The 72,089-nt window shown below is 42.4% G+C and overlaps 1 long non-coding RNA gene and 1 pseudogene across 4 annotated transcripts; one reads left to right on the top strand and one right to left on the bottom strand.

Annotated features, from left to right (window-relative positions):
* The first annotated feature begins 16,446 nt into the window (after positions 1 to 16,446).
* LOC140194640 (uncharacterized) lies at positions 16,447 to 49,704 on the top strand. 4 transcript variants are annotated; one of them, XR_011885255.1, is made up of 4 exons: positions 16,447 to 16,624; positions 18,267 to 18,333; positions 43,395 to 43,457; positions 49,229 to 49,704. It is a non-coding gene; the product is annotated as an uncharacterized lncRNA (long non-coding RNA). The 4 variants fall into 4 exon arrangements; XR_011885253.1 differs by having other exon boundaries at positions 49,226 to 49,704; XR_011885256.1 differs by lacking the exon at positions 18,267 to 18,333 and having other exon boundaries at positions 43,400 to 43,457; positions 49,226 to 49,704.
* Positions 49,705 to 51,220: 1,516 nt separating this feature from the next.
* LOC140195682 (craniofacial development protein 2-like) lies at positions 51,221 to 53,089 on the bottom strand (annotated as a pseudogene).
* Between the last annotated feature and the right edge of the window lie 19,000 nt (positions 53,090 to 72,089).

The following is a 72,089-nucleotide window of genomic DNA, read 5'->3' as shown; positions in this document are numbered from 1 at the left end:
GGACGAGAGAGTGAGGCTGACGACCTGCACAACTCTCCCTCACTTTAATCCAAGTCAAGCACAAGTCATGACTTCAAACCCAACGCGCAGCCTGAAGTCCTGTGGCGATGGGGGAGTGGCGGAGCAGCAGGTACGGATACACTGGAAGCTGTAGTCACAAACCTGCACACAGGCGGCCCAGGGCATAGGGTCGCTCTCTACTGGACCGAAGCAGCAGTTGAGTTCGGCAGCCCCCTGGGTGTCTGAGCAGCCCTCTTTAGGATCGCTCTGCTCACCTCCATGGAGGAAGGGGCACGAAAAGGTGCTTCAAACATAGTCTGCTTCACTTCACCCTGGCCAGCTTACCGTGGCTGGTGGGGATCCCTCATAGCGGTTGACCTACAACAGTGAAGAAGAAAGTGATGGTGCTCAACCTTGGCACATGGAACGTGAGAACTCTGCTAGATAACATCAAGGCAGACAGACCAGAGAGAAGAACTGAACTGGTTGCAAAAGAGCTAGCTCGCTACAACGTGGACATAGCAGCTCTCAGCGAAACGTGCCTAGCAGACAAGGGCCCGCTGACAGAACGTAGTGGTGGATACACATTCTTCTGGAGCAGTCGCAGCAGCGCTGAACGACCAGAAGCAGGCATGGGATTTGCCATCAATTCTAACCTCGCCCGTAAATTCACCAAGCACCCAGAGAGCATCAACGGCCGCCTGATGACACTTCAGCTCCCACTTGCAAACAAGAAGAGTGCTACGCTGATTAGTGCCTACGCTCCCACCATGACCAACCCAGATGACATTAAAGACAAGTTCTATGAAGAACTCGACACCCTCCTCTCAGCAATCCCACAGTCAGAGAAGCTCATCGCTCTCGGGGACTTCAATGCCAGAGTAGGGACAGACTACCAAACCTGGGAAGGGATCATTGGAAGACACGGCACTGGCAAGTGTAACAGCAACGGCCTTCTGCTCCTCAAGACGTGTGCCACACAGGACCTTGTCATCACCAACACCCTGTTCCGCCTACCCACCGTAAGAAGACGTCATGGATGCACCCACGCTCGAAGCACTGGCATCTGATTGACTACATCATCACCAGGAAGAGGGACAGGATGGATGTCAGAGTGACGAGAGCCACGTGTGGTGCCGACTGCTGAACCGATCACCGCCTCATTGTGTCCAAGTTCAGGCTTCGCATTCTGCCCATGAGAAGACCCCAAGGGCAGAAGACTGCAAAGAGCTTGAATGTCTCCAAGCTGAAAAGCAGCAGGGTTGCAGAAGAACTCGTCGATGACCTTGAAGGCAGACTGCCAGACACACCACAGGAAGACGGGACCAGCATTGAGGAACAGTGGACGGCCTTCAGAGACGCTGTCTACACTACCGCCCTCAAACATCTCGGACCAGCAACCCGAAGAAACCAAGACTGGTTCGATGAGAATGATGAAGAAATACAGGCACTACTAACGGAGAAACCTCAACATTACAGAGCGCTTCAGAACGACCCCACGTCGCTAGCCAAGAAAGATGCCTTTACCAACGCAAGAAGAAAGGTGCAGAAAAAACTTTGCGAGATGCAGGACAGCTGGTTCAGCAAGAAGGCCGATGAAATCCAGGGCTATGCAGACAGCCACGACATAAAGCGCTTCTACGATGTGCTTAAGGCTGTATACGGACCCCAGTCCTCCGGCTCCTCACCTCTCCTCAACGCAGATGAGACACAGCTGCTGACAGAGAAAAAGCAGATTCTGGATCGGTGGGCTGAGCACTTTAACAACGTCCTTAACCGCCCTGCCGACATCAACGACGAGGCCATTGCCCGCCTGCCCCAGGTAGAGATCAACAAGAACCTCGACACCCTCCCCACAGTAGATGAAGTCAGGAAGGCAGTGAAGCAACTCTCCTGTGGCAAAGCACCAGGACCCGATGCAATCCCTGCTGAGGTATACAAAGCAAGAGGCCCTGTCATGATCCAAAAGCTGATTGTACTCTTCCAGTCCATATGGAAAAAGGGATAGGTCCTGCAACAGCTGAAAGATGCCAGCATAGTCCACATCTACAAGAGGAAAGGCAACCGCCAGTCTTGCGACAACCACCGAGGCATCTCCCTCTTGTCCATTGCGGGGAAGATTCTGGCCCGCGTCCTGCTCAACCGCCTTCTCCAACATCTTGAGCAAGGTCTGCTCCCAGAAAGCCAGTGCGGCTTCCGTGCTGAACGTGGGATCGCGGACATGACTTTTGCTGCGCGCCAACTCCAGGAAAAATGTCAGGAGCAACACAGCGACCTCTTCGTGACCTTTGTCGATCTAACCAAGGCTTTTGATACGGTCAGCAGAGAAAGCTTGTGGAAGATCATGGAGAAGTCTGGCTGCCCCAGCAAGTTCATCACAATCGTCTGGCAGTTCCATGACGGTATGATGGTGAACGTTCTGGATGACAGCGACGAGTCGGAGGCCTTCCCAGTGACAAATGACGTCAAACAAGGCTGCGTTCTTGCCCTGACTCTGTTCAGTATGGTATTCTCTGCCATGCTGACAGATGCCTTCCGTAACTACGAAGAAGGAATCCACGTCAGGTACAGGACTGATGGCAGGTTGTTCAACCTTAGGCGCCTGCAGGCAGTTACAAAGATGCGAGAGACTGTCATCAGAGACTTCTTGTTTGCTGATGACTGTGCACTCAACGTCAGCACAGAGCAGGAGATGCAGCGTGAAATGGACTGCTTCTCACGAGCCTGCAACGACTTCGGTCTCACTATCAGCACCAAAAAGACCAAAGTTATGTACCAGCCTGCCCCAGGAAAGCCATACCAGGAGCCGCGCATCATGGTGAAGGGCCAGAACCTCCAGGCAGTCGACAACTTCACCTACCTGGGCAGCATACTCTCTCGCGCAGTGAATATAGACGCTGAAGTCAACAACAGGATTGCCAAAGCCAGCGCCGCCTTTGGGAGACTCCGTGAGAATGTCTGGGAGTGGAGAGGACTCAGTCTTACCACCAAGCTGAAGGTCTACTGTGCAGTGGTCCTTACCACCCTCCTTTACGCCAGCGAGACCTGGACTGTCTACAGCAGACACGCCAAACAGCTCAACCACTTTCACCTGAGCTGTCTCCGCAGAAATTCCTCCACATCAGGTGGCAGGACAAAGTCCCCGACACGGAAATCCTGGAACCAGCTGGGCTCTGCAGCGTCTACACCCTCCTGCTGAAAGCCCAAGCCAGGTGGGCTGGACATGTGGTCAGAATGCCAGACAGCCGATTGCCTAAGCAGCTGCCGTATGGAGAACTGTGTCAGGGCAAGCGCTCAGTCGAGGGACAGAAGAAACATTACAAAGACTGCCTCAAAGCGTCCCTCAAAGGCCTGGGTGTTGACATCAACACGTGGGAGACGATTGCCCTCAACCATCCAGCTTGGGGCAGCAAGATCACCACAGGAGCCCGTGCAGCTGAAGTCAGACGCAACGAAAGAGTGCCGTGCACAAGGCCCGAGCAGCATCCACTGCTGCGACAGCACCCACCCACTTGTGTCCCACATGTGGGCGAGCTTTCAGGGCCCGGATTGGTCTCATCAGTCACCTCCGGACCCACAGCCACCAATCTCCCATTTGACTTTGAAGCCATGGTCATCTTCGACTACGAAGGACGAACAACAACAACTTACAATAGGGGATACAGTAACATCAATGTTCTTAGACACCAAGTGATGATTAGATACTGCCTTCCTGGAGATGGCCTTTGATTGGCAGTTGTTTAGTGATGATAACTTGCTTGTTTCTTATAATTATGCAATTAGATTGTGCTGCATGATGCCATTTGCTGAAGAATTGTAAATAGAATTTGACATGGTATATTTATCATTGCACACCACTGCTTGAGAAAAGTTAGAAGGAAAAGTATTTATGAAGAAAGTGAGTGATCACATTGCAAAGCATGCCCTTCTTGGGACTTGTTTTGTCCATGATGCTGCCAAACTACTCAGAGAAAACAAGATACTCTTGGTGACAGGTGATATTTCAACATCCAGAAGATCTCCTACATATTGTCTACAACTGTGGCAAAATAATGTCAATGTTATGACAGTCATGGGGGATTTCAATATGCAGGTCAATTGGGAAAATCTGGATCCCGAGACAGGGAATTTTTGTAAAGCCTACAAGATGACTTTTTAGAGTAGCTTGTGATAGAACCCACTAGGGCAAATGCAATTCTGGACTGGGTGTTGTGTAATGAGACAGATTTGAATAGGGAGCTTAAAGTAAAGGAACCCTTAGCAGGCAGTGATCATAATATGATAGAATTTATTCTGCAGTTTGAGAGGGAAAAGCTTTGAGAGTCTGGTCATGACTGGACTGAACTCCTGCCTCAGCAAGTACCTGGATGCACTACAATTTGCCTATCCCCACAATAGGTCAAATGCAATCTCACTGGCTCTTCACACACGGCCTTAGACCACCTGGACGATGCAAACAACTATGTCAGAATGCGTTCATCGACTATCACTCAGCATTTAACTCTATCACTCCCACAGTCCTGATTGAGAAGTTACTGCACTTGGGCCTCTGTACCTCCCTCTGCAACCGGATCATTGACTTCCTAACTGGAAGACCACAATCTGTGCGGATTGGTAATAATATCTCCTCCTCGCTGACGATCAACAACGGTGCACCTCACGGGTGTGTGCTTAGCCCACTGCTCTACTCTCTCTATACTCATGATTGTGTGGCTAGGCACAGCTCAAACACCATCTATAAATGTGCTGACGATACAACCATTGTTGATAGATTCTCAGATGGAGATGAGAGGATGTACAGGAGCGAGATATATCAACTAGTGGAGTGATGTCGCAGCAACAAACTTGCATTCAACATTAGTCAAATGAAAGAGCTGATTGTGGACTTCAGGAAGGGTAAGACAAAGGAACACATACCAATCCTCATAGAGGGATCAGAAGTGGAGAGAGTGAGCAGCTTCAAGTTCCTGAGTGTCAAGTTCTCTGAGGACCTAACCTGGTCCCAACATATTGATGCAGTTATAAAGAAGGCAAGACAGCATCTATATTTCATTAGGAGTTTGAAAGGATTTGGTATGACAACAAATACACTCAAAAACTTCTATAGATGTACCGTGGAGAGCATTCTGACAGGCTGTGTTACTGTCTGGTATGGGGGACTACTGCACAGAACTGAAAGAAGCTGCAGAAGGTTGTAAATTTAGTTTGCTCCATCTTGGGCACTAGTCTACAAAGTACCCAGGAGATCTTCAAGGAGCGGTGTCTCAGACAGGCAGCGTCATGACTAAGGACCCCTTGCACCCAGGGCATGCCCTTTTCTCATTGTTACCATCAGGTAGGATGTACAAAAGCCTGAAGACACACACTCAGCGATTCATTCAGGAACCTCTGCTATCCAATCCCTAAGTGGACATTGAACCTGTGAACACTACCTCACTTTTTAAATATATATTATTTCTGCTTTTTGCATGATTTTTAGTCTGTTCAATATATGTTTACTGAAATTGATTTATTTATTTTTTATTATTATTATTTTTCTTCATCTTCTAGATTATGTATTGCATTGAACTGCTGTTGCTAAGCTAACAAATTTCACAACACATGCCAATGATAATAAACCTGATTCTGATTCTGAAAATCACATGTATAAATATTACAGTGGAGTAAAAGGAATTCCAGAGGCATGAGAGAGAAGCTGGCCAAATTGATTGAAAAGGAACATTAGCAGGGATGATATCAGAACAGCAATGGCTGGAGTTCATGGAAGTAATTTGGAAGGCACTGGATAGATAAATTCCAAAAAAGAAGTACTCTAAAAGGAGGATGAGGCGATCATGGCTGACAAGGGAGGTCAAAGACGGCATAAAAGTAGAAGAGAGGGCCTTTATTATGCCAAAAATTTGAAGGAAGTTAGAGATTGGGAAGCTTTTAAAAAAGCAACAGAAGGCAGCTACAAAAGCAACAGGGAGAGAAAAAGATTAAATATGAAGTTAAGCTAGCCAATAGCATAAACAAAGATACCAAATGTTTTTCAGATATATAAAAAGAGAGATGAAAGTAGATATCGCACTGCTGGAAGATTCCGCTCTAGAGGTAATAATGGGGGACCAAGAGATGACGGACAAGGTTAATAAGCATTTTGTGTCAGTCTTCATTGTGGAAGACACCAGCAGTATGCCAGAAATTCAAAAGTGTCAGGGGCAGAAGGGAATGCAGTTACTGTTACTAAGGAGAAGGTGCTTGGGAAGCTGAAAGGCCAGAAGGTAAATGTCACGTGGACCACATGGACTGCACTCCAGTATTCTGAAAGAAGTAGCTGAAGAGATTGTGGAGGCATTCATCGTGATCCTTCAAAAATTACTAGATTTGGGAATGGTTTTGGAGGACTCGGAACGTCACCCAACTCTTTAAGAAGGATGGAGACAAAAGAAAGGAAATTATAGGCCAGTTAGCCTGACTAATGAAAGATGTTAGAGTCCATTATTAAGGATGAGGTTTCGGGATACTTGGAGGTATATGATAAAATAGGTCAACATCAGCATGGTTTTCTTAAGGGGAAATCTTGATTGATAAATCTTATGGAATTCTTTGAGGAAGTAACAGGCAGGTTAGACAAAGAAGAGTCTTGTTTACTTGGATTTTCAGAGGGCCTTTGACAAATTGCTGCACATGAGGATGGTAAACAAGATAAGAATCCATGGTTGAGCAGGAAGCTACTACCATGGATGGAAGATTGGCTTACTGGCAGCAGGCAAAGAGTGGGAATGCAGAGGGATTTTTCTGGCTGGCTGCCGATGATTAGTGATGTTTGACAGGGGTTGGTATTGAGACCGATTCTTTTCGCGTTATAGGTTAATGACTTCAGTAACAGAATTGAATTGAATTGACTTTATTACTTACATCCTTCATATACATAAGGAGTAAAAATCTTTATGTTACATCATCTAAATGTGCAATGTGCAATTTATAGTAATTTATAATAAATAGTATGCACAACAGGATAGTCAGTATAACATAAAAATACAATTGAGTCAGCATGAGTTACAGTCTGATGGCCTGGTGGAAGAAGGTGTCCCAGAGCCTGTTGGTCCTGGTTTTTATGCTGTGGTACCGTTTCCCATATGGTAGCAGGTGGAACAGTTTGTAGTTAGGGTGACTCGGGTCCCCAGTGATTCTCCTGTCCCTTTTTACATACCTGTCTTTGTAAATGTTCAGAATAGTAAGAAGTTCACATCTACAGATGCGCTGAGCTGTCCACAGCACTCTGTGCAGAGTCCTGCGATTGAGGGAAGTACAGTTCCCTCAGTCCCTCAGATCCCTCAGAATTGATGGCTATGTTATGTTTTGTAACTCCGAAGCATAAAAATTATTTGAAGGAAAAGGCAAGAGCCCAAGAGATGTGAGTCTTCAGTGTGCTCTTCACTTTAAGTAAGGCATACATGTATCACGTGATAATGTCATGACGTATGCAATTTACTTATTTTTATATATGACCTGTAATGCATTATATAAACAAACAAGAATGCTTAATCAAATGATATATTTACAGCATTACTCAAACACTATTGTAATATTAAATATACAACATTCCTCCTTGCTTAGCTATAAACTCCAACTCTATAGAGAATACAAATCAACTATATGCATAGTATACTGCATAGTACAACTACTATACAAGCAACCACAGCACAGAAAATTTAAATTGTCCCATTCAGATCTAAAGATTTAATCATTGTGGAGGTTTCCTTTCTCTTGTGGGATAATCTTTCCTGACAAGGGGATCACTCTACTTGCCAGGTAGACTTGTGGTTGTGAAACAGTCTTAGGTTCTGGGCCCTCCTCTGTGGTGGTTGTAGGCGTTGACTCTAAGGTCGTGGGAAGTGGTCCTGACCACTCTGGATACTTTTCTTTTCTTGGCTTTTCACTCTGGATCTACTTTGATCTTTTTCAACTTCCTACCTTTCTTTTTCTCACCATTTTTTTCCTATAATTTCTTGCGAATACTTCTGCATTTGCTAATTTCTCGAGAAATTAGATCTGATTTATACTCTTCAGTTTCCAAAGCACTTATGTCATCTCCTCTTTCTTTTCCTTTCTCTTGATCTTCAGAAGGTGCACTTAATTCACTGGAGTATTCTCTTATTAATCCTTCTTTTGCTCCCTTACAATCTGATCTCTCCTCTTGGTTTCCTCATCCACAACATCATCTGATGAATCCTCTATTTTTGTATCTCCATTGACTCCTTTCTTTTTGATTTTCCGTTCATCCAGCTGAGCTTTGGTCTTTGCATCTACTTTTACAAGTAGCTTTTTGACCCCCACTTGAAGTTCATGCAATAATCTTAATGCACGCAGAGTAAATTCTGTTTCTTTATACTCATGGAAGTCAAATGCTTGCAACTTCCCTGAAGCTCCTGGAAGTCCCTTCCAGCTTAAAATCAAGCCACATTTTGCAAGTAATTGCCTGACTAACATATCAGAAGCTTTCTGCAAATTGTGCTGTAGTCGGACCACTGGTTTCGTCACTTCCATGATTCCTCCGAGCAGCATGGTCTTTCCTTGGTCCAATATGCTTTCCAAGCGGAGGCACCAAGGTTGCACTAACACCCGTTTGCCACCTATTGTGGAATGGTTCATGGTGCACAGCATGGAGACAGTTGTGGCATCATCGGGTACCTTTCTTAATTTACTTTCAGTTGACTGTACCACAGGGGATGTGCCATGCATGTGGTGGATAGATCTTCTACCAGGTTGTAGTTGTCTCAGTCACACATGTTCCCATAATGCTGGCCCTCCTGTTTTTACCACATGAAACCTAATATGGCTTTCTAGTTGTATTTCACTGAAATGAATGTCATTCCCACAGGAGTTATCTTTTCTCCAGTATACTGTAAGTTCTTAGCTGGATACCTGGAGGCTTCAGTTTAGTATCTGTGAAATGATTTTCAAACTCATTTTGTAGAACAGCCAAGCCAGTGTTCAATTCCATTGAAAAGCTCAAGGCTAGCCAGTCCTGTGTCACACTCATCATCAGATTTTTCATCAACAACATACAGATGAGTGCTCTTTTTGAAACTGCAACTTGACTTTTTAAAAATCTTTTTCTCTTCCCTGTGCAGTCCATTTATTTTTGTATGCCCAACATGCTCTTCTTACGCATTCTCTGCAAGTTTCACCTTTAAACCTATGTTGATAGCTGTCCCTGCCACAACAGTAACACAGTTTGTTCAGACATTTACAGAAGCAGGTTTCTGCTTAGACTTTGTAATTTTGTTCACTGTCACTTTCATTCTTGACTGCAACTCAATTGAGTCTCGGTCTGCGGTGTTGAATGAAACAATGATTTCAACTGCTCTTTAAAATGTAAGCTGTGCTTCAGTCAGGATCCATTTTTGAAAGCTTTCCTTTAAGATTCCACAAAGTAAATGATCTCTGAGTGCATCACTAAGCCCATTACTGAATTAACAATGCACAGACAGTCTCTTCAATTCAGCCACATACTGCTCAAAATATAGTTAACTGTTGTGTAATCAAAAGCGTCAATCTTTCCAGCATAGGTAGCTATTTCTGCTTTTTTTATGCTTATTATCACCCAGTACTCACTGGTTGTGAACCAATGAATTCTTCTGTCTTTTGCCCCTTTTTTAAACTCGACTGTGCTGTTTTGTTAACTTGACTATTTCTCGCTGGGCTTTTTAAAAACTCAAATGTCTTGCTGTGCTCCAACAGGTGGCATGGTAGCGTAGCGGCTAGCAAATTTCTTTAGAGTACCAGTGACCTGTGTTCAATTCCTGCCACTCTATATAAGGAGTTTGTACGTCCTCCGTGTGGGTTTCCTCCGGGAGCTCCGGTTTACTCCCACAGTCCAAAGGAGTACCGTTTGGTAGGTAAAATGGTCATTGCAAATTGTCCTGCGATTAAGCTCAGATTAAACTGGAGGATTGCTAGGCAGTGCAGCTTGAGGGGCCGGGATGTCCTCTTCTGCGCTGTCATCATCATCAGGTGCCATGCCCAGTTTAAGCTTTGAGTGCCATGGCCCACACACTCCTGTTTCGGTTCAAGTGGATCAATTCATTGGTATTCATTTCCAGTTCTCTGGCTGCTGTCTCTATCATCATTTGTCTTTGCCTTCCTTTTGCTTTCTTCCCTTCAATCTTTCCCATACTTACTGTGCATTCCAACTAATCTTTCCTAATGACATGTCCAATGAAGTTATGTTGCCTTTTCATGATCTCATACATTACTTCTCTTTTTGTGCTTGCTCTGTTCATGACATCCTCGTTAGATATTCGTTTCATCCATGATATTCTTTGCATCCTCCTCAAAAATCACATCTCTGCTGCTTCAATTCGTTTCCTCATGTTACTAGATATTGTCCAACATTCTGAGCCATATAACATAACTGGATAAACATAACATTTCAGTACTCTGAGACGGGTTGTCATGCCTAGTTTAGTGTTGGTCAGTATACCCTTCATTCTTGAAAAGGTGTCTTATGTCATCCCTATTCTTCTTTTGATGTCCAAGTCACACCTGCCATCTGATGTCACCCAGCTTCCTAAGTAGCAAAAGTTCTGTACTTGTTTTATGTCTTCCCCGTTTATTCTCAGCCTGCAGATAGGACTCTCCTTCTTTTTGGATATCACCATATATTCTGTCTTTTTGCAATTGATAGATAGACCCATTTTTGCACTTTCTTCTATGTCAATTAAATTTTGTAGTTCTTCCTCTGTACTTGCAATTAACACAGTGTCATCCGCATATCTGAAATTATTGATGTTTTCACTGCCAACTTTGATTCCCAAGATGTCTCTTATTTTTTGTAATATTGTTTCACTCTACACATTAAACAAATCAGGGGAAAAAACACACCCTCGTCTAACGCCACTCTTGATTTTCGTAAACTGACACACTTCTCCATCTATTCTTACAGTGGCAGTTTGTTCCCAGTACAGATTTCTGATTAGGCGGAGATCTTTCGAATCTAGATCTAGAGTTTCCTGTAATATTTCAAATAGCTTAATTCTGCGCTGTATCTCAATAAAATAAAATAAAAAAATAAGTTCACTAGCCATCTCGGATTCATTTTAAAAATATCTTGTCACCACTGTTATGTTTATAACTCCAGGAAAAAAAATAATTTTAAGAAAAAGACAGGAGTCCAGATATGCAAGTCTTAATTTTATTCTTTACTTTAAGAGAGGCACATACTTGTCACATGGTAGCATCATGAATATGCAATTCACCTATTTTTACATATAATGAAATATATAAACAGAGAAGAATGTTTTATCAAACAATATATTTACTATCTTACTCAAATATGACTGAAATATTAAATACACAATAGCTTTGTGGCCATGTTTACGGATGATATGAAGATAGGTGGAGGCGCAGCTGGTATTGAGGTAGCACTAGTCTGCAAAATTACTTAGACAGATTAGGAGACTGGGCACAGAAGTGGCAGATGGAATATAATGTAAGGAAGGATATAGTCATGCACTTTGCTACAAAGAATAAAGGCAAAGATTATTTTCTAAATGGTGAGAAAATTCAGACATCCAAAGGTTTCACTTGAAAGTTGAGTCAATGTAAGAAAGGCAAAGTATTCATTTCAAGAGAACTAGAATATGAAGGTAAGGATGTAATACTGAGGCTTTATAAGATATTGGTAAGATCACATTTGGATTATTGTGAACTATTTTGGCCCCTTATCTAAGAAAATATGTGCAGTCATAGGAGAGGGACCAAAGGAAATACACAAAAATGATTGTGCAAATGAAAGGGTTAAGGTATGAGGATCATCTGTTGGATCTGGGCCTGTACTCACTAGAGTTTAGATGAATGATAAAGGATCTCATTGAAACCTATTGACTTTTGAAAGGCCTCAATAGAGTGGATGTGGTGAGGATGTTTCTGATAGTGGGGAGTTTAGTATCAGAAGGAATAACCTCAGAATAGAGGGAGGTCCCTTTAGTGCAAAGGTAAGGTGGAATTTCTTTAGCCAGAGGCTGGTGCGTCTATGGAAATCATTGCCATTGATAGCTGGAGAGGCCAAGTTACAGTTGAAGTGAGAAGTTTACATACACCTTAGCCAAATACATCTAAACTCAGTTTTTCACAATTCCTGACATTTAATCCTAGAAAACATTCCCTGTCTTAGGTCAGTTAGCATCACTACTTTATTTTAAGAACGTGAAGTGTCAGAATAATAGCAGAGAGAATGATTTATTTCAGATCTTGTTTCTTTCATCACTTTCCCAGTGGGTCAGGAATTTACATACACTTTGTTAGTATTTGGTAGCATTGCCTCTAAATTGTTTAATTTGGGTCAAATGTTTTGGGTAGCCTTCCACAAGCTTCTCAGAGTAAGTTGCTGGAATTTTGTTCCATTCTTCCAGACAGAACTGGTGTAACTGAGTCAGGTTCGTAGGCCTCCTTGCTCACACACACTTTTTCAGTTCTGCCCACAAATTTTCTATCGGATTGAGGTCAGGGCTTTGTGATTGCCACTTCAATACCTGGACTTTGTTGTCCTTAAGCAATTTTGCCATAACTTTGGAGGTATGCTTGAGGTCATTGTCCATTTGGAAGACCCATTTGCGACCGAGCTTTAACTTCCTGGCTGATGTCTTGAGATGTTGCTTCAATATATCCACATAATTTTCCTTCCTCATGATGCCATCCATTTTGTGAAGTGCACCAGTCCCTCCTGCAGCAAAGCACCCCCACAACATGATGCTGCCACCCCCATGCTTCACGGTTGGGATGGTGTTCTTTGGCTTGCAAGCCTCACCCTTTTTCCTCCAAACATAATAATGGTCATTGTGGCCAGACAGTTCCATTTTTGTTTCATCAGACCAGAGGATATTTCCCCAAAAATTAAGATCTTTTGTCCCCATGTGCACTTGCAAACTGTAATCTGGCCTTTTTATGGCGGTTTTGGAGCAGTGGCTTCTTCCTTGCTGAGCAGCCTTTCAGGTTATGTTGATGTAGGACGCGTTTTACTGTGGATATAGATACTGGCCTGCCTGTTTCCTCCAGCATCTTCACAAGGTCCTTTGCTGTTGCTCTGGGATTGATTTGCACTTTTCGCACCACAGTACGTTAATCTCTAGGAGACAGAATACGTCTCCTTCCTGAATGGTATGACAGTTGCGTGGTCCCATGGCATTTATACTTGCATACTATTGTTTGTACAGATGAACGTGGTACCTTCAGGCATTTGGAAATTGCTCCCAAGGATGAACCAGACTTGATATCATTTTCTGACATCAATCCGATAGAAAATTTATGGGCAGGACTGAAAAAAGTGTTTGCGAGCAAGGAAGCCTACAAACCTGACTCAGTTACACCAGTTCTGTCTGGAGGAATGGAACAAAATTCCAGCAACTTACTTGTGGAAAGCTACCCAAAATGTTTGACCCAAGTTAAACAATTTAGAGGCAATGCTACCAAATACTAACAAGGCGTATGTAAACTTCTGACCCACTGGGAAAATGATGAAAGGAATAAAAGCTGAAATAAATCATTCTCTCTACTATTATTCTTGATATTTCACATTCTTAAAATAAAGTAGTGATCCTAACTGACCTAAGACAGGGAATGTTTTCTAGGATTAAATGTCAAGAATTGTGAAAAACTGAGCTTAAATGTATTTGGCTAAGGTGTATGTAAACTTCTGACTTCAACTGTATAAGGTATATTTAAAGTGATGTTGGATTAGCAAGAGCATCAAAGGTTATGAAGAATAGGGTTGAGAAGAATAATAAATCAGACATAATGGAATGGTGAAGCAGACTAGATAGGCAGAATGGCCTAATTCTGCTCCTATATTTATGGTCTAATTGTACCTTAAAGGCCAGTTAGTAAACCTCTATTACCTGTAACAGTCAAATGATTCAGATCTCTACCGAAGGCTCCTGAGATTCCCATTTGTGTCCGGCCAGAATTCTGCTGCTGTCACCCACCAATTGTTTTGCTGATTTGTGAGCCTAAGTTAGCAGATGAATCCTCCTTGCTAGACCAAATGAAATATGAATATCTGAATACAACCAACGTTGTTGTCCATTTCATTTTCAATATAGAATGTGGTCTTGGAGGCAGCGTAAAATGAGGGTGACAGTAGCTTGATTAGCAGCGATAATCTTCATGACTGCAATAGGAAGAAAGAGAAGATGAATGCTTGGCTGGAGATTGGAATAAGACAAAGGAACTTCAGATTCCTGAAGAATTTGGAGTGACAGAGGTAGAAGGTCTTTGTGAATGTGTTAAACCTCGACTGAACTTGAGCCAGAGGGAAAGAAGCTGTTCCTGAATCGTTGAGTGTGTGCCTTCAGGCTCCTGGTAGCAATGAGAAGAAGGCATGTCCTGGGACATGGGGGTCTTTAATGATGAATGCTTTTTTTGAGGCATTACTCCTTGAAGATATCCTGGATGCTGGGGAGGCTATTGCCCATGATTGAGCTGACTGAGCTTGCAACGTTCTGCGGGTTATTTTGATCCTGTGCAGTGGCCCCTCCCCTACCATACCAGACAGCGATGCAGTCAGTTAGACAGAGAATAAGGAAAAGGAAATATGCATAAGCATGCACTAGCAATGGAGTCAGACTAAGAAAAAAATTGGTAGGATAAGATTCATGTCTCTTTCTCAGAATGACAACGCACTGATAATGAGATCTGTACGTTGATGGCAAAAATAGAAATAATTGTATATGATCTGACAATCATTATAGGCATGTGGTTGCTGGGTGAGGAATGAGTATTCAAGAGCATGTGATATATTGGAAGGTTAAGAGGAAAGGAAAGGGAGACAGGTGAGCTCTATTAATGAAGTATATGATCACTGTAGTGGTGATGAATGATACCAGTTCAAAAGCTCAAGATGCAAAATAAGTTCATGTGGAGATTAAAAGTAGTAAAAGGAAGAAGTCATTGGTCTGAGAGGCTCTAAAGATTCCAAACTGTAAGACAGTACATACATCAAGAAAACTGGGGACTTGTAAGAACGATATTGTAATATTCATGGGTGATTTCAATTAACATATAGCTTTGAGGATGAATTTTCAAAGTGCATTTAGAATGGATTCTTTAAAAAGATATTATGGTACCAAACAGGGAACCGGTCTGGTGTTGTGCAATTAAACAGGATAAATGATCTTATTGTAAAAGATCTCCAAGGAAAAAAATTAATTTTAGCTTTACCAAACTTGAAATTAAGACTGAGGATGAGAAACTTGGGTCCAAAGTTAATTTTATCATTTTCAATAACTGAAATAAGGACAGAGTTTCTGGGAACCACCCACCTCCCCTCAAGTCTTCACTAATCTCCGGCATTGCTTCTGCCATGAAAATCCAGAAACTCCTGTGTTTTTCACGTTCCCAGGGTTGTAAATGTGAGGAATGATGCTCTAGCATAGCCCTGGAAACAGGAAATCAGGTGTATGATTTTTTTCACTTTGGAATATGCTCATTCCTAGACCTATTTGGGATAGCAAAACATGTTATGACTTGAAACTAGAAAAAAAAATGCAACAAACCTGCTCCTAAGATTTGTCATGACTTCCAAGCATCTCATCTCTGCTCTTGACTTCTTTCCTTTAATTCACAAGAACCGGCTTCTCTCTTTTCATTTGCACAGCACTAGAATCATGCCTGGGACAACCCATGCCTGTCTGGACTGCTTTCTGGAAATCTTTTCCACTTACTGTTCAACTTCAAAATCTTGCAAAGTCAATGCTTGGAGTGTCCCTTTGATTATTGGGGCTGCATTTGAATCATATGTGTCTCCTATCCTACCCATTGAGATTGAATGGATGAGAAATGCAGTGTAGTAATATTTCTGACTTAATAAACGTCTGCTTAGTTTATGTAATTTCAAAATTCTAAGAATGTAACAACTGAAGTCCTGTTTTGGCTGTCAAAACCTGGCAAATAAATATGAGTATATAGAGTTTTGGCACTGAATTAATTAATGTAATTAATGCACGGTGGCAACAGATCTTTTTTCTTGATTGGGTGCTTGAATTTTGGTTCTTCAGAAATACTTTCAAAATTAATGAGACAAAAAAATAATGTTTCTATCGTTATTTTCAAACTTCCGTTTTGAATATAGTGTGCAAGACACTTTGGTTCAAAGATCCTGCAATGCACATGAACCTCCTGCAATCATGGTAATGAAGGGTGTTACTTAATACACTCATGTGTCCTTGAGAATGTCAGTCTAAATTTTTATTAATGCCCCTCTCTGATATACATTAAGGATTAAACTAAACAGGTAAAATAATAAAGCTACAGTGAAAACCTTTTGGCTTTCCATTACTGAAGCAAAGGAATATTTCTAAAAATAAAAGAATTGCTGCTGATGCAACATTCTGAGTTTGTTGCGCATTGAAACAAATGTACCCTTTCAACAGAATAGCTCCTTAAGATTGCAGCAACTGCTTCTATTGGAAATGGTGCTTCACTGCTAAGCTCTTTATTTTGACACTGCAGGGAAAAGAAGAAAACAAAACACTTGACGATGGACATCATGTCCAGGATAAATTTACCTGCATCCTGTTTGTGCTTTGTTGCTCACCAACGTCTCTCCAAAAATATATCTTTGATCAGACCTCGTCACAAGGTACGTCACATTTATTCCAAATTGCTTGGCATGTTTTGTTCAGTGATGTTCATTTTAAAGGTACCCTCTTCACAAGTAAGTGCAAATCTGCTGGGCTTTTATCTGCATACAAATAATTAGAATTGGTAAATTTCTTTGTTATTATTGCACGTACCAAACTGCAAGGTAGATTGTGAGCTTAGGAGTCCACCTTATCGTACTAGGAAACTTTTTAATGGTCGGACAACAGTGGGATAGAAGCTGCCCTTGAGCTTGATGGTATGTGCTTTCTGCTTTTGCATCTCCTGCCCAATGGAGGAGGGGAGAAGAGAGAATGGTTGGGGTGGGTGGGGTCTTTGATCATGTTGACTACTTTACTGAGGCAGCGATAATAGACAGAGTCCATAGAGGGGAGAATAGTTTCCATGATATGTTGAGCAGTGTCTACAACTCCCCCATTTTCTTGCAGTTACCTGCAGAGTATGTGGTGCCACGATGCATCGACTTAGGATATTTCTATAGTGCACCAATAAAAATTGGCAAGGGCCGATTGGGGCATGCAAGATTTCTTTAATCTCTGAAGGATGTCGAGGTGTTAGCGTATGGTGTGCATGACATAAGCCTTATTTATCCATTTGATCCCTCTGCAAAGAATGATAAAAGAAATATCAGGCTTGTCCCCACAAACAGAAAACAAAGACTTAAATCACATTTTCATTAAAATAAAGCTCTCTTAATGAAATCCAGACCACCAAGCCAACATCTTTTATTTCTGTGGGATTTTATCCCTGGTTCAGAGATGACAGTTTTTAGTTTCTACAGTTGTATTGTGTCTGGATTCATTTTGCTTTGGCTTAAAATAAACACTCTGGTTGGGTAAATCCAAAACAAACGATGAATAGCACAGCTTCTTACCATCCATATCCTGGAAGGGATTAGGCAACACTTGTATTGTGCTTTGCGGCCAACTCAGGATAGAGCAAAATACCTGATGTGGAGAGGTGATGAGGAAAACCTATGTCAAACTCATATTGTGCTTTACAATTTTTAGGGTAAGGCCATGATATTTCATTCTCTGAATGCAATCATAAACAAGGCAGTGCACTGATGAAATGCTAGTCTTCTTTGGATTTAGGGATCTTTGGTGAAATTACGTTGTCTGGTCCCAATCTGTCTCCTGATGAGTTAACAACTGGAACAAAACCCTCATAAGCACAGAAGTCACAGCAAGGCTGCTGCTGAAAATGGAAAGTGATACAGAAGGTGACTCTCTACTCACGTACATCATTGCACCAAATCAGAGGAAAAAGCTGCTTTGCTGAAGTTTAGATTATTATAAGCTGTGTTCAACACTGTTTGGCTCTTATGAGGGATAAGCCAATGCCTCACTCTATTACCATATAGGACAGAGCATCACACATACAGTAGCACAATGTTACAGAACACTTTTATACAAAAGTTGTAAGTTATTATAAATCTCAAAAAAATCTTACCACAGTGACTAATTTCTAGCTGATGTGTCACCCTAACTTTTTACTTTTGAGTGGTATTCCATCAGTGACAAAAGAAACAGAAAATGATAATTTGTGAGGCCATTTGCAGAATGAGATGTCACTTGAAGTGGGAAATGTTGTTTCTAATCACACCTTTCTCCCACTTGCAGGAATTGTCAGGCACAAGCATAAAGCAGATGTGTTCACAGCATTTGGAGCTAACAGCAACACATAGAGGTGAATTTCCCTGTGGTTTTTAACATAACATTAGCAGTACAATCAAGTTACTGAAATCACCTGGGAATCGCAATGAGATTTCCAAAGATATTTGTTTACTGGCATATTTGTCTCTAATATGCTATGAACTCTGATGACCTTACTGACTCCTGTACAGTCTATCCTGGTTCGTTGTTCAGTCTCCAGTCATACATTCCAACAGCAGAGAAAGCAGAAAGCTAGTTGCATCTACTGGTGGACTTGTGCAGGGGTTTCCTCTACAGCACTTACTGTAATGTTGGTTTTAAGACCATAAGACCATAAGACATAGGAGCAGAGTTAGGCCATTCAGCCCATCGAGTCTGCTTTGCCATTCCATCATGGCTGATCCCAGATCCCACTCAATTCCATACACCTGCCTTCTCAAAATCAGAATCAGAATCAGGTTTATTATCACCGGCATGTGTTGTGAAATTTGTTAACTTAGCAGCAGCAGTTCAATGCAATACATAATATAGTTGAAGAAGAAAAAAGTGAAATAATAGTAACAACAAATAAATAATCAATTACAGTGTACGAATACTGAATAGATTAAAAATTGTTCAAAAATCAGAAATGATATAAATTAAAAAGTGAGGTGGTGTTCAAGGGTTCAATGTCCATTAGGAATCGATGGCAAAGGAGAAGAAGCTGTTCCTGAATCACTGAGTGTGTGCCTTCAGGCTTCTGTTCCTCCTACCTGATGGTAACAATGAGAGAAGGGCATGCCCTGTGTGCTGGAGGTCCTTAATAATGGACGCTGCCTTTCTGGGACACCGCTCCTTGAAGATGCCCTGGGTACTTTGCAGGCTAGAACCCAAGATGGAGCCAACTAAATTTACAACCCTCTGCAGCATCTTTCAGTCCCATGCAGTAGACCCCCTGCCCATACCAGAGAGTGATGCAGCCTGTCAGAATGCTCTCCATGGTACATCTATAGAAGTTTTTGAGTGCATTTGTTGACATACCAAATCTCTTCAAACTCCTAATGAAGTATAGTCACTGTCTTGCCTTCTTTATGACTGCATCGATATGTTGGGACCAGGTTAAGTCCTCAGAGATCTTGACACCCAGGAACTTGAAGCTGCTCACTCTCTCCACTTCTGATCACTTTATGAGGATTGGTATGTGCTCCTTCATCTTACCCTTCCTGAAGTCCACAATCAGCTCTTTCGTCTTACTGACATTGAGTGCCAGGTTGTTGCTCCGACACCACTCCACTAGTTGGCCTACTCACTCCTGTACGCCCTCTTGTCACCATCTGAGATTCTACCAACAATGGTCACCATATCCTTTGATGCCCTGACCGATAAGGAAACTATCAGCTTCTGCCTTAAATATACCCACGTACTAGGTTTCTACCACAGTCTACGGCACAGCATTCCACAGATGCACCACTCTCTGGCTAAAATAAATTCCTCTTTACCTCTGTTCTAAAAGGGTTGCCTCTCAGTTTTGAGGCTGTTTGCTCTAGCTCTGGATACACCCAACAGAAGAAATATCCTCTCCGCATCCACCCTATCTAGTCCTTTCAAAATTCAGTAGGTTTCAATGAGATCTCTTCCCATTCTTCTAAATTCCAATGAGTGCAGGCCCAAAGCTGCCAAATGCTCTTCATATGTTAACTCTTTCATTCCTGGAATCATCCTTGTGAACCGTCTCTGGACTCTCTCCAATGACAACGCATCCTTTTTGAGATCTGGGCACAAAATTGTTGTCAATACTCCAAGTGCAGCCTGGCTAATCTTATAAAGCCTCAGCATTATCTCCTTGCTTTTATATTCTATTCCCCTTGAAATAAGTGCCAACATTGTGTTTTCTTTCTTTACCACAGATTCAACCTGTAAATTAACCTTCTGGGAGTCTTGCATGAGGACTCCTAAGTCCTTTTTCATCTCTGATGTTTGAACCTTCTGCCCATTTAGGTAATAGTCCACATTATTGTGCCTTTTACCAAGTGCATTACCATAGATTTCCTAACACTGTACTCAATCTGCCACATTTTTGCCTGTTCTTCCAATTTATCTAAGTCCCGCTGCAATCACATTGCTTCTTCAGCACTACCTACCCCTCAACTTATCTTCATTTTATCCACAAACTTTGCCACAAAGCCATCAATTCCATTATCCAAATCATTGACAAACAATATGAAAAGTAGTGTTCCCAATACTGACCTCTGAGGAACACCACTAGTCATTGGCAGCCAACGACAAAAAGCCCCTTTTATTCCCACATGCTGCCTCCTGCCTGTCAGCAATTCCTCTATCCATGCCAGTATCTTTCCTGTAATGACAGATCCACCTTTCTTTTGTGCACACTAACAGGGCTATTGAACTGAATGCCAACTGTACTCCTTTGTAGGTGTTTATTTAGGACAGAAATTTTGCCAGTGAAGCTGTCATGTGTTCTGAAATCTCTATTGAATCGGATAAAAGTAGAAGTCCAGGTTCTTGCTTTATAAGTTCAATGGACAGCATATTTAGAATCAGAATCAGGTTTAACATCGCGTCGTGAAATTTGTCTTTGCGGCAGCACTACAATGCAATACATAATAATAAAAATAATGTGATTTAAAGTAAGTATACATATATTAAATAATTAAATTAAGTAAGTAGTGCAAAAATAAAAAAATTAAAAAGTAGTGCGGTAGTGCTCATGGGTTCTATGTCCATTCAGAAATCAGATAGCAAAGGGGAAGAAGCTGCACCTGAATTACTGGGTTTGGTCTTCAGGCTCCTGCACCTCCTTCCTCATGGTAGCAATGAGAACAGGGCACGCCTTGGGTGATGGAGCTCCTTAATTATGGACGCACATTTTTTGAGGCATCGCTCCTTGAAGATGTCCTGGATATGATGGAGACTAGTACCCATGATGGAGCTGACTAAGTTTACAACTCTCTACAGCTTACTTCCTGTGCAGTAGCCCCACCCCCCCAAACCAAACGGTGATGCAGCCATTCAGAATGCTCTCCATGGCATATCTGTAGAAACTTGCAAGTGTCTTTGGTGACAAACCAAATCTCCTCAAACTCCTAGTAAAATATCACCACTGCCGTGCCTTCTTTGTTGCTGCATTGGTATGTTGGGACCAGGTTAGATCCTCAGAGACATTGACAACCAGCAACTTGAAACTGCTCACTCTCTCCACTTCTGATCCCTCTAGGAGTACTGGTGTGTGTTCCTTCCTCTTACACTTTCCGAAGTCCACAATAAGTTCTTTGGTCTTACGAAGTACAAAGTTCAAAGTAATATTTATTACCAGAGTACGTACATGTCATCACATACAACCCCAAGATTCTTTTAACTGCAGGCTTACTTGGCAAATCTATGGAACAGTAACTGTAAACAGCATCAATGAACAACAAACTTTCCAAATGTAGGTATAAATAAATAGCAATAAATAGCAAGATAAAAGAGCCCTTAAATGAGTATAGTTATCCCCTTTTGTTCACTAGCTTGAGGTTAAGGGGTATTAACTGTTCCTGAAACTGGTGTTGTGAGTCCTGAGGCTGTTGTTCCTTCTACCTGATGGCAGCAGTGAGATAAGGACATGGCCTGGGTGGTGAGGATCTGTGATGGTGGATGCAACTTTTTTACGGAAACGTTTCATGCAGATGTGCTTAATGGTTGGGAAGTTTTTAACCTGTGATGTATTAGGCCAAATCCACTATACTTTGTAGGATTTTCCACTCAAGGGCATTGGTGTTACCAGGCCGTAATGCAGCCAGTCAATACACCTTCCATCGCACATCTATAAAAGTCTGCCAGGGGTTTTGGTGACATGCTGAATCTCAGCAGACTCCTGAGGAAGTAGAGGCACTGTCATGCTCAACTAACATTGAGTGCAAGGTTGTGGCTGCGACATCACTCAACTAGCTGATATATCTTGCTTCAGTACACCCACTCGTCACCATCTGAAATTCTGTCAACAATAGTTGTGTTGTCAGAAAATTTCAAGAACCTTCCCTCCATTCATGTGAGCTGGATTATGAGCTGAACTCACAGCCTTCCAGTCCAGCAGTGGGGTTGACAGCAACTGTTTTGTTATCAATATAAGGGCTGAGAAATTACCTTACTGCATTAAAATAGTGTTGTTTATCACCCCAAAGCTCAGTGAAAATCACATGACAATTAGAATCTTCAGCTGGCAGGCTCAGAGAATGACATCATTAGATTTCCCTCTGTAGCTCACAGCACCGGGGACTTAGGCTCAACGTGACCTCTGGTAATGTCTGTGTGGTGTTTGCACCTTGTCCTTATGTTGGCACAGGTTTTGCTCCAATTTGCTGTTTCCTCTCACTTTTCTTGTAAATTAATTGTTGACTGTACTGTAAATGACCTCTCATGTAGGTAAGTGGCATGTGAGAGAGAATAAATTAGGGGCAAGTAGGAAGGGGAATGGGCCTGGAGGGATTGCTGTGCTGGGAGCTGCCATGGATCCAATAGCCTGAATAGCCTCCTGCTGTTTTACAATAAGTTACAAGCAAAGTGTCATTTTTAATGAGGCATATTCAGTTACATGTTCATGCAATTGTAAGTATTTAGCCCAGCAGATGCAATATCTAAAGTTAGCAATGTTGCACATGACAACACTGGAAAAATAAATAATTTATTTAGGTTACAGCATGGAGTAGGCACTGCCGGCATTCGAGCCACGTTGCCTCGGCAACCCCAAAACCCCAACTAACCATAACCTAATCATGAGACAACTTATAATGATCAATTAACCTTCCTGGTGTGTCTTTCAACTGAGGGAGGAAACCACAGAACCTGGGACAAACCCATGCATACCAGGGCAAGGACGTAGAGACCCCTTTACCGAGCCCCGAGCTCTGTTAGCATTGCACTAGCTGTTACTGCTGATAATTAATGCACAAATGTTGCACTACAGGTTGTCGGGGTGGGGGGGGGGGTGGGAGAAGAGGTGGAGCCAGTGAAAAAGTGTTCTTAGTGAATCAAAAGGAAATGGGCAGAATATAATCAAGGTTGAGACAGACATGTCTTTGTTCTCCAGAAGGATCACGACTGTGTTGAACAATCAGGAAAATGGATAGAAACTCAGGTCAAATCAGTTACAATCTCACTGAATGATGAGGCTGGACCAAGTGTTCTGCTCCTTTATTTCTTTATTCCTTTATTTTTTGTGTGTACGTGTCATAACGGCAAATTCCGCCATGGAGTCTGGGCACACTTGCAGGTGGGCAGTTGAAAGAATACAGCAATTAAGCACGTGAGAATGCACACATTCCTGACACTTAGGGTCTCTCAGTGATTGGATAAAGCTCCCCTCCTTTTGTTTCAGTCTTGTTTGAAGCACAGTGACGACAATGCTCCTCAGGGCTGGCACTTTTCCCTCCCTCATCCTGAAGAGGTTGGCCATGGAATAATGTATCATGAAGGCATTGGCCTTAGAATTTGTCTGTTCTTCTACTGCAGTGGCAGAGGTGGGCTTCTTTTTTGTGAGCAAGAAGGATTGCAAGTTCCATCTTTGCATTGATTATTGGCCCCTCAGCAACGTCACGGCAAAGAACTGCTACTCTCAACCCTGCTGGCCTCTGCATTTGAACATCATTAGGGGCACCCATACTCTTGAAGGTAGATCTGCACAACGTTTACAAGCTGGCTTTCATCAAAGAAAGGAAACAACATTCAACACCTGCACAGGCCACTAAGAGTACCTCATGAAGCCATTTGATTTGGCCAACACCGCTGTCTCAGACCTTGATCAACAATGTGCTCCAGGATATATTGAATCAGTTTTGTTTTGTATTTGGGTGACTTTCTTACCTGTACACCAGGAACACGTCCAGCATGTCTGAAAGGTTCTAAGATGAACATTTATGCCAAGCCAGAGAAGTGTGAGTTCCACAAAAAGCAGGGGTTCTTCCTGGGCTACATTCTCAACCCTTGTAGTTTTCAAATGGCCCCATGTAAAGTTTAGGCAGTCACAGAGCAGCCCATGTCATCTAAAGTTGAACAGGTGAAGTGCTTCATGTGCTTTGCAAACTTTTATTGCTTCTTGATCGGAAAATTCAATTCGATCATAGCACCCATAAATACACTCATCAAGGAGACCTCTGCAGGATTCTAATGCACAAGTGAAGCAGACCAGGCATTCTCAGAACTGTGCTGCAACTTTCAGACCTGTCCTGTCCATTCATTGTTGAGGCTGATGTATCTGAGTTTGGCATTGGAGCTGCACTCTTCCAGAGCTCTTCAGTAGATAATCAGCTGTGTCCCTGTGCTTTTTGTTCTAGTTGTCGGACTCCAGCAGTGTTTAACTATGATGCCAGGAACTGAGAACTTCTGGCTGTCAAAGAGGCCCTGGAGGCATGGCAGCACTGACTGGAAGGGGCCGAGCACTCCTTTCTGGCATGGAATGATCCCTGAAACCTCTCCTACATTTCTGACGCCCAGAAAATCAACTCCATCAATCCCATTGGGCTCTCTTCATCACCTGTTTTAATTTCACCTTCATCTACTATCCTGGCAGCAAGGATACCAAGGCTGATGTTCTCTCCCACCAGTTTGACATCTCTGAGGACAACACCAATGCAGAGCCCATCCTTTCTCGCTCATGCAGAGCTACTCTAGTAATCTGGGGAATGGAAACAGAGGTGACGGCTGCCAAATAGGCAGATCCAGGACCAGATGGGTGAATCTCCAAACCGGCTGTTTGTCCCTGCCGCTGTGCATAGCAGAGAGTTGGAGTGTTGTCACTCTTCCCTTCTGGTTGGCCACTCGGGAATTCAAGGGACCCTGGAATTTATAAAGTGACAATTTTGGTGGCCGTCTCTGCCTCAATATGTCCACGACTTTGTCTTGTTTGTCCCACTTGTGCCAAGAACAAGACATCACATCTGTATCTGCCTGGTCTGCTCAACTTCCTACCTGTTACTCACTGCCCCTGGTCCCATCTCTCAGCAGATTTCATCACTGGTCTTCTTCCATCAGATGGGAACACCACCAATATGATAGTTATAGACCGGTTCCTAAAGCAGCATGCTCATTCCTCTCCCCACTCTCCCATCAGCTCCTGATACTGCCATCCCCATGGTTCAGCACATGTTCAGGCTACAAGGCTTCCCTCAGGACATTGTGTCCAGTTGAGGACCACAGTTCACGTCCCATTTTTGGAAGGCTTTCTGTCTTCTTGTGGGAGCCACAGCCAACCTCTCATCTGGTCTCCACCTCCAATTTACCAGCCAGACTGAGAGAGTGAATCAGGAGCTGGAGACATCCTGCACTGCCTTGTCTCTACCATCCCCACAACCTGGAGCTCTTAACTGGTTTGAGCAGAGGTAATCCATGATAACTTCGAGTTGTCCGCCACTGGCATTTCCCCTTTGAATGACAAAAAGGGTTCCAGCCTCCACTTTTCTCTGACCAAGAGTTTTACGTGGGAGTCCCTGCTACTAAACAGTTGGTCCAACGTTACTGTACATGTGCACACGGAGATGGGCCAGTGATCTCTGTTGCACAGAGGCATCATACCCGTCGGGCTGATTGGCTCCACTGACATGTGAGGCCTCTCAAGGAAAAAGTTTGGCTGGCGTCCAGAGCTCTTCCATTGAGAGCAGAGAGCTGCAAATTGGCCTTACACTATGGGGGACCACTCACGGTGGTGAAGGCCACCAACCGAACCTCCTGTTGGCTGCGCCTACCATTATCCATGAAGGTTCACTCGATGTTCCATATTTCCCAGCTCAAGCTGGTGACTTCCTCCCCCCTTGTTCCTGTCACCCGCCCCATACTCCCCACAACTTGGTTGAAGGGTACTTGATCCATTCTGTGTGATGCATCCTGGCAAATCACTGGGTGTGGGACAGTGCCCGATACCTTGTTGTCTGGAAGAGGTATGGCCCAGAGGAATGCTGTTGGGTTCTGGCTTAACACATTGCAGAGAAATCTCTCTCTCATCCAGGACTTCCAACAGGCATGGGCCTCTGGTGCCTCTGGATCTACACCTGGGGTGGGGACCTTGTCATACGGACAAGATTGCTGAGTCTGGGTGCTCTCGCAGGAGAGCAGCTGAAAAAATTGGAAATAATACATGTCAGAATGCACACATTGCAGTCAATTAGGGTTTCTTTATGACTGTATTTATGTCCCTTCTTTTTGTTTCAGTCTTGTCAAGTCTTGATCGAAACGCAGCGATGACAATGCTCTCTGCTGACCCTGGTCCTCATTCCAGGAAAGATTAGTGACTTAGATAGGCACTGTTAAACAAACAGCATTAATTTAGTTCTAGGTTGTTGCTTTTGAGCTGTTGCAGCAGTGTTAGCTTTAAGTTAATTTAAGAATTTTTAGTTAGTGGCCTGGTTGGCCTAGCACTTATTATTTTCCTTTGTTCTGTACTGTTCTTATCAAAACCTAGTGAACTGTTCAGTCTATGCCTGTGCCTTTCCCTCCACACTTGCAACATCATGGAACTCTTGTCAGTACAGGGGCTTCAGAGACCTTTCAAGGCTGCAGCCAATTTACAACTTCACTACATTTTTTTATTTCTCAAATAAATCTTGAAGTAGATTTCTAATTCAAGAAACAGAGGGGTGTTTGACCTTCCTGGCCCTTGAACGATGAATTATCACTTTGCCTGTGCAAATGCTGCCTGACCCACAAAGTTCCTCCAGCAACACACATAAAAGTTGCTGGTGAACGCAGCAGGCCAGGCAGCATCTCTAGGAAGAGGTACAGTCGACGTTTCGGGCCGAGACCCTTCGTCAGGACTAACTGAAGGAAGAGCTAGTAAGAGATTTGAAAGTGGGAGGGGGAGGGGGAGATCCAAAATGATAGGAGAAGGCAGGAAGGGGAGGGATGGAGCCAAGAGCTGGACAGTTGATTGGCAAAAGGGATATGAGAGGATAATGGGATGGGAGGCCTAGGGAGAAAGAAAGGTGGAGGAGCGAAGCCCAGTGGATGGGTAAGGAGTATAGTGAGAGGGACAGAGGGAGAAAAAGGAGAGAGAGAAAAAGAATATATATAAAACGGATGGGGTACGAGGGGGAGGAGGGGCATTAACGGAAGTTAGAGAAGTCAATGCTCACGCCATCAGGTTGGAAGCTACCCAGATGGAATATAAAGTGTTGTTCCTCCAACCTGAGTGTGGCTTCATCTTGACAGTAGAGGAGGCCATGGATAGACATATCAGAATGGGAATGGGACATGGAATTAAAATGTGTGGCCACTGGGAGATCCTACTTTTTCTGGCGGACAGAGCGTTCCTCCAGCATTTTGTTTCTTGCTCTAGGTTACAGAATGTTATTGTTAATCTTGTAGTGGTGTTGCTAAGTATAAAACTGTATCTTTTTCTTTGCCTTTACTCAACAAATCCACACCCCCTTCATGTTGCATTTATTTAGTAGCAGCACACTAAGCCTTAGCACAACCTCGAAAGTCACAATTCCATCCTGTGTTAGTATCAATAACTTGAGTTAACCAGGACTAAGAGTAGCGCAATTGGTAAGACAACAATATTGGACATGAATTTGAGGTCATTATTACATTGGTTTACTGAACTTGCATCCTGACACTGATTATTGTGTCTACTTATTCCCATAATTTCTAAGAACTTATGTCTGGAGAGTCATTTTACTCCTCTCCATCTCATCCATTAGATTACTCTGGAAATTTGTGTTGATCCTGAGAGCCCACAGCCTGAAAGGGCTTCCAACTCTTGCTACTGCCCTCCGAGGCCACAATACATCTCCCATTTAAGAGCCGCTAAGTAGTTCTCGGTAGTGCTGCCTGGTTTTATATGATCCTATCTGCTGCTGTTGTTATGATATGTCAACAACACATCAGCAGTTGCACACAGCAATCATTTAAATTTGCAGGCCACAAAGTTTGCATGGGGTCTATTCAATGTAATAATCAATAAGTTCTGACTGTTTGTAAGTTTTCTGCTAACTATTTGCTGCTGAGAAAATAGAAGCGTTGGCACTGATATTGTTTATACTATGTCATTGTTTCTGCTGTGCTTTTAATTAACACTTGCCATTTGTTGAGGAAGGCAGTTTGTTTTCTATCATTGTCATTTTCTGCTATCAGGAAGTTTCTAAGTCACATCTTCCACAATTCCCACTGGGAGAGTCCTTTGCTGATACCATTATCCTACAGTCTCCAATATCATTGTAAAAATGGATATCTTTGCACCACATGACTGAGTCAGGTCTATTCTGAAATGAGGATCAAGAAAGGATGATTTTAATACAAAGGAAGAAAACACAGGACCGGGCATCTGCAGGGGAAAGATCAGATTGATCCTGCTATAAACCTGTTGGAGAATGGGTTACTCCATTCTGCTCCTATGTCTTATAATCTTATGGAGAAACGGGATATTAGCTGATACCTGGCCAATGCTGTGCGCTGCAGATAAGTCGAAAAGATTAGAGCAGATACACATTTCTTTCCTAGGAACTACAAACAATGTAAATCCCTTGCAGTAGCAAAAGAGATAGGATCAATCTTAATGTAGAGTGAGACTGGTAGAGGATCAGATAGCAGCACTCTCATGACTGAAGTAGAAAATAGTGCAGACTGATGATCCTCATCTTTCTTCTGGATCTTTAATTCCTGAGTTCAATCTGAACCTTTCAGGATGGGGTAAAAGTTATCAATTCACAAAGAAGTATAACTCAATATTCGTTTATTATTATACTTACAGATACATACAAATATTAATCTGCAAATCTCTTTTATACATTGTTCCCTTTGAATTTAAAAATGACTGACATGTGCAAGTCTCTTTAAATGATCTTGCAAACAAAAAAATATGAAACATTAAAGCACAGGAACAAAACCTTTGGCCTACAGTGCTAAGTTGAACTAATTAATCAAATAATTGAACACCTGACTGAACCAATCCTTTCTGCCAACACAATGTCCCTGTCCTCCACTCTCTGCACATTCATGTGTCTGAGAGCTTGTTAAAGGCCTCTATCATATTTGCCTCCATTGTTACCCCTGCCAACACATTCCAGGCACCCACTGCAGTCTGTGTAAAATAAAACATATCCTGCACATTGCCTTTGGACTTACCTCCACACTAAGAGCAAGCATCTCACCCTGGTGATCACTTGAAGTCCCTGTCCACATAAAAAAGGGAATTCCAAGTATCCATGATATCCTTGCAAGTTGTTAAAGTTTGCCAAGACTCATGTTTTTTTTGTTGTTCAAAAGATGGGAAATTTCTCTTGAAGCTGTTCGTAATTGTCAATCCTACAATCTTTATCCTGAATCCTGCCTGTTTGGTAAACCAATGAAATGATCTATTTAGTCAGTGAACTAGTCTATAGTCCTCTCAGGGGAATGCCATCCTGGTTAATCTTTTAGCCTATATCATGTGAAGGTATTTGAATGAGAATTGTTCTTTGTTTATCAGCTGTGTTAATAGTTGGTAGATTTTGCTGAGCACTTTACAATGCTTTGAGAGATGAATCCAAACGTGGTTGTTAATTCATGCGGAAATATTGTAACAGCCAAACAATAGAAGGAAGCAGGCAGTTAAATCCAACAAACACATATCATTTGTCTGATTAGTCTCCTTTCTCTTTGCCTCTTTATATAAAAGCTCCTTCAGCTCACAGTTTGCTTTAAAGGTTAATTTTAAAGCCCTTTACTTTATCACAGCATGCTCACATGTGAAGCTTGGCCAATTTTTAAGTTCAATGGGTACAGCCATCTTTACAATTTATCTGCTGAACTTGTTTACAGTATCAGTTTACAGTATTTTCAGAGTTATGTGCATTATTGGTTGCAAATTATTGGTTCAAGCCACACAGTAGTAAATCGAATACAGAAGTCCAATGTAGTTGAGGGAATTTTTTTTTCATAACTGGCTTTAAAACATTCTAAGAACAGCAGGGTAGTTATCCATGATGCTCTGGCTAATAGCTATCCCTCAGTTAGTAAAACCAAATAACTGGTCAAAATCACGTCAATGCTTTGGAACTTCTAGGTACTTAGACCTATAAGGCCATAAGATATAGGAGCAGAAACAGGCCATTTGGCCCAAAGAGTCTGGTCTGCCATTTCATCATGGCTGATTCAATTCTCTCTCAGCCACAGTCTCCTGCCTTCTACCCGAATCCCTTCATGCCCTGCCTAATCAAGAAACTTTCAACCTCTGCTTTAAATATACCCAAGGACTTGGCCTCCACAGCCACCTGTGGCAATTTGTATTTATACTCAAGCAAACATTAGTATTAGTGAGCTTATTCTTCCTTCCATATTTGCATTCATTTCCTCATTAATTGTTTATGGTTGGATCACACCTACCTATCAATCCCATTCTTCAGTGTCTCAAATAGGACCAAGGTCCTGCCAACAAATACAGATATCTGTGCAAATATTTGTTGAAAATATTCAAGTACATGTTTGTACGTATTAAGGTAAATTGCTTACAAAGGCAATGTGGCAACATGGATAAGAAATTGTTTTAAGGAGAGATGACAAGTAATCAATTCTGTATTAATGGAAGTATTTTAGCTTGTGGGGATGTATAAGTGGAATCTCCCACAGCTTTGGCAGCATTGATCAGAAACATAAAATAACTGAGGAAGGACAGAGAAGGAACGATATAGAAACCTGCAGATGAGACTGAAGTTGGAAGCGTCTGGTTAAGTCATAACCAAAAGATCAGGAAATGGCTTAAGCAGACTTCTCCAAGGGTCGATTTGAGAGCTGGCTGCAAATTAAATGTAGTAGAGCCTCCTGGTGCCTGGTAAGAGCACAGGGTTTGGAAGTCAATGACAATTTTGGTCATCAGCTCTCCACTTAGAACTTTAATTTTATCCCCATGCATTTTCAGAGTGGAACAGGTGCTGTTCTTTAAATCCCCCTGAGGCTGCCCTCAGGAGTGGTCATAGGGCAAAAGCCCTGTGGGACCTTTGCTGTAGCTCAGTGGAGAGGATTGAGTGGGGCCAGGCGCAGGAGAACCGAACTTCATAGTGTGCGGTTGTCAGGATGGGATTTGGTCAGGAGACAGGAATTGAGAAATTGTGGTAATGCCAACATTGGGAGCAGAATTACAGTGGGGAAGGGAAGAGTTTGGCTGTGGAAATGACCGCACTTCAGTATTGGGAGTAAGGTGGATGAATGCTGAGGCATCAGAAAAGTATTTTTAACAGACTGAGCATGGTGTGTGGGGTGATCCATGGGTCAAGGGGATGGTGACGAGAATTATAGGACTGGTCATGGGACATGTGAGGTGAGGGTGAAGGTGAAGAGAGAAGATTTGACATGTGCCATAGGTTAGCAAAAGTTAGCAAGACAACTATCTCATCTTCCCCAGTAATGAGCTAACCCAAGTGAACATGGTGCGAGTTCTCCCACAATGTTCCAAAAAGAGCGAAGCCTGGGGAATGAAACTATCCCATGTTTTGATATGAATATTATGATGGGGTCTTGCTCAAAGATAACTCACAGCAAGAAGGGCCATGTCAATTTTCCAAAGTAAGCCAAAAAATCCAGAAGTAATTGTTATAATGTCACAATATGGGAAATACCAATTTTCAGTTCACTGATACTGACAAATAGCAAGGTATTATGCAGCTTAATTTCTGGCAAGTGATTTATATGCAGGTTCCACACCATTGCAAATAATGGAGTCATATACAAAAGTCTGAGATTGGGAAGCAAGATGATTCTGAAGTGAAGGTGATAGGTTGGCAAAAAATTGTAGGGAAGAAATGGTACATGAAATCGTACCATGGTCTCCTTCTTTGGGTATGATTGAGATTGGCAGTAGTGGTGGGAATATGGTATCCATTTTTGGAGCAAAATGGGTCTGGGGAAATGGAATGGAGAAATGGATGGAATTGTGGAGATAATTGTTTGATAACTTCTTGAAAACACCAACCATGAAGGGAGGCTCTAGGAGTGATCAGCAACTGGAAACAAGGATGGCACTTATGTGTAAGAAAATGGGTCTTGTCATGTCATTATCAATTAATAGGTTCCGAACATCAGACCCATTAATTGATGATGATATGGTCTTTATTATTATGCTTAAGACCTGCTTCTGACCTCCATGCCAAAAACATAACAGGTCATGTGCGATACACATCATGGAGCTACTTAACAAGATAAGAGCCCATGGAATTACGGGAAAGTTACATACGTGGATAGAGCGTTGGCTGATTGGCAGGAAACAGAGAGTGGGAATAAAGGGATCCTATTCTGGTTGGCTGCCGGTTACCACTGGTGTTCCACAGGGGTCTGTGTTGGGGCTGCTTCTTTTTACATTGTACATCAATGATTTGGATTATAGAATAGAAGGCTTTGTGGCTAAGTTTGCTGATGATACGAAGATAGGTGGAGGGGCCGGTAGTGCTGAGGAAATGGAGAGTCTGCAGAGAGATTTGGATAGATTGGAAGAATGGGCAAAGAAGTGGCAAATGAAATACAATGTTGGAAAGTGTATGATTATACACTTTGGCAGAAGAAATAAACTGGCAGACTATTATTTAAATGGGGAAAGAATTCAAAGTTCTGAGATGCAATGGGACTTGGGAGTCCTCGTACAGGATACCCTTAAGGTTAACCTCCAGGTTGAGTCAGTGGTGAAGAAGGCGAATGCAATGTTGGCACTCATTTCTAAAGGAATAGAGTATAGGAGCAGGGATGTAATATTGAGGCTCTATAAGGCGCTGGTGAGACCTCACTTGGAGTACTGTGGGTAGTTTTGGTCTCCTTATTTAAGAAAGGATGTGCTGACTTTGGAGAGGGTACAGAGAAGATTCACTAGAATGATTCCGGGAATGAGAGGGTTAACATATGAGGAACGTTTGTCCACTCTTGGACTGTATTCCTCGGAGTTTAGAAGAATGAGGGGAATAGAAACATTTCGAATGTTGAAAGACATGGACAGAGTGGATGTGGCAAAGTTGTTTCCCATGATGAGGGAGTCTAGTATGAGAGGGCATGACTTAAGGATTGAAGGGCGCCCATTCAGAACAGAAATGCGAAGAAATTTTTTCAGTCAGAGGGTGGTGAATCTATGGAATTTGTTGCCACGGGCAGCAGTGGAGACCAAGTCATTTGGTGTATTTAATGCAGAGATTGATAGGTATCTGAGTAGCCAGGGCATCAAAGGTTATGGTGAAAAGGCGGGGGAGTGGGACTAAATGGGAGAATGGATCAGCTCATGATAAAATGGCAGAGCAGACTCGATGGGCCGGATGGCCGACTTCTACTCCTTTGTCTTATGGTCTTATGGTCTGTGGTCTAATTTCAAAACGTTCACTATCACATTTTACCAAAACCTTCAATCACATGGATTACAAAAACCTTCTGCCTCACAAATAATATTTTTCTGCCACAGCTTCAGTTAGATCTGTCATTTATGCCGATGGTTAATTATTTACAAACCCCATTTCCAGAAAAGTTGGGATATTTTCCAAGATGCAATAAAAACAAAAATCTGCGATATGTTAATTCACGTGAACCTTTATTTAACTGACAAAAGTACAAAGAAAAGATTTTCAATAGTTTTACTGACCAACTTAATTGTATTTTGTAAATATACACAAGTTTAGAATTTGATGGCTGCAACATACTCAACAAAAGTTGGGGCAGAGTTAAAATAAGATTGAAAAGTGCACAGAATATTCAAGTAACATTGGTTTGGAAGACTCCACATTAAGCAGGCTAATCGGTAGCAGGTGAGGTATCATGACTGGGTATAAAAGTAGCGTCCATCAAAGGCTCAGTCTTTGCAAGCAAGGATGGATCGTGGCTCACCCCTTTGTGCCAAAATTCATGAGAGAATTGTTAGTCAGTCCAAAAGGAACACTTCTCAATGCAAGATTGCAGAGAATTTATGTCTTTCAACATCTACAGTACATAATATTGTGAAAAGATTCAGAGAATTCAGAGACATCTCAGTGCGTAAAGGGCAAGGTCAGAAACCACTGTTGAATGCGCGTGATCTTCGAGCCCTCAGGCGGCACTGTCTAAGAAACCGTCATGCTACTGTGACAATTATAGCCACCTGGGCTCGGGAGTACTTCAGAAAACCATTGTCACTCAACACAGTCCGTCGCTGCATCCAGAAATGCAACTTGAAACTGTATTACGCAAGGAGGAAGCCATACATCAACTCTATGCAGAAACGCCGGCGAGTTCTCTGGGCCAAAGCTCATTTCAGATGGACCGAAAGACTGTGGAACCGTGTGCTGTGGTCAGATGAGTCCACATTTCAGCTAGTTTTCGGAGAAAATGGGCGTTGAGTTCTCTGTGCCAAAGATGAAAACGACCATCCAGATTGTTATCAGCGAAAGGTGCAAAAGCCAGCATCTGTGATGGTATGGGGGTGCATCAGTGCCCACGGCATGGGTGAGTTGCATGTATGTGAAGGTACCATTGACTCTGAGGTGTATATTAGGATTTTAGAGAGACATATGTTGCCATCAAGGCGACGTCTCTTCCCAGGACGTCCATGCTTATTTCAGCAGGACAATTCCAGACCACATTCTGCACAGGCTACAACAGTGTGGCTTTGTAGACACAGAATACGTGTGCTTGACTGGCCTGCTGCCAGTCCTGATCTATCTCCTATTGAAAATGTATGGTGCATCATGAAGAGGAGAATCAGACAATGGAGACCACGGACTGTTGAGCAGCTGAAGTCTTATATCAAGCAAGAATGGACAAAATTTCCAATTGCAAATCTACAATTAGTATCCTCAGTTCCAAAACGATTACAAAGTGTTATTAAAAAGAAAGGTGATGTAACGCAATGGTAAACATGCCTCTGTCTCAACTTTTGTTGAGTGCATTGCAGCCATCAAATTCTAAATTTGTGTATGTTTACAAAATACAATTAAGTTGGTCAGTAAAACTATTGAAAATCTTTTCTTTGTACTTTTGTCAGTTAAATAAAGGTTCACGTGAATTAACATATCACAGATTTTTGTTTTTATTGTATCTTGGAAAACATCCCAACTTTTCTGGAAATGGGGTTTGTACATCAAAAGGCTAGAAATGTGCTCATATAACCTTCAGAAAATGGTGCAGTGCAGGTTGTCTGAACCCAGTAAAGAACAATTTGGTAGACATTTCTGGATATCATGGTGTCCTTCAGGGAATTTGTTTCCTTTGTTTTTCAAAATTATATTTATAGTACCTTGTACTTCTCTTCTGGCAAAAATCCCCCAGGTAGAGCCAACATTAATACAACCTGCATAATTCACCTGTAGGGTGACTTTCAACCTTCCTGGCCAGGAAAATAACATTCATTTGGAGAATAACCTCGTCTCTCTGAAAACATCATTTTAAAGAGCTAGTACTTGAACTGTATCCTTCATCCTCACCAGCTTCAACTTCAAACGCAGCTTCCTAAGCCTGCGTTGACTGCTTAATCCAGCCACTTTCAGCATCCTAAATGCAGGATCGTTCCAGGCCACTGCTGTCGATCAGTGCTGTATTTGATCATTTTCTGTTCAAAAGAAAGATGACATTTCTATTTTTCATTTGTCTGCCAGAAGCAGATCGAGTAGACACAGGATTTCAATAGGTTTCAATAGGTGCATTAATGATTATGATCATGAATATGAGGACATGCAGTCCCCTTTTATTGTCATTTAGTAATGCATGCATTAAGAAATGATAAAAATGTTTTTCTAGAATGATATCATGAAAACACCTGACAAACTGACTTAAAAACTAACAAAAACCACATAATTATAACATATAGTTACAACAGTGCAAAACAATACCGTAATTTGATAAGAACAGACCATGGCACAGTAAAAGTCTCAGAGTCTCTTGAAAGTCCCATCATCTCACGCAGACGGTAAACCTCCAGCGCCGCCAACTTGTCGATGCAGCATCCGACCACAGTCCGACTCTGAGTCCGTCCGAAAAACACCGAGCCGTCGGCCACCTATTCGACACCAGGCACCGAGCACCATTTCTGCCGAGCATTTTGACCCCAGCCCCAGCAATAGGCGATATGCAAAGCCAAGGATTTGGGGCCTTCATCTCTGGAGATTCTCAATCGCACAGTAGCAGCGGCAGCGAAGCAGGCATTTCAGACGTTTCTCCAGATGTTCCTTTGCGCTTCTCACGGCTGTCCCCATCAAATCTGGATTGTACACGGCACCCCTACTTACACATATCGACATTCATTCGGAACCGCCGTGCACGCTGCGTTGCGCCGCCATCTTCTCCTCCCTCTGACATCCGATAACGTCAGAGAAATGTATTCAATATACATCCTGAAATTCTTTTTCTTCACAAACATCCACAAAAACAGAGGAGTGCCCCAAAGAATGAATGACAGTTAAAACATTAGAACCACAAAGCCCCCCCTCCACGCACAAGCAGCAGCAAGGCAATGAGCCCCTCCCCCACCCCCAACATCAAAAAAGCGACAGCACCCTCCACTGAGCACTGAAGCGTGCAAAAAGCATCAATAAAGACACAGACTTGCAGAACCCCAAAAACTACTTGTTCACCCAGTCATTCAACATCCACAGGCTCTTTCCTTAAGGGAATAAGGGGAAAAGAGGCATCCCCATTTCACAGTGAGAGGGGAGATATAACAAACAACTCGCTGATTTATGGTGTTTTGTTGTGTTGCCTTTTCCGAGCTCTGTGCCCAGAGAGTCGGCACCAAAAAGTCGCAGCTGTCAGGACACACAACCCCCAGCAGCTATCCTGCTGCTCCCGATGTTCCGTATTCTCCCGCAATGCTTCAGTCAGGGACACCTGCCTACAATCAGCATGTCCCTAGAGCCACGGAAATCCGGCACCCTGAAGGCGCGCTTGTCTTCCAGGCCGTGTCCTTGGGATATCAAAACACGGCCAGTCGTGAGGCCTTAAGAACAGGTCCCATTCCCACAAAGAACCGAAGTCAGAGTATAACTCCAGGTCAGGGTCTTCAAAAGAACCTTGAAAAGGATTTTCCTGTTTTGCAAGCTTTTCTGTTCAGGTATTCAGAGACTAAACTCATACAGTAAACTTCCACAGAGACTCCCTGGCAACTTCCTCTTTGCAGGGCTTAGTGTCTCCACGGTCCACATTGTATAAAGAGCCTACCTCTCCAGGGTGTATTTCATGCCTGGCTGTCAGTGCAGGTATAGAGTAGCTGGTTGTATTACACTTAGACCACATGAAAAGATTCAGATGCCCTTTGTACCCTATTCTTATCTAAAAGTGTTGGAGGATAAAATACTGCACTCACCACCCTATCATCATTTTAACATTAATTCAGTACAGAGGATTAGCTGGAAAATTTTTGTAGGTGTGAAAATTAGAGAGTACAGGAATTATGCACCAGGTCAGGGAAAAAAATTATGTGGAATAAATTCCAGGACATAGTTTTCATGTTATCTGGTTCTTTGTTTGATGTAAATGTGGCTATTTTTAGTGGTTAGTACCAAGAAAATGTTATCTTCTCTCATTTCAAGCTGAAAATAGGCAATAAAAGGCAACTACACTCATTGTCACCTCTTAAACTAATGACAGTGATTTTGTCAGGTTATCTGAAAAATAAGTCGATGCAAAGTTCGGCAGTCAGGAGACCATAAAATGGTTTTTGATTAAGAGGCACTTTAGTTCAGTTGATCTAATCCTTCTTGAATGTACATCTTGCTTTCTTCCTCTTAGATTATTAGTGTAAGTCTAATGAACCTGTTTACTCAGTCTAAATACTAAACACTGTGTGCAAATCCTGAACCACACCAGGGCAGAATAGAGAAGGTGGCCCAGGACAGACAGAGATGGAGAACCTTCACTAATACCAGCAGTGTAACAGGCAATAATTAACTATGCAAATAATAGGCTGACAGATATAGGGAAGTTTGGGATTATGCTATTTAGTTTTGCACATGAGCTTAAATATCTCAAAGGAAGTCTATTAACCAACAGTCACCTCATTTATGCAGTGGACATGGTGTGAATTGGATTGATACAAAAGCTTTGTCCTATGAGCTTTTCAAAATGATGGCACAAACGGGGCTTTCCATGATTGTCCTCCAGGTTCTACTGTACTGCCTTATGCAAGACAGTATCTTTCCTGTACCTAGACACGTAGAGTCATAGAAAAGTACAGTATAGAACCAGGCCCTTTGGACCATCTAGTCCATGCTGAAACCATTTAAACTCCCTACTCACGTCATCCCGCACCGGAACCATAGCAATCCATTCCCCTACCATCCACGTACCTTTCCAAACTTCGCTTAAACATTGAACGGGAGCTCTCATGCACAACTCATTCCACATTCTCATAACCCACTGAGTGAAGAAGTTTTCCCCTTATGTTCCCCTTACACTTCTCGCTTTTCACCCTTAATCCATGACCTCAGGTTGTAGTCTCACCCATCCTCAGTGGAGAAAGCCTGCTTGTATTTACTCAAGCTATAACTCTCATAGATAGCTCTATCACATCTCCTCTCAATCTTCTATGTCCTAAGGAGTAACCTGCTGATAGTAAGTGGTTCAGCACTTCCCTGGAAATACTTTTGTCAAGAGCAGTATTAAAAAAAACATTGGGAAAGATCACAGCCATAATTATCCGTCTTAATCTGAACCATTCCCACATCATTTTGCAGGTACAAGAGTCTACAGATGCTGAAATCCAGAGCAAAAATGATACTTTGTGCCCTGAGAGGTAGAGCCAGTATAAAGCGATGAGGAGGATGGATGGAGCCAGAGATAGGGAGTGGATCCAGGTGAGAAGGTGACAGGTATATGGAAGATGGAAGAGTGGAGATAGGATATGACAGTTGGAGGCAACAAGGAGCCGTAGATGGTGAACATGGAGCACAGAACCAATAAGGAAGGTTGGTGGCAACAGTAGGGGGAATGTGCCCTGTTAAAGTGTGTGTGGGTGATTGGAATGGTGAATGCATGGAGGAGGGGTAAGGAGCAAAAATGAAACAGGGTGATGGCAGAATGGGGAATAATGTAGAGTCAAAAGGGACATGAGAGAGCAGGCTCTTTGAAATTTGAGAATTCAGTGCTGTAGGGATGTAAACTACCCAGGAGGAATATAAGGTTTTATTCCTCTAGTTTATGTCTGGCCTCCCTCTGACAGTGGAGATCAAGAACAAATATGTCAATGGGATGGGAATTTAAAATGGCAGGCAACTGGGAGTTCCAGAATCTATGATGTTCAGTGCTTGCTTTCACCAACATGGAGAAATCGAAAGAAACAAGTGCAACAAACATGCTTAGATGAGATGCATGTGAACTCCCACCTCTCTGGAAGGGCTCTTTAGGGCCTTGGATGGTGATGAGGGAGGAGGTGTAGGGACAGGTTTTGCACTTCCTCGGACAGCAGAGCGAAATGCCTGGGAAGGGAGAGGGATGACAGAGAAAGGATGAGTGGACCAGGGAGTTCCTGAGAGAGTGGTCCCGGAGAAAAGTGGGAAGGGGTGGAGAGGGCAGTGGTGAGATGATGTTTTAGCTAGTGAAAGTGTTGATGTATGATGTGCTGGATATGGAGGCTGAGGGGCAGAAAGGTAAGGACCAAGGGAATTCTTTAACAGTTCTGTTTTGAGGATTGTAGTGCGGAGTGCAGGAAATAGAGGAGAGGAGGGTGAAGGCTGCTTCTACCATAGTAACAGAAATGGAGAAGATAGAGATTTTGCAACTCAGTTCAGACATTGATAATGCAATATGGTATTAGAATAAACCAATTTAATAGCACAAACATGAGGAAATCTGCAGATGCTGGAAATTCAAGCAACACACACAAAATGTTGGTGGAACGCAGCAGGCCAGACAATATCCATAGGAAGAAGCACAGTCGACGTTTCAGGCAAAGACTCCTTTGTCAGGACTAACTGAAAGAAGAGATAGTAAGAGATTTGAAAGTGGGAGGGGGAGGGGGAGATCCGAAATGATAGGAGAAGACAGGAGGGGGAGGATGGAGCCAAGAGCTGGAACGTTGATTGGCAAAAGGGATACAAGGCTGGAGAAGGGAGAGGATCATGGGATGGGAGGCCCAGGGAGAAAGAAAAGAGGAGGGGATTTAATATAATTTAATTCAATAGCAAGTGGATTTCTTAATGTTTCCCCAACTCTGCTAATGTTACATCATAGAGAGTGTGTTGATATTTGTATTTACAACAAAGTGATACTTCTTCCTGGCTGAGAAGTATCAATGATTACCCTTAGGTGGATGTAAAATTGTAGCAAACTGCAGAAATTCTTGTTAAGAACTTAGAACATCGGAATACAGCAGAGTATGAGCCCTTCTGCCTACAATGTTGTGCTGACCTATATAAACATATTCGTGATCAAACAAACACTACCTTCCTACGCGGCCCATAACCCTCCATTTTCCTTACATCCAAGTGCCTCTCTAAGAAACTTTTACATGTTCCTGTTGTCTCAGCATCTACCACCATCCCCAGCAATGTGTTCCAGGTACCCACCGTTCACCATGTTTAAGAAAAATCCCACCTTCTGATATGTCCCCTAAGCTTTCCTCCACTCACCTTAAATGGATGTCCTCTGGTAATGTTATCGTGGACACTCCATACAGATTGTATCAAGCACAGCTAAGTTAAAGAAGTAGCAATAATATTCAAATACAGTTGCACAAGTGCATTTTCTGCATTAGGACTGATCCTGATGAAAACTGCACCATTTGTTTGCACCAATGCTGACTGACCTTCTGTATATTTCCAGCATTTGCAATTTTCATTCAGGAGTCCCATTTGTTTCTAAATGTAGAACAGTTTCACAGCCAAATATTTTGCACTGCTTCATGTGAGTACTTTTATTTTGTCTGTTCAGAATTTTTTCTATTCTAAAAGCCCTCAGCAGCTACCAGCTGCCTATGTTTTTGATTTCCTTTTTGCTTCGGGAACAAGAGACACTGTATACTGACACAGATTAATGCCCAGACTTCAGAAGTTCTTACATTTAGAACAGAAATATTGACTGCCTCACTTGGCAACTATAAATTGGAACAGATTGATAGGTGGGTGTTTCTGACTAACATCTCAGACTCCAAGACTATTAACCAGTCTGGCATCGCACAACAGATCCTGCACTTATATACTTCCAACTGATATGTTGTTATGATTAAAGATTCCTCAACCCTGAAGTACATGGTGTGGGAAGTTGCTGCTCAGGGATAAATAGCACAGGGAGGGAAAATTTGGTTATATCAGGGGCCTAACTCTTTTCCCATAAATCAAAATTCCATTGCAAGTTTTATTCTCTTGCATCCTGATATCACTGAAAGATATTGGACTGGCTAGTTGATGTTTTCCCTGCAGCACATAAAGTGTGCGCAAGCACCACCCAGGACATTTGCCATGGAAGCTAAAGGTTGGGCTAAGAGATCTCATTCACCTTTTGAAGCTAGTCAAGGTTGAAGAAAATAAAAGTGGCAAAGGGAGGTGCATCAATTCAAAGTTCAGTTTTAAACTGAAACATTTCCCATAAGGACTGAATGAAACTGCAACAGGAGTAGGTCACCTGCGCTCTCATACCTGCCTGACTGTTCAGTCTGAGTGAGGGTACCCTGTCACAGGTCTCCTCTCCTTTTCTGTGCCATTTCCACAATAACCCAAATTCCCCTGATCTTTCAAAACTTTAGCCACAGTATTTTTCAATTCTTTCAGTAATCTAGTCTCCACAGCTCACCAGGGTAGAGAATTTCAGAGATTGTGAGAAACAATGCAGTTGTAAATAGCCACTTCCTTATCTTTTAATTATGACTCTGCACAAGTTGAACCATCTCAACATTGACACTGTTGTGATTGACATCAACACTGTTGGATTCCTTAGAATTTTATATGGTTCTATAAGAGAAATTGGATATGTTGAATCTAATTTACTTAGAGTGAAGGAGATTAAGAGGCGATGTATTTGAGGGAAATATGAGATTATTGGAGGCATTGGTTGATGTATAATGTTAGTGTTTGTTTTCCAAGGTAGGAATGTCTCAAACCTAATGGCATGGATTTAAAGTGAGAGGAAGGAGGTAGAGAAGGATTTGAGGGATTTCTTTTCACACAGAGAGTAGTTGGTATTTGAAATGAGCTGTCAGAGGAAGTAATGGAAGCAGGAACAGCAGAAGAGGTGCCTGGAAATGTGTTTGCATGATCAAGGCATAGAGGAAAATGAGATTAATACAGAAAAGTGGGATTAGTATCGTGTTGATAGGCATGTGGCACAGATGTAGTGGGATGAAAGACCAGTTTCTTTGCTATATAATTCTCTGACTCTTGAAGCAGTAAAGCATTGATTACACAGCTAGAAATAGATTTGTTCATACAGAGATTTTTTTCATTTAGAACCTTCAAATGTATAATTCTAAAGTACAGATTAGGAGGCCCGGTCCACATTTCAATCCTTATCACCTACATACTGAAGTTTGCCAGTAAACAGATAAGGAGTGCTCACATGATGCACAAAAATCCCTCAAATCCTCCTTTGCAGAACTATCTGCAGTGATCGTAACACATCCATGAATAATTCCCTGATCCTATAACTTAATTCCAAAGCAAAATCTCTGGAGTTCCTGGCAATTTGCACCTAGTTCACAGAGCTATAGCTCAGCACTTAATACACCTTTTCTGAGTCAACTGCACACTGCAGATATAAACCTTGTTGAAAACCCAGTCCCTTTTAGACTGCAGCTCAGCATCATTTGTGGTTAGTCTGCATATTAACTGTGGCAGCTATGAGTAATTCACAGAACAACGTATGATCAGATTGCCATTCCATGGGTGTATGGTGATGCATTGAGGAGGATGAATTTTCAGATCAATGGAGTGTCAAATCATTCAACAGTGAGATAGTACTCATTATGGCTCAATTGAGGTTCCTTTTAAATCACTGACCATTTCTAGATGCACTGTAGGACACAAGTGATAATCTATTAACAGAAGAAGCACAATGTTTCCCTCATCTCACAAGAAAGACTGTGTCCCCACATACCTGCACAACAAAATAACAATTCGCTTTTGTTTGTTTATCTAATTCCAACATCAAACACTCAGAAATAAGAGGGGGATTTGAGGGAAGGGGCAATGTAGAGCAAATGTTTAATATCTCTCAAATTTTTCTGCCCAGTGTAGGAAACCCTGCCAACAGAGGTGTACATTTCCAATGGTGGATTATTGGAGCAAACAAAAAGTAAGATCAATTGGATCATAAATAACCTGAGATCGGAGATCATTTGCAATAATTGAGACTAATTAATTCACAATTCAGCTGTAACACTGAGAAAGAGAGTAGCAAAGTTCAAAGTTCAAAATAAATTTATTGTCAAAGTACGTATATGTGACCATAAGCTAACTTGAGATTCATATTCTTGCAGGCATTTACAGGAGAAAAGAAATGCAATAGAATTTTATGAAGAACTCTGCCCATGATGAAAGGCTGACAAATAACCAATGTGCAAAAGAAAACAAACTCTGTCAATATAAGTAATCATGTGAACATGATTTGCAATGAGTCCTTGAAAGTGATTTTGTGGGTCATAGAATCAGTTTAGACTAACGGTGAATGAAGTTATCCAGGCCAGTTTGTGAAGCTGATAGTTGTAAGATAATAACTGTTCTGAACCTGGTGGCATGGGACCTAAGGCTTCTGTACCTTCTGTGCGACTGTAATAGTGAGAAGAGGACATGGTCTAGATGGTGGGGGTCTTTGAGGATGACTGCTGGTTTCTTGCAGTAGCGCTCTATGTAAAAGTACTTAATGGTGGGGAGGACTTTGCCTGTGATGGAATGGGCTGTATCCACCATCTTCTGCTGCTTTTTAAATTCTTGGACATTGGTGCTTCCGTATTCGTCTGTGATACAGCCAGTTAGGATACTCTCTACTATGCATCTCCAGAAGTTTGATGAAGTTTTTGGTGACGTACTAAATCAATGCAAACTTCTCAGAAAGTAAAGGTGCTGTCATGCCCTTGTGAAGACACTTGTGTGGTAGTCCAAGGACAGATCCTATGATAGGTTAATGCCAAGGAATTGAAAGATTCTAAACCTCTACACCTCTGCTTCTCTAGTGAGGACTGGCTCACAGACATCTGGCTTCTTCCTCCTGCAGTTGCCAATCAGCTCTCTGGTTATGCCGACATTGAAAGAAGTTATTGTTGAGACACCACTCAGCCAGCTTTTCAATCTCCCTCTTACATGCTGATTCATCATCGCATTTGATTGGGCCAACAGCAATGGTGTCTTCAACAAACAAAAAAGACAGCATTAGATCTGTACTTACCATCATAAATTTAAAGCGTAGAGTGGGCGGGGTGTGTTATGTGAACAGTCCTGTGGTGCAACTGTGCTGATGGAGATTGTGGAGGAGATGTTGCTGCCAGCCTGAACTGACAGAGGGCTATCAGTGAGGAAATGAAGAATCCAGTCACACAAGGTGGTACTGAGCCACAGGTCTTGAAGCATAAAGATGACATTTTAGGGGATGATAGTGTTGAATGTTGAGTTACAGTCAATGAAGAGTATGCTTCTTCATTGTCCATAGGTTCTAGAGCTGAGTGATGAGCCATTGAAATGCCATCTGCTGTTGAATATCCCCTCTCTCTTTGTCTCCCTCCAGATATCATACACCAGCTGCAGTTTTCCAACTCCATCTGCACTCACCTGTCTCTCCTAACTTGCTCCACCAACAGTTGTGGGGAATGGGAACCAGAATGTGATGGCATCTACTGGAGAGGTTCTGGGGAAAACAGCTGTTATGCTTACGTACAATGACAGGAACTGAAACGTTGAGTGCGTTGGGGCTAATGTTCTGAGTGCAGCTATTTCAATGAATTGTTGCATTGTAGGTGAGGCAGATGAGCTTACAGCATGGACAAACACCTGGAATAATGATATTGCAGGCAGTTCGGCATGGACTAGATGGGCTGAAGAGCTTGTTTCTGTACTGTGGTGCTCTATGTCAATGACTCTATCTGTCTGTCATTCTACACCCATCTTCTGCCCACCAATCACCGTGGAGTCCTTTCTTGTCACCCTACGCTGGGCAGCTAACTCTCCACTCTCTGTCCTGATGCAGAGTTTCAGCCCAGCAGTTTCTTTCCTTCCACCAATGCTGCTCAGACTTCGAGTTCTTCCAGCAAATGGTGTTTTGCTCCAGATTCCATTACCTATGGTCTCTCGTGTCACTTATTCAATGTCTATTGCCAATCAGAGATATTCTCCCGCACGTAAACAGATATGTATGCCTTTAGCAACCTACTTAGGTGAACATGTCAGCCTGCAGCAGTGCCAGTCGTTGCTACATGAACACCTTTATCTCAGCACCTTGAAGATAAATGACGATGCTACTCACAGCACTAGTGGTCTCCTTCTTGTGTGTGCCAGTGTGCAGCTATGTTAAGTTCTCTGCGACAAAGTCCAGTCTTTTTAGTGGTGCTGAGGTCACCATGAAGTTGAGAGATCACAAGATTTCTTGTTCCTTTGACCATGAATTATCACTCCTGGATGAGATTACCAGAGCCACTTTTTGCCACACTCTAGTGGGTCTCTGATACTGCCTGCATACCTTTCAATAATTGGGAACTATTAGCACCTCTCAGTAAATCTTGGAGCTCTTTCCCTTTCCTCTGAAGCCTCCCTTTCCTCCTTGAAAGCTATAGTATTTGACGACCTGTTAAGGCACAATACTCCTACCTGACAGTTTTACAAATAAGTATCAGTAGTATCTTCAACTGAACTCAGTCCATTCAGAACCCACACGTAAATTGTGTATGTTTTCCAACGAAATACATACACAATAAAAGACATTGTGCATGGACAATAAAAAAAACATTGTGCATGGTTTTAATAGGAAAATATCTTAATGCTGTTTCAAATACACTTTTGCAGGAGGCCAAGTAGAATGAAGGTTCAGTTCACTAAAAAATGGTGAAATCCAACTACAAGGCCTTATGAATTTTCACAGATATTTTTGCAACAGAATCTGGCTTTTATTTCACACTTTCACTCATCACTTCATATTGTTGATTTGTCAGTACAACATGTCAACATGCACACCTAACTCTGCTGCTTTCCCATGCCATGAATTAAGCCTCATGTGGCCTCTTGCCTTGTCATAGAGTCATATAGCACAGAAAAAGACCCTTTTGTCCAATTGTTCTATGCTAATCAAATGCCCATCCAAGGTAATCCCATTTGCCCAGGTTTATTCTTCTAATCCTTTCCTCTTCATTACCTGACCAATTATCTTATGAAAGTTGCTATTGTACCTGCCTCAACTACTTCCCTTGGCAGCTCATCCATATATGTACCACCCTCTGCAATCCTGACCTCCAGTATTAACTGTGTGAAGTTTTCACATCTGCCCTCTAACCTGGTGGATTGCCCTCTTGTTGCTTCAGTTCCCTCTCACATCCTTGAGAGATGTCCTGGTTGGCTTATTGTTTTCTATAAATTAGCCCAGTATAGGTGACTGGCAGAAGAACTGGAGGGAAATAAGCAGGGGAATGAATTTGATATGAATATTCTGAGAGTCAGTAGAGACCTGCTGGACAGATACATGGATTGGGAAGGCTAAAGAGCCTATGGGTCAAATGCTGGCAAATGGGACAAACTTGGATGAGCCATCTTGATTGGCATAGACCGGTTAGGCCCAGTAGTCTGTTTTCATGTTCTGTAACTTGATGACTCTATGAGACCAAGTTTGCTGAATAGCCTTGTTCCATATTATGAGAATTATGACAGTATAACTGAGTGAGATTCAATACATGAGTGCTTTGCAAAGACATTTATGCAGGTTTTAATTAACCTGCCAAGCAGAAAGTCATAAGAGACACATTACACATCACATGCAACAGTGTGGTTGCCAGCTGTGGTAGCAGTTTCACTTCACCAATGTATCCATTTTTAAAACTGCGAATTGATATGCTTAGCTTTTTATTCACTCAATTGCAGATCAGGCAGCCTTTCAGTTAAAAATAGATCTTAGAGGGATTCATTGCAGAGTTTTAAAAAACTATTCCATGCTGATATTTAAAAATCTTTTAAGTGCTTGCAATTGTTTATGTATAAATTTGAAAGGGTAATGACTTCTTGTTGTAAATGAGTTAAAGTTCAAAGAACTGTAAGAGAATTTTCAGAAAGGATCATAATTAAAATTAGGATACAATCAGTCACGATAACTAACGTGGCATAATGATCTGAACACTATTGCTCCCTTTGCACGTCTCCTCATGTACATAGCCATGGTCTGAATCTTTTAAGCTTCAGATCATTTTAGCAGTGACTTTCCTAATTGTCTTTGTGATTGAGGAAAGGAACAATTTTCAGTACTTTCATACATGCTCATACAACTTGCAAGCCCTGTCCATCATATACAGCATTTATAACTAACTTTCTGAAGGTAAACACGTTTTTTGTAGTTTCACAGCCACTTATTTTAGCTCTTATTAGAGTGCCAAAAAATTCTTGCATTCCACTTCCAGACTTAAAAGTGCAATTAAATAAGCAGTGCAAAAATAGAAATAAAAAAGTAGTGAAGTAATGTTCATGGGTTCAATGTCCTTTCAGAAATCTGATGGCAGAGGGGAAGAAACAGTTCCTGAGTTATTGAGTGTGTCTTCAGGCTTCTGTACCTCCTTCCTGATGGTAGAAATGAGATCAAGGCATAACCTGGGTGATGGGGGTCCTTAATGATGGATGCTGCCTTTTTGAGACATTGTTCCTTGAAGATGTTCTGGATACTACAAGAGGCTAGTGCCCATTATGGAGCTGACCAAAAACTGATCTAGTGCTCTCCTGACATATATGATGCATAAACTCAGCTCAGGTGTCCAGCCGGATACAGGTGTCAATTTTAACTAACACTTCAATGCAAAACTACTGTGCTGTGCCAATGGCTTTCAGGACTGCCTGGTGAAGGAAGCCATTAACATAAGACTAGAGAATAAGAATTTTAACAAAGACAAAGCTCTCACTCTAAGTAAGAGCTGTATTACGATTTTAAACAAGGTGGAACAACAGAAACCTGATTGGTTGAGGACTAACCAATCAGAAGGGATAGACGATGGGAGTTGAGTATATACTGTATACTACTGGACTAGACGTGCCTAAGCATCATCCCTGATGAAGATGGCAGAGCCTGTTATGAAAATCTCGGTTAAAATCAAAACTTGTACCCAGTTGGAAGCCTGAGAAGATTTTATGCAGAGCTGACTAAGTTTACCATATTCTGCCGCTTATTTTGATCCTGTGCAGTAGCATCCTCCCACCAACACCCCACCCCCCCCATACCAGATGGTGATCAATCCAGTTAGAATGCTGTCCTGGCACGTCTCTAGCAATTCATGAATGTTATCGGTGACATACCAATCTCCCCAAATTCCAAATGAAATATAGCTACTGTCTTGCCTTCTTTGTAACTGCATCGATATGTTGGGCTCAAAACAGATCCTCAGAGATCTTGACACCCAGGAACTTGAAATTACTCACTCTTTCCACTTCTGATCCCTCTATGAGGACTGCTGTGTGTTCCTTTGTGTTACCCTTTCTAAAGTTCACAATCAATTCTTTGGTCTTACTGACATTGAATGAAAGGTTGTTGCTGTGACACCACTCAACTAGTGGATATATCTTGTGTTACATACCTCAAGGAGATCCATGACTTTTTTTGTGTGAGAATGATATAATGGACTTTTGGAGGTCACCTGATGTAGTTTTCCCGCCGATGTGAGGTCACGTGAGGACATGTTCACCACGAGTATAAAAGGGAAGACCTCAAATGACGCAGTTAGTTTTTAGTTTTTAGTTTTCCAGCTAGAAGGTTAGTCTGTCTCTGTTTCTGTTGCGTATTTATTTTATGACGCAGTTTCATTTTTAAAACGGAGTGTTACGTTCTGTTGCGAGGTACAATAGTGCTGGACTGGAAATTTTTGCTAGATGTGTTGATGTACTTTTTTCCAGCAGTACTGGAGAATGAAGACTTTATCGAAGTACAGGACCCGAAGGAGTAAGAGAAGTTGGTATCGTTCGGCAGTTTAACAAAGGATCAACCTTATTGAGTCTTCGTTGAAGAAGTAGCGACCTGCATCGAGATAACTCTTATCAAAAGAGAAAGGAAGTTCATGTGGGATTTGCTCTCTAGAAACTAAGGTCAGTTGTTTTAAGCCATTTATTTCCTGCATTGTGAATCCTTTGGACAGAACCAACAGGAAAGTCGTGTCTATGAAGAAATCCTTCTCCTGAGAAGTCTCTCCCAATTGAACGTATAAATCTGTTGGATTTTCGAATTTACTATTTTAAGAACAGTATCTGACTTTACCGCTTTAAGAACTGTTTTCGCATTTAATGCTTTAAGAACCAGTGGTGGGTCACGGTTTGTTGAACGGCTGCATAGTGGTTATCTTCCAGTTAAGGTTTTCGTTTGTTTTTTTATTGTTTATGCGTGTTTAATAAATGTTTGATTGTTTTTATTTAACTTGTCTCGATTGATATTCATTGTTGCCGGTTACGTAACACTTGCTCCCGTAAGCCGTTGCGTCAACATCTGAAATTCTGCCAATAGTACTTGTATCATCAGCAAATTTAAAGATGGCATTTGAGCTATGCCTAGCCACACAGTCATGAGTGTAGAGAGAGTAGAGCACACCTTCCTGAGGAGTGCCAGCGTTACCAGTGTTGATTGTCAGCGAGGAGCAGATGTTACTTCTGATCCGCACAGATTGTAGTTTTCCAGTTAGGAAGTTGAGGACACAGTTGCAGAGAGAAGTACAAGGGCCACTACTACTATGTCGACTCAGGCCTAGGGGGTCAGCGTCGGGCACAATGATGGACTCTCCACTTCTCCCTCTCCCTCATCAGTGTGCTCAGTTCATCTACATTAGCTGCGCCACTGTCTTCTTGGAGCGTGTTGACTATAGTCTTGGGAGGGTGCCCAGGGTTTGTCTTCCCGTGCTTGGGCTCCCATATGATGACTAGGCTGGCAGGTAGCTCAGGGTGGCGTAGACAGTGCCCTGCTAGTTGCAGTCTTCTCGCCTCGATTTTAGTGGAGAGCGTTGGTCAGTTGTTATAGAGCTCAACGTTTGTCATGTGCTGTTGCCAACTCACATCAAGAGCCATCCAGAGCATTCATGTATAGCAACCATCTAGAGACTTTCACATCGTCTTGGTGAGTGTCCACATCTCACATACGTACCCGAGAATGGACTCTATGACTGCTATGAAAATCCTCTTTTTAAGCCCTTCAAGATTTCCTCCATGTTGTTCATAGCCCTCCACACCAGCACCTTCCGTATCTTTATGTCCTTCTCTGAACTCATCATTCTTGACCCGAGGTACTTGTAGTCAAAGACTTTCTTAATGGTATCATTCTCTACGGTTTTGAGCAGTTAAACGCCATGTGCTCTGTCTTTTTAGCGTTTAGGTGAAGTCCAACTTTATTGCATTCTATTTCCACTCTTGTCAGTAGCTGCTGTGCTTCCTCCACCTGGTCAGAGAGCAGGACTATGTCATCTGCAAAATCGAGATCTGTGAGCGTAACTGGTCTGACCCTTGTGGTTTGCCCTGGTTTCATAGTAAAACCAAGCTTGTCATGATCTTTGGTAGCTTGTCGCAGAGCGTAATCAAGGACGATTATAAAGATGTAGGGTGCCAGAGTGTCTCCTTGCAGCACACCAGCTAGGAGCTCGAACACTGCTGTTTCTCCGTCTGGTGATATGACTTTCACTATGGTTTTGCTATAGCTGGACTCTATTGCTCTCAGTAGGTGGTCTGGCACTACGTAAGCTTTCAGGATCTTCAGCATTTTACCTCGGTAAATGGAGTCAAAAGCTTTGCAAAAATCGATGTAAGTAAGCACGGCTGGTAGGTTGTTCTTCTTGACTTCCTCGATGATCATACCGAGAGCAAGTATTTGCATTACCGTTGTGCGCTTCTGCCGAAAACTATTCTGATTGAATCTTAGCTTAGGGTCAATGGCAGTGCGAAACCTGTTCAAGATCATCCGATTGTATAACTTTGCTAAGATGCAGGTCAAGCTGATACCATGTAGTTATCTGTCTTTGTGAGGGATCCAGACTTGGGGACTGGGATACTGTTTGAGAGTGACCACTGTTCTGGTTTGTCACCTTTCATCAGTGCCGTATTACATATGTCCAGCAAGATGTCATCCAGGTTGCAGTTCTTCAGCACATCTGGTGGTATCCCATCTGGTCCAGCGCTCCTGCCCTGTTTGAGTGCATATTTGGCCTTCTTCAGTTCCTCAATGGTGAATGGGCCGTCATCGATGTCGACTTGCGTTAGTATCGTGGGTATGTCCTCTTCTTCTTCTGTGATTGTTGGAGGGCTTCCCAGCAGGTTCTTAAAGTGAGTAAACCATGTCAGGACGTGGTCCTCTGCTGTTTTACCACTTATTTGACCTAATGGGGACTTCTTCCGTCTACTGATTTCATTGACTAGGCGCCATGCTTCTCCATGCTGCATGTCTTCATTAGCAGCTTCTATCTCTCTAATCCTCTCAGCTAGTTACTCTTTCTTCAGTCGGTCGTAGGTGGCAAAGAGATTCTTCTTTGCTGCCTTGAACTTGTCTCTTAGCTCTTCTGTTTCACTCCTTCTAAGTTCGGCATGACAAGCATTGACCTCACTTCTTGCTGCGACAACGTCAGGATGTTTTGAGATCTGACTCTTCTTGATTCGCTTCACAGTAAACAAACTCTTTGTTACACCTGTGTGTGCGTCTATGAGCTGTTGATAGCGGTCGGTGGCAGTCTCTTCCTCCCCCCTTTTGAGTGGGCTGAAGCGATTTCTCACCTCCACTGTGTACTGGGCTTGAAGAATAGGCTGTGAGGAGAATGCCTTCCAGTCTATCTTCTCCTTGGGACCTGTGGCTTTGGGTTGCCGCAGGCTCAGTCTCACTTGCATTGACACTACTCTGTGGTCAGAACTGACCGAGTTGAAGGTGCTGTAGGCTTCTGTGTTGATCACACAATTACGCCATATTGTTCTTACAAGGATGTAATCGAGCTGTTTCCTGTAGATGGAGGCTTTGTTTTCATATGTCCACAGTTTACCAGCTCACTTCTTGAATTGTGTGTTGGCGGCAATGAGACTATGTTCCTGTATTAAATCAACTAGATATTGTCCATTTCTGTTGGTAAAGTCTTGGTAAGAGTATGGAACATCTTCCAGTCCGAACTCGGCATTAAAATCACCGAGCACAGCCAGGAGGTTATGTGCCGGTATTGAAGTGACAGCTTTGTGAAGTTTACTGTAGAAGGCCTCCACCTCCTTCTCCTCGCTGCAGTTGTGCGGGGAGTAACAGATGATGACAGAGGTCACTGGGTTTCTGTCGAATTTCGCAGTGAGGATTCTGTCACTGACTGAGACTACGCTCCTTAGTGCCTCCTTCACCTTGCAGTTCAACATCAGCCCTACTCCACCTTGTGCTGACATCGTCGTCGACTCTCTCCATGCAGACGAGGTGATGAGGTGCATCCCCTCTACCTCTGTGAACCTTATCTCTTCGTCAGGGTGTACATGATGGTGTTCTTGGATCCCCAGGATGGAGATCTCGTAGCTGCTTGCCTGTGATGCCAACTCTGTGCATTGAGGCAAGAGGCGGGTGGTGTTTGTGTTGAAGGTTGAGATGATCGTTTTTACCTTACAACACAAAAGAGGAGCAGTTTGCTTGGCCCCCTTGTCGTACTCAACCCTCCCCGTGGGTTTTGAGATTGCATCTTCATACTGCCTGTCTCGGCCAGGGTCTGGGCATTCCACAGAGTTCCTGAGCACTCCCGGCTCTGGAAGTATAGGCTCTGTTGGATTGTCCATCATCATAATGCCTTACAAGGCGCGAAACTAAAGACTGTGTGGCACACCACTCCTCACACAAACAGTAGGTAGCCGTGGACTCACAAAGAGTTCATCCGCCCTTTGACAGGTTTTGTTTTTATTCCTGCTGGGTGCCTACACACCCTCCTCCCTGGTTAACCGAAGTGCACCGGGGGTGTGCTGTTTGAGTCGCCGACAGCCCGCCCCGAGACAGGTAGTACTGGGCTACGTGGTACCAGTAGCAAGGCAAAGCCCTGGCCATAAAAAGGCCCATATGTACACAACTTTATTACTTTTGCTATGTTTACTTTCTTTAGACTTCTATCCATTGTTCAAGCTGTAGACATATAGTTCAGTCCTTATTGAGGGATCAAAAGTAGAAAGAGTGAACAATCTCAAGCTCCTGGGTGTCAATATCTCTGAGGACCTCACCTGGACCCAACATATCAATGCAGCTAACTGGTTGCATCACCATATGATATCAGGGGGTGTGCTATTGCACAAGATCGAAATAAGCTGCAGAAAGTTGTACAATTCGAAGGCATCCGTTAGTCTTGCGAGGCCATGGATTTGCGCACACCCTCTCCAGGGTGCAGGCCTGGGCAGGGTTGTATAAAAGACCAGCAGTTGCCCATGCTGCATGTCTCCCCTCTCCACGGCACCGATGTTATCCAAGGGAAGGGCATTAGGACCCATACGGCTTGGCACCAGTGTCGTCGCAGAGCAATGTGTGATTAAGTGCCTTGCTCAAGGACACAACACATTGCCTCGGCTGGGACTCAAACTCATGACCTTCAGGTTGCTAGTCCAATGCCTTAACCACTTGGCCACGTGCTCACACTGTACGATTAGTCAGCTCCATTATGGGCACATCTTCAAGGAATAGTGCCTCAAAAAAGTGGCATCCATCAGTAAGGACCCCCATCACCCAGGACATACCCTTTTCTCATGCTGCCATCAGGGAGAAGATACAGAAGCCTGAAGGCACACACTCAATGATTCAGGAGCAGCTTTTTTCCCTTTGCAATCTGATTTCTGAATGGACCTCACAAATCTTTTATTTCTATTTTTTCACTACTTATTTAATTTATATATGTGTGTGTGTGTGTGTGTGTGTGTGTGTGTAATTCACAGTTTTTGCTCTATTATTACTGTATGTATTTCATAGTACTGCTGTTGCAAAGTTAACAAATTTCATGACATATAGTAGTGATATTGTGTGGGCACGTGGCAAAGTGGTTAAGGCATTGAACTAGCGACTTGAAGGTCGTGAGTTTGAGCCCCAGCCGAGGCAACGTGTTGTGTCCTTGAGCAAGGCACTTAATCACACAGTGCTCTGCGACAACACTGGGGACAAGCTGTATGGGTCCTAATGCCCTTCCCTTGGACAACACTGGTGTCATGGAGAGGGGAGACTTGCAGCATGGGCAACTGCTGGTCTTCCATACAACCTTGCCCAGGCCTGCGCCCTGGAGAGTGAAGACTTTCCAGGCGCAGATCCATGGTCTCACAAGACTAGTAGTGATATTAAGACTGATTCTGATAACTAATTATTTTGATCATAAATCATCTTTGCGTAATAATTCAAAAGAGGAATATCATTACTGCCTTATCATGGGGTTATTTTGTTTAGACCATTAAATATCAGAATCACAGAAGATCACAGAAGCAGGCCATTTGGCATTTCATGGCCCTACTGGCAAAAATGAACTTCAGATTAATCTTTTTTCTCAGCTTTTGGTCAGCAGCTTTGCAAATTATGGGCTGTGACATGCTTAAAAAAGACACTTTTTATTCAAACAAGAAAACTGGGCTATCCATGTTTCTAAACTTTCAAGCTAATCAGGATGTGATTCATCTCTTGCTACTAGCAGAAGGGAAACTCCATCAAACATCTAGCTGATGCAGAGCCATGAACCACTGGATGCTAGGTGTAGTGAAGAAACTCTTTAAAATCAGCACATCAACCATTCTAAGGTGTGCTCATCGATTTATATCCCTTTATAAAGTAATCATGGGTGGCTGGATAGAGGTATTACCTACCAAAGGAAGTTTAAGATGCTCCTTCCCTCCGCTAGCCTGCAGGCCACTCTTGGGCAAAGTGTTACACCTGCTTAGCCCTCCCCCTGCCAATTGGGGTCATGTGAAGCCGTGGGAGCAGGCGGTGGCTGGTCGTATGAGCAACTGATATCCTAGTTATACAGCCACTGGACTACTGACGCCAGGCAGACAATCTCTGAAGAGTATTGATAACGGCTGGGGTCACCCGTCTTGTAAAGGCACTGCCCTGAAGAAGGCAATGGCAAACCATTTCTGTTGAAAAATTTGCCAGGAACAATATTGGTCATGGAAAGACCATGACTGTCTACGTCATATGACATGTCACATAATGATGATGATGATAAAGGATTTCGAATTGGAATTGGTTGATTATTGTCAGCTTTACATAGGCAGCAAGAAGTATAGACTATTCCATGGAAGGGAGGCTGGTTTTTGTGATGTGCTGAGGTTGAGAATCTGGAATTAATATGTACCATGACCAGCCTCTTATACACTTCATGATGGTAGCCACTAATTCAAGATGGTAGTCATTAAGTTGTTCTTAAGGTACCAGGATAACAGAGGTCTCCTTAAAGCATGAAGGTGTTAGAAATGTCTGCATAAACCCCTGCCAGATGATCTGCACCAGGTCTCAGTACACCATTTGAGCCAAACACAATTGAGTGGGTCTTTAGTTGCTGTGTAATTGCAGACCACCTGCTCCTGGGTCATGATGTTATTTTCAGTATGGCCCCAAGCCCAGTATTCTGCTTTACTCTCAGACCACCAGTGTTGTTGAGGTCAGCATGTAACGTAGGAAAGGCCTCAGTGCCAGCATCTGGCTGCACTCTATGAAAGGCGTTGGTAAGTAACTTTGACTATTGTGTTTATGGACTGTGGACTTTTTTCAGACTTACGGTTTTTATATTCTGTGTTTTTTATCATCTGTTCCCTTTCCATTTTGTTGTACAAGGGAAGGGTGCTTGGGGGATGATGTTCTGTTAGGTTTTTTTGTGGGGGAGGGGTTTTATTTCGGGGACTATATTCTTGTTCCATTTTGTGAGGGGGAGTGGGGTTTGGGGCGGTTGATGATTGTGGTGCCGTTCGGTTTTTTGCAGGGGAGGGGATAGGTTTGATGTTTCTTTCTGAGCAACTTTCATATTCTTTCTTTGTTTTGTAACTGTCTGGAGAAGACAAATTTCAGAGTTGTATATGGATACGTGCTTTGATAATAAATGAACCTTTGACCTTTGATTTGGCTCCAGGATCATCAGCTGATTAAACGATTATTAGTGACATTTGCTGTGGGAAATTAAGACCAGTTTACACTGGAACTTGTGTACACTAAGTGATAGGTTGATCCAGGTGAAAGATGGTTGATCTGGCAGATGGTTGAGTGGGGGGAGGGAGAGGTGAAGGTAGCAACAGAAGCTGGGAGGTGATAGGTAGAGAGAACAAGTGCTGCAGATTATTGAATCTGATAAAAAGAGAAAGGTGATAGGAAATCTGATAAAGTGTTTATAACTGTCCTTCACATTTACAAACAATCAGAGAAACATAGGGTGAGTTAAAAATAAAAATAAAGATTAAAAATATGATTAACTTTTATACTAAAAACTAAAATAAAATAATTAAAGTAGTTTAATTAAGTGTTTATAAATGATCTCCATGGATTGTTCTCTGGGTGCACAATTGCCCCCACTCATTTGAAGGAAAGTAAGCAACACACACAAAATGCTGGAGGAACTCTGCAGGTGAGGCAGCATCTCTGAATGGAAATAAACAGTCAATATTTCAGGCTGAGACCCTGAGTTCTAATGAGGAGTCTCGGCTCAAAAACGGTAACTGCTCTCAGTGTGTGTTGCTCAAGATTTTCAGCATCTGTAGGTCTGCAGTCCCTCTTGTCTGTGCCTGAAGGAAGCTGCTGCACTTGTGGCAGATTTTAGCTGACAGGGCAGAAGAAAATCTCTTGTGTGTAGAAGATGATGATGCTGCTGGCTGACAGCTGTGCTGATTATCAGAACTTCCATCAAGAAACACAGCTAACTTCCAAGTGATGTTGGGATAGAAGGCTTATCCCATTAATATTCAGCTGTGTTTAAAAATATACAGTGGCATGCAAAAGTTTGAGCACCCCTGGTCAAAATTTCTGTTACTGTGAATAGCTAAGTGAGTAAAGGATGACCTGATTTCCAAAAGGCATCAAGTTAAAGATGATACACTTCTTTAATATTTTAAGCAAGATTACCTTTTTATTTCCATCTTTTACGGTTTCAAAATAATAAAAAAGGAAAAGGGCCCGAAGCAAAAGTTTGGGCACCCTGCATGGTCAGTACTTAGTAACACACCCTTTGGCAAGTATCACAGCTTGTAAATGCTTTCTGTAGCCAGCTAAGTTAAGAGTCTTTCATTTCTTGTTTGGGGGATTTTCACCCATTCTTCCTTGCAAAAGGCTTCTAGTTCTGTGAGATTCTTGGGCTGTCTTGCATGCACTGCTCTTTTGAGGTCTATCCACAGATTTTCAATGATGTTTAGGTCAGGGGACTGTGAGGGCCATGGCAAAACCTTCAGCTTGTGCCCCTTGAGGTAGTCCATTGTGGATTTTGAGGTGTGTTTAGGATCATTATCCTGTTGTCAAAGCCATCCTCTTTTCATCTTGGCTTCATCCCTCCCGCTCCTGTCTTCGCTTATCATTTCGGGTCTCCCCCTCCCCCTTATACTTTCAAATCTCTTACTATCTCCTTTTTCGCTGAGACCTGACGAAGGGTCTCAACCCGAAACGTCGCCTGTACTTCTTCCTTTAGATGCTGCCTGGCCTGCTGCGTTCCACCAGCATTTTGTGTGTAGCTTGAATTTCCAGCATCTGCAGATTTTCTCGTGTTTGCTCTTTTCATCTTCGGCTTTTTTACAGACAGTGTGATGTTTGCTTCCAGAATTTGCTGGCATTTAATTGAATTCATTCTTCCCTCTACCAGTGAAATGTTCCCTGTGCCACTGGCTGCAACACAAGCCCAAAGCATGATCAATCCACCCCCGTGCTTAACAGCTGGAGAGGTGTTCTTTTCAAGAAATTCTGCACCCTTTTTTTTCCAAACATACCTTTGATCATTGTGGCCAAAAAGTCCTATTTAAACTTCATCAGTCCACAGGACTTGTTTCCAAAATGCATCAGGCTTGTTTACATATTCCTTTGCAAACTTCTGACACTGAATTTTGCGGTGAGGATGCAGGAAAGGATTTCTTCTGATGACTCTTCCATGAAGGTCATATTTGTGCAGGTGTCGCTGCACAGTAGAACAGTGCACCACCACTCCAGAGTCTGCTAAATCTTCCTGAAGGTCTTTTGCAGTCAAATTGGGCTTTTGATTTGCCTTTCTGGCAATCCTACGAGCAGTTCTCTTGGAAAGTTTTCTTGGTCTTCTGGACCTCAACTTAACCTTCATCATTCCTGTTAACTGCCATTTCTTAATTACATTACGGATTGAGGAATCAGCTACCTGAAAATGCTTTGCTATCTTCTTATAGCCTTCTCCTGCTTTGTGGGCATCATTTATTTTAATTTTCAGAGTGCTAGGCAGCTGCTCAGAGGAGCCCATGGCTGCTGATTGTTGGGACAAGGTTTGAGGAGTCAGGGTGTTTATAAAGCTTTGAAATTTGCATCACCTGGCTTTTCCTAACGATGACTGTGACAAGCCATAGCCCTAACAAACTGACTAAGGTCTGAGACTTTGGTAAAAGTTAGCTGAGAGCTCAAATCTCTTGGGGTGCCCAAACTTTTGCATGGTGCTCCTTTCCATTTTTTCACTCTAAAATTGTACAAAACAAGAATAATACACTAATCTTGCTTAAAATGTTGAAAAGAATGTTTCATCTTTAACTTCACGACTTTTAGAGATCAGTTCATCTTTTTCTCGCTTAGTTATTCACAGTCACAGAAATTTTGACCAGCGGTGCCCAAACTTTTGCATGCCATTGTAATCTTCGAAGTTAAATATTGACTTCATTTTTTAGAATTTCATTGAAAAATCCTAGAAAACCTTTTTTCTCTTTTCCCCCTATTTTGCCACCTTTCTGTACCCCTCCTTCTGAGCTTCCTGTCCTCCCACCATCCCTACAGCCCCACTTTACCCACTTTTGGCCACTCCCCTCTCCTGGCTCTATCCACCCATTTTACACACAGTTTGCCTTCCTTCACCTCTCCATCCTTCTCACGTTTCCTATTTTCATCTCCTTTACTTATCCATATCAAACTTTGGTAGCACTTTGCGATCCTTTTAATCTCCCTCCAGCAGCTCTCTCTCATTTTCACACTTCCATCCCCCACCTTGCTACAGCAATTATTTCTTTTTCCCTCTTCCCACTTTGTCTGCCTCCTTCTATCAGACTCAGATTTAATCTCACCGGCATATGTTGTGAAATGTGTTAACTTCCTGGCAGCAGTACAATGCAATACATGATAAATAAATGTAGAGAAAAAGAGCTGAGTTACATTAGTATGTACATGTCTATTGAATAGTTAAATTAAAATAAATAGTACAAAATAACAGAAATAAAATAGTAATGAGGTTGTGTTCATGGGTTCAATGTCCATTTAGAAATCGGATGGCAGAGGGGAAGAAGCTGCTTCTGATTCGCTGAGTGTGTGCCTTTAGGCTTCTGTACCTCCTTCCTGATGGTATCAGTGTGAAGAGGCTATGTCCTGGGTGATGGGAATCCTTAATGATGAATGCTGCCTGCCTTCACCTGCCACAGACTTCCACTCCCACTCGCCTGCCCTACCTCTACTATTACCCTCTCATCTTACATCCCTCTTCCATCCACCAATCACCTCAGAATCGTTTCTTGCCACTCCTCAGCTCCTCCTTATGCTATTTATCTCCCCTCTCCACTCTTAGCCCCGTTGTAGGGTTTCAACACAAAATGTTAACTATTTCTTTCCTCCCACAGATGCTGCTTGACCTGCGGATTTCCTGCTGATCATAAAGCCAGACTAAATTTCGTACATAAAATGATATCTACTAACAGTTATGACCATTAGAATCTTCACTAACTTCTCAGAGCGTTATGCTTCTGTAGGAAAAGAGGGCTTCAGAGTCTATGTATTGGTTGGATTGATTGCCTTTCCATTGTTCACTGTTTCATGAGATTTACAGGAAGATGTTGCTTCCTGCTTGGATTTGCTGCCTGCCACACCTCCAACAGAGCCCTTAGGTCAGCTGCAGGGTCTTGGCCATTGTTCACTGTTCATTAATTTTTTTTAACCTACTACGTAAATGCACCAACAAGAGGGGAAGCCTGTCTGGATTTGATATTCTGTAGTAATCAGGATAGAATTTTAAATACAAAATTTGTTGAGTCCTTAGGAACAAGCAATCATAACATTGTTGGTCTTGAAGTTTTTTGGGAGAGTATATCAATAAAATCCAAAACCATTAAATTAAGTTTCAGAAAGGCAAAATTTATGCAGATACAGTAAAGACTTCAGAAGGTAAACTAGAAGGAGCTGCTTGACGTTGACTCAGCTGCGGAACAATGGGGTCAATTTAAAGAGGTAATACATGCAGTGCAGGTAATGTTCATACCCAAGGTTGGGAAAAGCAATAAAAACAACAGATCATCTACATAGATGAAAAAAGATATACATAAAAATTACTGAAGAAAATACAGCTATATAAGTAATGCAGAAAAATAGTAATGATGTTAACTGTAAGGCATATGAAAATATGAGCAATAGTCAAGAGGGAAATTTGGATTGTCAAAAGGCAGATTGAGAAGGATATTGCTGATAATGCCAAGATTGACCCCAAGACATTTTTTAGATACTTTAGTAGTAAGAGAAAAGTCAAAGAGGAAGTTAAGTACATTAGGAATAATAGTGGGCTGATAAATTGTGCAGAGAAGGACGTAACGCAGTGGGCCCCAACCACTGGGCCGGGGACTGGTACCGGGCCACAAAGCATGTGCTACCGGGCTGCGAGGAAATGATATGATTTGGCAATATGAAACGATATGAGTCAGCTGCACCTTTCCTCATTCCCTGTCACGCACTGTTGAACTTGAACGCACGCGAGGTCATCAGTGACCCAAGATGCAAATGACCCAAGACGTGCAAAGGGATGGGTCCGTGACCCATTTGTGAATGTCTCCAGTGAATCATCCCTGTCAGTGTGGGAAAAAGGTCAACTCCTCGAGCTTGCAGATGTTGGTGGGCTGAAAAAAATGTTTGACATAACATCTCTGCCGGCATCCTGGATCAAAGTCAAGGCTGAATATCCTGAGATAGCCACGAAAGCACTGAAAATGTTGCTTCCATTTCCAACATCATATCGCTGTGAAGCAGAGTTTTCTGCAATGAATGCCATGAAAACTAAATTGCTGAATAGACTGGACATAAGGAACCCCCTTCGAGTATCATTGTCTCCCATCACCCCTTGATGGGACTGTGTTCTTGCAGGAAAACAAGCCCAGGGCTGCCACTGATATAGTGATATTGGTGTGTTGCAGTGATTTTATATGTTCATACGAGGAAAATATGTGCTGTGTGTTTAATATCCAAATGTTACTTAAAATGTTATGATGCTATTCTTATAATTGACTTATCAATATTCATACGAGGAAAATATGCGCTATGTGTTTAATATTAAATTTGTTAGATAAACCCTTTTGGAAACGAAATTGAGTGTATTAGTCACTTATAAATGACTCATAATTGACTTAACACCTATATTCCGGTCGTGATTAACACCCCCCAACCCCCGGCCCCTGGTTGGCTGGTCCGCAAGAATATTGTCAACATTAAACCGGTCTGCTGTGCAAAAAAGATTGGGGACCTCTGACATAACGGATACTCGTAAGTCATCTTATGAAATTCAGTCATGTTTTACTAAAGTATTCACTTGCGAAGATGTTAGTAATATGTTAGTAAATATAGTGAACAATAAGGTTGTTTTAAGTGACTTAGAGATATTAGAAAATGAGTTCCTGCTTCAGCTGAAAAGACTGAAAGTTAATAAATCTCCAGGGCCAGACAATGTATATATCCAAGGGTACTTAAAGAGGGCTGTGATTTTATATACAAACCACTATCATGCATTTTTCAAATGTCAGTGAAGACTGCTGAAATCTCTAAGGACGAGGAATGGGCTAACGTTTTCCTGGTATATAAGAAAGGTGAGCACACTAACCCTGGTAACTATAGACCAGGGTCCTAATGTGTATTGTAGGTAAGATAATGGAAACATTAATAAAGACTGAGTTGGAAAAGCAGATCATAAGAACAGGCATGTTAGCAGAAAGCCAGCATGGGTTCAGAAAGGAGAAATAATGTTTTCATAATATGTTGACGTTCTATGAAGTGGTAACTACAACTTATGATAACAATTGAGTAGTTGGTATAATTTACTTGGACTTTCAGAAGACTTTTGACCAGGTACCTCACAAGAGGTTAATAATCAAATTACAGGACATAGGGATTCAGGGTAAGATGTACAAATGGGTACAGAATTGGCTCAAAAACAGGAACCAACGAGTTATGGTGAGAGGATCAATTTCATACATAGAAGATGTTAAAAGTGGGGTTCTACAGGCATCAGTTTTGGGGCTGCTGCTGTTTTTAATTTACATTAATGATCTGATAAACACAGAACAACCAAACTAGTAAAGTTTGCCGATGACACAAAATTAGGAGGAGGGGTTGATAACATTCCAGCAGCAGGATCAATACAGTCAGATCTGAACAAAATCCAAATCTGGGCAGATAAATGGCAGATGAAATTTAATGTAAGTAAAGTAAATGTAAAATATTACATATAGGAAGTAGGAATATTAGATGTAAGTATACAAGGGGTGATTGATAAGTTTGTGGTCAAAGGTTGAAGGAGTCAATTTAAGAAAACCTTGCTCATTTTACTTTTCAGCATAGTCCCCTCCCACATTTACACACTTAGTTCAGCGGTCGTGGAGCATATGGATCCTTTCTTTGTAGAAGTCGGCATCTTGGACCTCCAGAAGTGGTCCACAGCAGGGGTGATTGATAAGTCAGTAGAAGGAGATGAGTTATTAACTTCAGACTTTCTGCATAATCACTCAAAGAGTTGAACTGCACGTGCTTATAATGAGAGCTGTATAACTCATCTCCCTGGGCCTCCCGTCCCATGATCCTCTCCCTTCTCCAGCCTCATATGCCTTTTGCCAATCAAATTTCCAGCTCTTAGCTCCATCCCTCCCCCTAGTGTCTTCTCCTATCATTTTGGATCTCCCCCTCCCCCTTTCAAATCTCTTACTGTCTCTTCTTTCAGTTAGTCCTGACGAAGGGTCTCGTCCCGAAACATCGACTGTACCTCTTTCTATAGATGCTGCCTGGCCTGCTGCATTCACCAGCATTTTTCATGTGTGTAACTCATCTCGCTCTACCCTAGGCCACGAACTTATCAATCACCCCTGCTGTGCACAACTTTTGGAGGTCCAAAACGCTGACTTCTACAAAGAAGGGATCCGTACACTCCATGACCGCTGCACCAAGTGTGTAAATGTAGGAGGGGACTATTCTGAAAAATAAATGTGCTAGGCTTTCTAAAATTGACTCCTTCTACCTTAGGCTATGAACATCAATCAGCCCTCGTACAGTGGGGGCTCCTGAGTTAGAGACTGCACTGCATGGAAAGGATTTGTGTGTCTTGGTCGACTCATCACTATCAACATCTAGACAATGCACAGAAGCAATTAGAAAGGCTAATAGTATGTTGGGCTATATAATGCACTCAGTGGAGTTCATGTCTAGAGACAGTCTCCTTAAGCTGTATAATGAACTTGTGAGGCCACACCTTGAGTACTGTGTACAGTTTTGGTCTCCATATGTTGTGAGGGATGTGAAGGTACTGGAGAGCTCAGAAGTGCGACGAGACTCTTTCCAGGTCTGCAGGGTATGAGCTATGAAGAAAGACTGAAAGAATTAAATATCTTTAGCCTAAGTAGATGTAGAGTGAGAGGAGACATGTTAGAAGTGTTCAAAATTTTTAAGTGTATAAGTAAGGTGGATAGCAGCTGCTACTTCAAAATTAATACATCAAGGAAGAAAGACACGGGGCCATAGGTGGAGATTGGTTAAAGGGAGATTTCAGACCAACATCAGGAAGCGTTTCTTTACACAGCAAGCTTTAGACACAGGAGCAAACTACCTAGTTGTGTAGATGAGAGCAGTACCTTAAAGACTTTCAAATCTGAATTCGATAGTTATTTCAACACACTATGTGAAAAGGAATTTGGCAAACTTTGTTGGACTGAATGGCCTGTTCTTGTCAAAAACTTTCCAATGTTCTGATATTCAGATTTTTACTTATCCTGGAATTTATATCCTTTTTCAGGAGAAAGCGGCCCCACTACCTGTGGCCACCATGAGGATAAATATGAATTAATTTGATGCATTAAATGCTACATATTGCCCCAATGTTGTCCAAGAAGGCATTTCAACAACAGTATCAAACAGAAGTTAACACTTGAATCAGTTAAGAGGATATTTTGACAAACACTCAAAATCTTGACAGATATGCAGCTTTAAAGAAGGAAATAAAAAAAAGAGATAAGAAGGGAAATAGGAAGGGAATTTCAGAGTTCAGGGTCTTTGCAGTGAAAAGAACAGCCGGAACAATCAGAATCAGGTTTAATATCACCGGCATATGTCGTGAAATTTATTAACTTAGTGGCAGTATTGAAATGCAATACACAATAATAGAGGGCAAAAACTGAATTACAGCAAGTATATATAAATTAAGTAGTTAAATTAAATCAGTAGCACAAAAAATAGAAATAAAATAGCTTCATTCTTCTGTCTTTTCCTTGCTTCCTATATGGGCACTGTCCACACATCTTACTGCCTCGGGAAAGCTGTCGGCATAATCAAATGGATGCGAACAAAGGGTTGCGTGAGTAATAGTGCACGATACACAGTGAAAGATGCACAACCAGAGTTAAAGTGAAAATAACATGATGGCCTTAGTCAGGAAAGATGATGAATTTGGTAGTCTTAATGAGGGCCAGGAATCATATATTGAGAAGGTTGAACTGTATTGTAACATGAATGACATGGATGAGGAAAAGAAAGCCTCCAAGCTTCTTAGCTTAATGGGTGCTAAAACGTACAAACTCTTACGTAACTTAGTAACTCCTGAAAAGCCAGCAATCAAGATGTTTGATGAAATTATTGCAATTTTACAAAATTAATTGAGCCCTAAACTGCAAGTAATAGTGGAGAAATCTAGATTTTACAAAAAGAACCAGTCAAAGTATGAAAGCATTTCTGAATACATTGAAGAACTGCACAAACTTTCCCAATACTGTGACTTTAGAGATGGATTTTCTGATGAATTAAGGGGAAAGTCTGTCTGTCGCTTGCACTATCAAACCACTCAAGAGAGGCTACCGTCAGAGAAAGACCTAACCTTAGAATGACCATTGACCATTGTAATATCATTAGAGACTACAGTAAAGGATGCAGCAGAACTACAGAAAAAGAGTTTAGAATGTGAAAAGCACAAAATTACCTGAATAGCGCAAAAACCAAAAAGGTCATCAATGTGGCAAATCCTCCCATGATGCAAATAACTGTTGATTCAAAGAAAAAATTTGCAGGAACTGTTACAGATAAGGTCACATAGCGAGAGTGTGCAAGTCAGACAAAAACCACAACCAAAAAGAAAAACCACACAGAGTGAAAAGTTTCAAACACAAAACTAAACAAGTGCACAAAGGTGAGCTGTCATGCCAAGAACAGCATAGCATTACTGAAGCAGATCAAGAAGTCAGATGGATCACAATGGAGCTGAGTACAGGGTCAGATTTATATATAATTTTAGAGGCTGACTACAGCAGACTGTTTTCTAAGCTACTTTTAGAAAAAACCTCAGTGATGCTGAAGATCTACACAGGCAAAGAAGCGTCTCCCAAGGGCAAACTGTAAGCGAATGTGACATATGGAGGCAAAGCATAGCAGTTAGAGCTTTATGTGTTGAAAAGTGGAGGGCCAGCACATTTGTGATGTGAATGGTTGAGAAAATTCCAACTAGACTAGCATACAATAAAAGCTCTCAGTGTGATATCAGCAGGCAACAGTAGCTCAAATAGTATTAACCAAAGACTGTCACAGCTGCTTAATGCTAATGAGAAGGTGTTTGAGAAGGGGATTCGTAAACTCAAAGGCATGACGACCAGAATTGAACTGGATGAAGAAGCAACACCAAGATTCCACAAAGTGCTTCCAGTGCCTTACACATTACGTCCTATTGTGCGGGGCCTATCAGTGGCGGCAACTAAGCTTGACAAACAAGTGCTTCTCGCAGGTCAGAGGTGGTGATTTAAAACGAGAGCTTTGTGGGCGTTAGTCCATTGTGCAGGGCCCATCAGTAGTGGCAACAAAGCTCGACGAACTAAATAAAAGTACCGAAGGGATAAGCAGAGCGGCCATGTCAGGGTGGACAGTTGTCAGGAGTAGGTCAGTGGTGAAAGTAGAAGCGAAAGGCTTCGGCTCATTTAAGCTTCGGCAACAGCGGGCTTTGGCGAGGTAAGTGGACTTTGTTTTTTTTTGTTTTTTTCTTTGCATTTTTTTTTGAGGGATAGGAAGCATGTCAGTAGGGTTAGTACTTTGCTCTGGGTGTCAGATGCAGGAGTCCTCGGAATCTTCCAGTCTCCCAGTTGGCCACATCTGCACCAGGTGCACTGAGATGCAGCTCCCAAGAGACCGTGTTAGGGATCTGGAGCTGCGGCTTGATGACCTACAGCTTATTAGGGAGAGTGAACAGGGGAGATAGAGAGGAGCTACAGGGAATTAGTCATCCCGAGGCTGCAGGAGTCAGATAAGTGGGTGACGGTCAGGGAAGCGAAGGAAAGAACTCAGATGGTAGAGAGCACCCCTGTGGCCATCCCGCTCAGCAACTGTTATCTTGTTTTGGATACGGTTGAGGGGGATGACCTGACAGAGGACTGCCACAGAACGACTGACCTAGTTCCGTGGTGCAGATGGGAAAGAGGAAGATGAAGGATGCTGTAGTCATAGGGGATTCCACAGTGAAGGGAACAGACAGGAGGTTCTGTCAGCTGATAGAGATACCCGCATGGTGTGTTGCCTCCCAGGTGCCAGGGTACAGGATGTCTCAGATCGGGTGCAGAGTATTTTGAAGGGAGAGGGTGAAGAGCCAGAAGTCTTGGTACACATTGGTACCAATGACATAGGTAGAAAAAGGAATGAGATCCTGAAGAGAGAATTCAGGGAGTTAGGTAGGAAGCTGAAAGGCAGGACCTCTAGGGTAGTAATCTCAGGATTGTTGCCTGTGCCACGTGCTAGCGAGTGCAAGAATAGCATGATCAGGCGGATTAATGTGTGGCTGGGAGACAGGTGTAGGGAGCAGGGCTTCATATTCCTGAATCATTGGGGCCTCTTCTGGGTGAGGTACGACCTGTACAAAAAGGACTGGTTACACCTGAACCCAAAGGGGTCCAATATCCCAATATTTAATAGAGCTATTAGGGAGGGTTTAAACTAATTTGGCAGGGGGATGGGAACCGGAGTGATAAGGCTGAGGAAGGGGAAAACAGAAATAAATCAAGGATAGTGTGCAACAGAGATTATAGAAAGAACAGACAGGAGATGAGGCTTAATCAAAGCCAGTGGCATGAGTTACAGGGCAATAGAGGTGTGGTGCAGTCAAAACAGAAAGCAACAAATAGTGGACTGAGAGTGTTGTATTTGAATGCACGTAGCATAAGAAATAAAATGGACATCTTGAAATTCAGCTACAGATTGGCAAGTGTGACGTTATGGCCATCTCTGAAACTTGGCTAAAGGATGGCTGCCATTGGGAGCTGAACATCGAAGGATATACAGTGTATAAGAAAGATGGGTTAGTAGGCAGAGGGGGAGGTGTGGCTCTGTGTATAAGAAATATTATTAAATCATTGGAAAGAGATGACATAGGATTAGAAGGTATAGAGTCTCTATGGGTTGAATTAAGAAATGTCAAGCATGAAAGGACCCAAATGGCATTTGTATACAGGCCTGCAAACAGCAGCCAGGATGTGGATTACAAATTACAGCAGGAGATAGAAAGGGCATATCAGAAAGGCAATGTCATAATAATCGCTGGGGATTTTAACATGAAAGTGGATTGGGAAAACCAGACCAGTACTGGACCTCAAGAGAGAATTTGTAGAAAGTCTAAGGGATGGCTTTTTAGAACAGCTTGTTGTTGAGCCCACTAGGGGATCGACTGAGCTGATTTGGGTGTTGTGCAATGATCTGGTGGTGCGAAGAGAGCTTAAGGTTAAGGAACCCTTAGGATACAGTGATCACAATATGATCGAGTTCACTTTGAAATTTGAGAGGGAAAAAATAAAATCTAATGTGTGAGTATTTCAGTGGAATAAAGGAAATTACAATGGCATTAGAGGGGAACTGGCCAAAATTGACAGGAAAAGGACATTTGCGGGAAAGACAACAGAGCAGCAATGGCTGAAGTTTCTATGAAAAATGAGGGAAGTGAAAGACAGATATATTCCAAATAAGAAATTTTCAAAAGGAAGAAGGACACTACTGTGGCTGACAAGTGAAGTCAGAGCCAATGTAAAAGCAAACGAGAGAGCATACAAGGAAGCCAGATGTAGTGGGAAGATAGAGGATTGGGGAGCTTTTAAAAACTTGCAGAAGGAAACTAAGAAGATCATTTGGAAGGAAAAGATGAATTATGAGAGGAAGCTGGCGACTAATATCAAAGAAGATACTAAAAGCTTTTTTAAGTATATAAAGGGTAAAAGAGAGTCGAGGGTAGATATAGGACCAATACAAAATGACACTGAAAATATTGTAATGAGAGATGCAGAGATGGCAGAGGAAGTGAATGCGTATTTTACATCAGTCTTCACAGTGGAAGACATTTGCAGTATACCAGACATTCAAGAGTGTCAGGGAAGTGAAGTTTGTGCAGTAAAAATTGCAACTGAGAAGGTGCTCAGGAAGTTTAATGGTCTGAGGGTGGATAAATCTCCTGGACCTGAAGGAATGCACCCTCAGGTTCTGAAGGAAGTAGCTGGAGAGATTGCAGAGGCATTAATGATGTTCTTTCAAGAATTAATAGATTCTGGCATTGTACCAGATGACTGCAAATTTGCAAATGTTACTTTGCTATTTAAGAAGGGTGGGAGGCAGCAAAAAGGAAACTTTAGACCTGTTTGCCTGACATCAGTGGTTGGGAAGTTGTTGGAATCGATTGTTAGGGATGAGATTACGGAGTACCTGGAGGCACATGACAAGATAGGCCAAAGCCAGCATGGTTTCCTGAAAGGAAGATCCTGCCTGAAAAATCTACTGCAATTCTTTGAGGAAATTACAAGCAGGGTAGACAAAGGAGATGTAGTAGACGTGGTGTACTTAGATTTTCAGAAGGCCTTTGACAAGGTGCCGCACATGAGGCTGCTTAGCAAGATAAGAGCCCATGGAATTACGGGGAAGTTACTAGCATGGGTGGAGCATTGGTTGGTCGGCAGAAAACAGAGAGTGGGAATAAAGGAATCCTATTCTGGCTGGCTGCCGGTTACCAGTGGAGTTCCACAGGGGTCAGTGTTGGGACCGTTACCTTTTATGATGTATGTCAATAATTTAGACTACAGTATTAAGGGATTTGTGGCTAAATTTGTCGATGGTACAAAGATAGTGGAGGAGCAGGTATTGTTAAGGAAACAGAGAGCCTGCAGAAAGACTTAGACAGTTTAGGGGAATGGGCAAAGAAGTAGCAAATGAAATACAATGTTGGAAAGTGTATGGTCATGCACTTTGGTGGAAGAAATAAACGGGCAGACTATTATTTAGATGGGGAGAGAATGCAAAATGCAGAGATGCAAAGAGACTTGGAGTCCTTGCGTATGATACACTAAAGGTTAACCTTCAGGTTGAGTCAGTTGTGAAGAAGGTGAATACAATGTTGGCATTCATTTCTAGAGATATAGAATATAAGAGCAGGAATGTGATGTTGAGGCTCTGTAAGACACTCGTGAGACCACACGGAGTATTATGTGCAGTTTTGGGCTTCTTATTTTAGAAAGGATGTACTGACATTGGAGAGGGTTCAGAGAAGATTCACGAGAATGATTCCAGAAATGAGACGGTTATCGTATGAAGAATGTCTGGCAGCTCTTGGGCTGTATTCCCTGGAGTTCAGGAGAATGAGAGGGGATCTCAGAAACATTCCAATTGTTAAAAGGTCTGAACAGATTGGATATGGCAAAGTTACTTCCCATGGTAGGGGATTCTAGGACAAGATGGCACGACTTCAGGATTGAAGAACGTTCTTTTAGAACTGAGATGCAGTGAAATTACTTTAGGCAGAGGGTGATAAACCTGTGGAAGTTGTTGCCACTAGAAGCTGTGGAGGCTAAGTCATTAGGTGTATTTAAAGCAGGGATAGATAGGTTCTTGATTAGCCAGGGTATCAAAGGGTATAGGGTGAAAGCAGGGGAGTGGGGATGACTGGATGAAGTGGATCAGCCCATGATTGAATAGCGGAGCAGACTTAATGGGCTGAATGGCCTACTTCTGCTTCTATATCTCATGGTTTTACGGTCTTATGGATGCTGAACTTCAGAGCTTGGAGGCATCTGGCATTCTCTCCAATGTTGAGTGGAGTGATTGGGCCTCAGCATTGGCCCAGTAATCAAGAAAGGGAAAACTGGAGCTGTTTGCAAATGCAGGGACTTCATGGTGAGCATCAACCCTGTGCTGCCTACTGTGCAGCATCCCCTGCCATGACTAGAAGACATTTTTGTATCTTTGGCAGGAGGAGAGAGGTTTTCAAAGATTGACTTGTCACAAGCCTATCTGCATATGGAGATTGAGGAGTCAAGCAGGAAGTTCCTTACAATCAACACTCACAAGGGACTGTTCCAGTATAATCATCTTGCCTTTAGCATCACATCAGCTCCAGCAATTTGGCAAAGAGCAATGGACCAAGATATCCCAGGAACACAATGTTACCTTGATGACATCATTGGCACTGGTAAGAACGATGAAGAACACCTCTAGAGCATTGGTAAAATGCTTATCAGGCTGAGTGAGTATGGTCTGCGTGCAAAGAGAGATATGCAAGTTTTGTAAGAATGAAATCTCATATTGTGGAGACGCCGTTGACAAGCACTGCTTACGTAAGTCACAAGAAAAGATTGAAGCAGTGCTGCAAGCACCCAGACTCAAAAATGTGTCACAGCTCAGGTCATAGTTGGGCCTTGTACAGTACTACCACCGGGTTCTCCCAAACATTGCTACAGTGCTGCATCCATTGAACACACTGTTGCAGATAGGAGTAAAGTCAGAAGCGCATTCAAAGAAAATAATAACATCCAATGATCTGCTCACCCATTATGACCCATCCCTACCAATCAGACTGGTGTGCTATGTACCCCCTTATAGCATGGGTGCTGTTTTGACACACACTATGAAAGATGGATCTGAATGCCCAAATGGATTTTTCTTCAAGATCACAGAATGCAACTATGCACAGATCAACCAAGAGGCCTTTAGTCTAGTATGGGGAATAAAGAAGTTCCACCACTACCACTATGGACAAACAGTGACGGACCACCAGTCCCTTGCATCCATTTTCAATCCCAGGAAGGGAATTCCAGTGATGTCTGCCAACCGGTTGCAACGTTGGACACTTTTCATAGGAGCCCACTCTTATAACACAGAGTTCAAGGGTACCAAATGACACAGCAATATTAATGGTTTGTTATGTTTTCTACTGTTGGAAGCTGAAGATTCTGTGACGCAGCAGAGGTGTTTCACCCAGAAGAGGTGTTTCAGATGTCGGTACCAAATTCTGAAATACAAAGAGAGAAAAGGAGTGACCTGTCAGTGTCAGAAGTCTATGACAACACCATGTAAGGATGGTCAGCTCATGATAATCCTGTGTTTCCAGAGTTCTCA

This window comes from Mobula birostris, chromosome 3, assembly GCF_030028105.1.
Source record: "Mobula birostris isolate sMobBir1 chromosome 3, sMobBir1.hap1, whole genome shotgun sequence".
Lineage (NCBI taxonomy): Eukaryota > Metazoa > Chordata > Chondrichthyes > Myliobatiformes > Myliobatidae > Mobula > Mobula birostris.
This window is presented reverse-complemented; position numbering and strand designations above follow the sequence as displayed.